Source organism: Pelophylax lessonae, assembly GCF_965119305.1.
Source record: "Pelophylax lessonae genome assembly, chromosome: 1".
Lineage (NCBI taxonomy): Eukaryota > Metazoa > Chordata > Amphibia > Anura > Ranidae > Pelophylax > Pelophylax lessonae.
This window is the reverse complement of record NC_138768.1, coordinates 231,932,207-232,004,295: the sequence shown is the minus strand read 5'-3', so window position 1 is coordinate 232,004,295 and position 72,089 is coordinate 231,932,207. Positions and strand designations below refer to the sequence as shown.

The 72,089-nt window shown below is 45.4% G+C and overlaps 1 protein-coding gene across 1 annotated transcript; it reads right to left on the bottom strand.

The window, feature by feature from the left end:
• Positions 1-29,502: 29,502 nt before the first annotated feature.
• On the bottom strand, positions 29,503-56,725 carry TMED2 (transmembrane p24 trafficking protein 2). Its single transcript, XM_082273931.1, has 4 exons — positions 56,425-56,725; positions 47,195-47,387; positions 42,337-42,444; positions 29,503-30,196 (listed from the first exon to the last, which is right to left on the bottom strand). The coding sequence occupies exons 1-4, from the start codon at positions 56,602-56,604 to the stop codon at positions 30,072-30,074; spliced, it is 606 nt and encodes a 201-aa protein (XP_082130057.1). The 5' UTR covers positions 56,605-56,725; the 3' UTR covers positions 29,503-30,071.
• Positions 56,726-72,089: the final 15,364 nt, after the last annotated feature.

Sequence of the window (72,089 nt, the reverse complement as noted above, 5' to 3'; positions counted from 1 at the left end):
CCTGCTGCTGCAGCTGCTTAATGCAAAAAATTAAAAAAGATAGAGCAAGCTCATTTATCCCAACAAAATGGGCAGCTAGTGTCAATCGTCGGTGGTGGGCAGCCCATACACTTTCAAAGCAGTACTACTGTAAGCCCAGCCACAAAGGAGACACTGGATTGTGGAGTAGTTTGCAGTGGTCATCGCCGGATAAAAAGTATTTTAGCAAAAGCTCAATAGTGTACCACACGGGGCTACGTTTTCCCCATTTAAAGCAGTTCTAAACCTACATTTGTTTATTCCTAAAATATTCCTAAAAAAAAAGTTATACTTATACCAAAGAGATTAGTATTAGTAGCGCAGATAGGTCGCAAATCATTAATTAATGACATGCAAATGAAGAGTCTTTTGAACGTTCATATATGCATATAGATAACTTCACATATAAACGTCCATCTCTAAACATAGAGGGTAAATGGTCTTGCTACTATCCTCTCCACCAAGTAGGGGTCACCAGTGTGTAACGGGGTCACCAGACAGCAAATCCTCCATCGTTGTGACATAAAGAGGGGAATGGCAACTCACCAGAAATTATGGCCCACCTATTCTCATAGGACAGGCTCACAAGCATATACACAAGTCTCCCTCTTGGATCAGCTGCAGCTGCAGATCTAGGTATACATCCCTGATGATCTTTTAGGCTGTACCATGTGTCCCTTTTCCTTGTGGTGATTCATTCCAATTTCATTCTGGATGTAGTTCTTTTTTATAACAGTTGTTACTTGTACATTGCAAAATGTCCCTGGGGGCTCCGAAAAAGATCCTGAATGAACCACTGGGAACACTCACAAATTCCAACACCACCCAAGGGTGGTGCTTGAGTTGGAGCAATACCACAGCCTGGAAAGGAAGTCAGGGAGAAACTCAGCTTCTCTATGGTTTCCAGGTTCCTTGAGACAGCATTCTGGTGTGCTGAGCTGCATCCAGGTGACGCTTGGCAGCCATCTTGGGTCAGAAGAGTCTTCTTATTCCTTGTTCCCCAGGTTTTGGCACGCATTTGCGAGTCTGTCAGGGACAGTACTAGCGGCAGGGAAAGGTTTTAGAAGAGGGGGGGAAACATTAGGGTTTGCAATTCTCTGGGCTCCTTCCCATATGGGCACTGGATGGCCAGGCTGCATTCTGACCCACTAACAGGCACTGGCATTTTGGCTGAAATCTTCATCTCTACACACTGTTGGAATTTGTGAGTGTTCCCAGTGGTTCATTCAGGATCTTTTTCGGAGCCCCCAGGGACATTTTGCAATGTACAAGTAACAACTGTTATAAAAAAGAACTACATCCAGAATGAAATTGGGATAAATCACCGTGAGGAAAAGGGACGCATGGTACTGTAAGATCCTAGCACTCTCAGTGCCTTTCTATCATCTCACTTCGGGGTTGCGTTCCACCACTCAGGTAGGTGGAACGCATATAAGGTGTGTATTCCTTTAACAGTGCTGACGTCATCATCGGGCGCCGCACTGAGCGGTTATTTCAACTGACGGTCTGCACTCACACATTGTTCGTGCAACCGCTCCTGATACCTGCCTAACCTGACGCTGCCGAATCTTCCAGCTACATACCCTATACCTGGATGGACCGGAGCCTCGCTACCTTGTCCTACACTCCCTCACTACTGGCTATTGATAAGTACCCCACAGGGGACCCCCTCTTATCAACAACGCTTGCTATCTATACCTGCATTATAAGAACTATTGCTAGCTCTAGGATACATGCTCTCCAGTATCTACCATCTGCATTTCTAAACCTAGATCGCTAGCTCTTGTGCCTATTATTTGTTACAACCTGCATTACCGAACTAAGCTTAGCAACACCTGTATATCTTGCTTGCTATTATCTATCACCTGTTGATTATACTAGATTGCTAGCTCTTGTGATTGCTATCTATCATCATCTACTATCATTCCTGTAACATCACTATCTGAGTGCTTATCATCATCTATTATCACTCCTCAGAGCCTATACCTTCAGTGTAACATCCCACTGCTACTTGCATAATTACTATCACTCCTGCAACATCATTATCTGAGTGTTTGTATATGTGCATACTGAATCAGGCTGAACCACTATGATGAGTCAAGAGAGTTGGATCAGGTGATTTAACAAGATCTCTACAAGACTACTGAGTGGAATTCTGCAGCTGCAAATCCAGTATCCTTGAGCTAAAACCCAGAGCGTTACAGGTACAGCCTTAAAGATCATCAGGGATGTATACCTAGATCTGCAGCTGCAGCTGATCCAAGAGGGAGACTTGTGTATATGCTTGTGAGCCTGTCCTATGAGAATAGGTGGGCCATAATTTCTGGTGAGTTGCCATCCCCCTCTTTATGTCACAACGGTGGAGGATTTGCTGTCTGGTGACCCCGTTACACACTGGTGACCCCTACTTGGTGGAGAGGATTATATATATGCATATATGAACGTTCAAAAGACTCTTCATTTGCATGTCATTAATTAATGATTTGCGAGCTATCTGCGCTACTAATACTAATTTCGTGATTCCATCTGGGATTTTTTGATTTGAGTATTGTTTAATAGATTTTTCCTTTAAGTAGCTGCGATAGGTCTGTAATAAGAGTCATGTGATTGTTTTACTTGTGCGCAGGGGATATATCATATTGCTGGTTGGGGATATTCATAGATACAGTGGGTACGGAAAGTATTCAGACCCCCTTAAATTTTTCACTCTTTGTTATATTGCAGCCATTTGCTAAAATCATTTAGGTTCATTCTTCTTCCTCATGAATGTACACATAGCACCCCATACTGACAGAAAAACACAGAATTGTTGACATTGTTGCAGATTTATTAAAAAAGAAAAACTGAAATATCACATGCTCCTAAGTATTCAGACCCTTTGCTGTGACACTCATATATTTAACTCAGGTGCTTTCCATTTCTTCTGATCATCCTTGAGATGGTTCTACACCTTCATTTGAGTCCAGCTGTGTTTGATTATACTGATTGGACTTGATTAGGAAAGCCACACACCTGTCTATATAAGACCTTCCAGATCACAATGCATGTCAGAGCAAATGAGAATCATGAGGTCAAAGAAACTGCCTGAAGAGCTCAGAGACAGAATTGTGGCAAGGCACAGATCTGGCCAAGGTTACAAAAAAGATTTCTGCTGCACTTAAGGTTCCTAAGAGCACAGTGGCCTCCATAATCCTCAAATGGAAGACGTTTGGAACGACCAGAACCCTTCCTAGAGCTGGCCGTCCGGCCAAACTGAGCTATCGGGGGAGAAGAGCCTTGGTGAGAGAGGTAAAGAAGAACCCAAAGATCACTGTGGCTGAGCTCCAGAGATGCAGTCAGGAGATGGGAGAAAGTTGTAGAAAGTCAACCATCACTGCAGCCCTCCACCAGTCGGGGCTTTATGGCAGAGTGGCCCGACGGAAGCCTCTCCTCAGTGTAAGACACATGAAAGCCCGCATGGAGTTTGCTAAAAAACACTTGAAGGACCCCAAGATGGTGAGAAATAAGATTCTCTGGTCTGATGAGACCAAAATAGAACTTTTTGGCCTTAATTCTAAGCGGTATGTGTGGAGAAAACCAGGCACTGCTTATCACCTGTCCAATACAGTCCCAACAGTGAAGCATGGTGGTGGCAGCATCATGCTGTGGGGGTGTTTTTCAGCTGCAGGGACAGGACGACTGGTTGCAATCGAGGGAAAGATGAATGCGGCCAAGTACAGGGATATCCTGGACAAAAACCTTCTCCAGAGTGCTCTGGTCCTCAGACTGGACCGAAGGTTTACCTTCCAACAAGACAATGACCCTAAGCACACAGCTAAAATAACGAAGGAGTGGCTTCACAACAACTCCGTGACTGTTCTTGAATGGCCCAGCCAGAGCCCTGACTTAAACCCAATTGAGCATCTCTGGAGAGACCTAAAAATGGCTGTCCACCAACGTTTACCATCCAACCTGACAGAACTGGAGAGGATCTGCAAAGAGGAATGGCAGAGGATCCCCAAATCCAGGTGTGAAAGACTTGTTGCATCTTTCCCAAAAAGACTCCTGGCTGTATTAGATCAAAAGGGGGCTTCTACTAAATACTAAGCAAAGGGTCTGAATACTTAGGACCATGTGATATTTCAGTTTTTCTTTTTTAATAAATCTGCAACAATGTCAACAATTCTGTGTTTTTCTGTCAGTATGGGGTGCTATGTGTACATTCATGAGGAAGAAGAATGAACTTAAATGATTTTAGCAAATGGCTGCAATATAACAAATAGTGAAAAATTTAAGGGGGGTCTGAATACTTTCCGTACCCACTGTATATTTTTATACCAAAGAGAGGTCCCCTTGCTTCCAGCGCCAGAGGTCCCCTGCCAGTGCTCTCCACTCTTCTTCTTAGAGTGTTCCCATAACAGGCTGCTTGCGATTGGGGGCATGCTCCCAAGCCAGACTGTGCGCATCCATAGACACACACACAGTGTAACTTGACCCCCCTCCACTCGCTCCTCACAGGATTTGATTGACAGCAAGAGCAGAGAATGTGAATTTATGAAAAAGGTAGTTTTTATTAAAAAAGAAAAAAAAAATTCTAACAATCACAGTTAGAAAATAAACAATAGAAAAAAAGAGATCCACAATACAATAAAAACAAGATAGTAAAGAAAAAAAAAAAGATACACAGCAATGATCATGCATACAATAATTCCAAATAACTTACGACCATTACCAACTGTGAATATAGAGAGGCATACCCAGAACCTACAACAGATAGCCAATGTCCTATTCAATATTCCAGTAGCAATCGAGTATATATGGCAAACCACCCCCTCCCTATTAGTTTGTCGTGGATAAAGAGGGATGTGTAGACTGGTTAGAAGGATGACCACAGGGACCAAGTTTTTTTAAATTTCTGACGATGTAACCAGTTTATACAAACAAGCTTGGATCTTTTGGTTTTATAACCCGTTTATAGGCGAGCTCTTATCTTCGTTAATTTAAATGCAGCACTTCACACCATTGAAAAAATGTTGGGGGTGTGGGTGAGATCCATTTTTGCAAAATGAGTTTGCAGGCCAGGAACAAGGACCTCGACTACATTAAATGCATTTCCACGGACGGGGCCTGACCATCATGCTGTGAGGACGCTCAAGCGGTGAGCTCTGCAATCCCCGGGCTCATTCCTCCTTCCAGCAGCCATTTCACAGCACCCACAGCAGACCAAAAGATGCCATTGCGGCACCGCACTGCCTCCCAGCCACCTGGCGGTGTCAGACAGGTACCAAGGGGCTTTCAAGCCTTCTTCACTCTGCAAGCTTCCAGCTCTTGGCACATAGCCAAGATGGCGCCCGACCACGAGGCCTCGCATCCGGCCTCCCCTGGGCACAGTGGCAGCTCTCCAGAGCCCTCTACAACCAACCTGGCTACTTAGGACAGTGCCCCAGCCTCTGCACACTCTGCTCGGCTGTTTTCTCCACATCCAATGCCAGATGCAAGTGGAGTGGACTGCGAACTCAGAGAGCACATTAAAGCCCTCTCCACTAAAACAGACATTCAGCAGCTGATAGCTGCTGTGGAACAATCTTGCAAGCAGGCTGTGGATAGACTAAGAGCAGATACTGTGGCTCTGGGGCATAGAGTGAAGTACTGGAAAATGGATCAGAGGACATTGTACAATCACCTCCATTCAGAATACCACTAAACAATGTGAAGAAATATTGAATACATTACTAGATCAGCTTGACGATTATGAAAACAGAGACCAGCGACAAAATATTCACATAAGAGGCTTACCGGAGGCCACATGTGCCCCTGATATACTACCTACAGTGCAGGGCCTTTTCCATCAGGTCATGGGCAGTGCAGCCCCTGACGTTATTGAGGTGGACAGAGTACACCATGCCCTATTGCCCGTCCCCCAAGATTCAGATAGGGTATTTCCTCCCAGCACTGGACCAGGGCATCACTGAGCTCCTGTACAGACTAAGTGGCAATGTGGCGGTGTCAGATGGACCGAAACAATGTCCCAGAGGTGTTCTATTGGATTTAGGTCAGACAAGTGTGGGGGCCATTCAATTGTATAAATCAAAATTTTAAGGAACTGGCTGCATACTCTCGCCACATGAGGCAAGACACTGTCGTGCACCAGGAGGGACCCAGGACCACTGCACCAGCATAGGGTCTGACAATGGGTCCAAGAATTCCACCTTGATACCTAATGGCAGTCAGGGTGCCATTATCTAGCCTGTAGAGGTCTGTGCATCCCCAGACCATCACTCACCAACATAACGGGTCATGTTGAACGATGTTACGGGAAGCATAACATTCTCCATGACTTCTCCAGACCCTTCCACATCTGTCACATGTGCTCAGGGTGAACCTGCTCTCATCTGTGAATAGCACTGGGCACCAGTGGCAGACCTGCTAATTCTGGTGTTCAATGGCAAATGCCTAAAAAAAAGTGTTTAGCCTGTAGAGGTCTATGCGTCCCTCTATGGATATGCCTCCCCAGACAATCACTGACCCACCACCAAAAAAGTTATGCTGAACCATGTTACAGGCAGAACATCATTCTCCACAGCTTCTCCAGGCCCTTCACGTCTGTCACATGTTCAGGGTGAACCTGCTGTCATCCGTGAAAAGCACAGGGCACCAGGGGTGGACCTACCAATTCTGGTGTTCAATGGCAAATGCCAATCAAGCTCCACAGTGCCAGGCAGTGAGCACAGGGCCCACTAGAGGACATCAGGCCCCCAGACCACCCTCAAAGTCAGTTTCCGATTGTTAGGTCAGACACCAGTGGCCTGTTGGAGGTCATGTTGTAGGGCTCTGGCAGTGCTCATCCTGCTCCCCCTTGCACAAAGGAGCAGATACTGGTCCTGCTGAAGGCTTAAGGACCTCCTACAGCCCTGTCCAGCTCTCCTAGAGTAACTGCCTGACTCCTGGAATTTCCTCCATGCTCTTGAGACTGATGTGAGACACAGCAAACCTTCTGGCAGTAGCATGTATTGATGTGCCATTCTGGAGGAGTTGGACTGCATGTGCAACCTCTAAAAGGTTCAGGTATCGCCTCATGCTACCAGGAGCGACACTGACCCTAGCCAAATGCAAAACTGGCGAAAAACAGTCAGAAAAGAGAGGTAAGGGGGGGGGGCGGGTAGGGGGTTAATGTCCTCCATCTGTAAAACCATTTCTGATTTGGAGGTAGTCTCATTGTTGCCCATCTAGTACACCTGTTAACCACTTTGACCCCCTTCAGGCCCAGGCCAATTTTCAGCTGTCACACTTTGGATGATAATTACTCAGTCATGGAACGCTGTACCCAATCAAATTATTTATCATTTTTTTCACACAAATAGAGCTTTCTTTTGGTGGTATTTAAATTGCCACTGGGTTTTTTTTAATTTTTTGCTATAGAAGTGGGAAAAAAAAAAGAGCGAACATTTTGAAATAAATATTTTGTTGTCATTTCTACTATAACATTTTGCAAATAAGTAATTTAGACATTCCAGGGTATTTAGTAAGAGTATGGTGAGTTTTTTGAGGTTGTAATTTTTTTTGGGAAAATTAAGAAAACTGCATTTTTGACTTACCATAAAATCCTTTTCTCTTAAGTTCATTGACAGATGCAGCTTCATATCTTCTTGACCACTGGGTTATACTGCCCCCTACAGAAGTAGGACACTAGGCAGGAAAAAGCTAGGAAAAACCCATACACTCTGCTATCGCCCTCAGTTTCTTTGCATGCAGTGTTTTAGAAGACCGCAACCCCATTCCACTCATAAATAAATAGAGGGGCGGGTGCTGAGTCTGTCAGTGAACTTCAGAGAAAAGGATTTTACAGTAAGTAAAAAATGCAGTTCTCTGAGGCGCATGCGCGTAGCTGAAGATGGCGGCAGCGTGATCCTTCAGCTCCGCTCCCCGCTGGTCTGCTAAAGCCCGCCCGTGCATCCAGCGATCCCGCCCGCACCTCCCGAGCACTGGATCGGACGCCTGAACCCCCCCGGACCCGACACCAGGCAGTGGGTAGGCCGGTGCAGCCCCTGGGACAGTTTGCAGAGCCTCTTAGCACCACGGCCTGCATGGCCAAGATGGCGGCGGCAGCCCCGACCTATGCCCAGAAACTACAACAGGGCTCCATGTCAGCACTCCTAGCATCGCTGCAGCAGGGACCGGCTGCGGAGGTGAACAAGGGGGGCTCTCAGGCATCCTCACTTTCCCCGGAGAGGGACATCTTTTCTTCCCAATTTGACCTGGACAGGGCCTTATGTGACATTGCGTTGAGTCAGGGGAGTTTGGGAGACAGCTTTCCCCCATTATGGGGAGCACAGCCTGCAGCACCTCATCCACAAGTGGAATATTCAGGAGATCCTATTTTACTGGCTACATTTTCTACTTTGTTGGAACAGGGCCTTGAAAAAGCTAGTCTGCGCATTACTTCTGACCTGAAACAGGAATTTCAGGCGTTGGGCTCCCGCATGGGGTCTATTGAATCTGCCTTGGAATACACTGTGGCTAGAACAAACCAGAACACAGAATGCATTGAAACTTTACACAACAGGCTAGAGGCACTGAATAAAATTGACGATCTGGAAAACCGATCCCGTCGGTACAACTTTAGGGTGTGGGGTATCCCAGAGTCCTTTAGTGACGCTGAAGCTATAGCCAAGGAGCTTATTGTTCACCTCATCCCTGATATTGCCCCCCAGAAGCTGGAATTGGATAGGGCGTATAGGGCCCTGACGGCGCCACGTGAAGATGGTCTCCCACGAGATATAATTGTGAAACCCCACTATTACAAGGTTAAAGAACAAATTATGTCCAGAGCTAGGGACATCGCTGATTTACAACTTCAAGATCACAAAATCCAGATCTTCGCCGACATATCGCCAGCTACAATCCAGAAAACGCAGGAACCTGAATCCGTTGCTACAACCACTTATTGCTAAAAATAAAGTATTATTGGGCGTTTCCTTTTCGACTGAACTTCACTTATCGTAACAAGAAACACTCTTTTGCCACGTTTCCTGAGGGGGAAGCCCTCCTGAAGCGATTAGGCCTAGTCTCCACAGGGCCGGATGGACCCCCCTCTACTCCTCAACCCAAATCTTCTGCTGCCAGATCCTCGCAGAGTCCATTGCCTCAAGTGTGGCGGTCTGCCAGAAGCCAGGCCAAGATGAAAAGCAAGCCTCCCTGATGGACTGACAGGGACCCTAGGTCCTCAGTGACCTTGTGCAAATTTTTTTCTCATTTTTCAGTCACTGTTTTTTGACTCAATTTCTCTTTTTGATACCTTTTTGGTGCTCCTTTTTGGCTTTTTTTTCCTTAGTTCTTGATCCTTGGGTGGGATCTTAAGGGGGTTTTTCGGTCGGGAAATCCTGACACACTATTGCTAGATGTGGGGGCGAGGGCCCTGGGACCGGGGACCGACCAGCCTCGGGGTGTTTTGTGTTGCTCCGTGCCGGGGTCTCTGGATCCTCGACTCCCACAGCTGTTGTTACTACTTTTCTGATGAATGTTATATCTTTTTTGGGCGGGTGAGGGCCAGTGGTGGTGGTCATGCACCTTGTTTGTCTTTGAGGGTGAGACAGAGTCAAACTAACTCCTGGGCTTGGTCCAGTGCTACGTTGGTGGCTCACCCGAGGACTTCCCTGGGAGGTACTGTTCATATCTTGTTTAACTCATACAAATTTGTATTTTCAGGTTAGTTCTATTCCTGAGGGAATCCACAGTCTTTAATCTTCCACTTCTCTCCTCTTGTGCTTTTTCTACTCTCTTTCCCTACTTGTTCTCTTTGTCTCTTCCGTCCTCACAGTGCTGGGCTCCCAGCTGCTGCATTGCGGTTGCCAATTGAGGTATCTCTTCGAATTACTTTGGGGTCGGGTGAGTAAGTTGGTATAACTCCCTGTGCGCTATGGTTGGTGCTACCATTAAGCTTCCTGTGAAATTTGTTACACATAATGTGAAGGGTCTGAGCTCTCCAATTAAGCAGCGACAGGCCTTTCAACACTACAAGTCCCTACACGCGGATGTGCTTCTCCTACAGGAGACACATTTCCCACCGAATTATAATCTAAGTTTTCTACACCATCATTACCCCACTTTCCTCTTAGCTAGTGGCCTGGGTAAAACGGGTGGGGTGGCGTTTTTTTTCTCCAGGCGGGTGTCCTTCACCTTAGACAAAACGTTCAGTGATCCTGAAGGACGATTCTTACTAGTGGTGGGGTGTTTGGAGGGTTTCCCGGTTTCTATAATCTCCTATTGTGCCCCTAATTCTGGTCAACTTCCCTTCTTTCGCTCTTTGTTACACACGCTCACCCCCCATTTGGAGGGCCTGGTACTTTATGGGGGGGACTCTAATGTTGCCCTGGACTCCACGTTTGATAAAACATCTAGACCGACATCTTCTTCTAGACATTATCCTAAGATAGGCTCTAAACTTGCCAAAATGTTGCATGACCATAATGATTGACCTCTAGCGTGAGTTGAACCCTTCGGGGAAGGAATATACGTTCTTCTCGCATGCTCATCAGACCTATTCCAGGATTGATCACCTGCTGATCAACCCTGGGTCGGTGCACCTCTTTCAACAGAGTAAAATAGTGGATGTCACCTGGTCAGACCACTCCCTGGTGTGGACTTCCTGTGACAACTTGGTTGTCAGAAAGGGACCTGCTCCTGGAGATTGAACAAATCACTTTTAAGCAATCCCACAGTATGTTTTGAGATTGAACAAAGCATTAAAGATTATTTTGCCTCTAACAACCCTGACGATACTTCTCCGGTTATCAATTGGGCGGCCCATAAGGCCACTATTAGGGGGAATTTACTCCAAATTGCTTCCCTATTAAAAAGGAACTCACCCGCTCTTATTAAGGAGAAGGAGGGGGAGTTGACTGACCTATTACGCACTCATAAACAAAACCCACATTTGGATCTTAGAGATAAGATCGATTCAGTACGGTTGGAACTGAATCTCTGTTTGACTACTAGAGCAGAAAAACATTTGAGGTGGACGCCACCTTTTACACACTGAAAGAACTGAAAGACAAACCGGGCACAATGCTGGCCCGTAAGCCGACTCCCCGTTTGCGTCGGGTGGCTCCCCCCAAGCTTCGGAGGGCGAATGGCACGCTGACCCAAAACCCTCAGACCATTATGTCACTGTTCCACACGTACTATTCTTCTTTGTATAGTGCTCAAGGGAATGCAACGACGGGAGCTGTGGACGATTTCCTTCGGGCTATTCACCTCCCCTCCCTCTCGGACTCCCACCGGAAGCTCCTGGAGGGGGACATTTCGATGGCGGAGGTGCTACAAGTGATCAAGCAAACAAAACCCTCTAAGACCCCGGGCCCGGATGGCTTCTCAGTCGCAACTCTTGATGCGGACGCTAATAGAGCAAATATATGTCTCATACCAAAACCGGGCAAGGACCATACCGATGTAACCAACTATAGGCCCATATCCCTGATCAATACTGATCTTAAAATTTTGACGAAAATTTATGCTAACAGGTTTAACACTTTCCTAGCAAAATATATACATATTGACCAGGTGGGTTTTGTCCCTGGGAGACAAGCGGCGGATCAGATCAGACGAGCGGTGGATTTGATCACTGTGCTACAATCTAATTGGGATGGGGGTTCCCCCCGCCAGGGAATTTTTTTTTTGTCATTAGACCTTCACAAGGCCTTTGATTCTTTGTCCTGATCTTTTCTTTTTCGAGTCCTCTCAAGGTGGAATTGTGGCCCGACTTTTCTTAATATTTTGGGGGCATTGTACTCAAACCCGTCGGCCAATATTGTTGGGCATGGTGGTGTCTCGGATTCGTTGAAGATTGCGAGAGGAACTAGACAGGGTTGCCTTCCATCGCCGCTTCTCTTTGTTATTGCTATAGAGACGTTGGCAATAGCCATAAGATTGATCCTAACATACATGGTGTGGAGAGCTCTGGTCGGAGTCATAAATGTGGCCTGTTTGCCGATGATTTGTTGCTCTTTGTTACGGATCCTATCGCCACCTTGCCCAACCTGTTTGCATTGTTATCAAGATTTGAAGGGGTCTCTGGTCTGAAGGTCAATCAGCTCAAATCGGAAGCATTGAATATAAACCTAAATGCAGCGACAGCGGCGGCTCTGCAGGCTTCCTTCCCTTTTAAATGGTGCTCGCAGGCACTTCACTACCTGGGGGTTAGGCTGACACCTGCTATCACCTCTTTATTTGGTGCAAATTATGCACCCCTCTTCCATTCCACGGAACAAGATTTAAAGCAGTGGCAAGCGCATGATCTCTCCTTGATGGGCAGAATAACGGCTGTCAAGATGACGGTCCTTTCACGGGTGCTCTATTTGTTTTGGACTCTCCCGATTACACTACCGATGGTTTTCTTGCGGCAGCTCCAAACTCTTATCTATAAATTTATCTGGCATAGGGGTGGAGCCCGGCTGGCCTGATCCACTATGTACAGTGGAAGGGGGGGCTGGGAGTCCCCCACTTCTTGCGATATTACAGAGCGGCCCAGTTAGCACAACTATATCATGTTTTTTCCAACTTTAATAGGCCGCACTGGGTGGATCTGGAGGCGCAGGCTTGCCAGCCCGTGCCCTTGGATCTTCTGATGTGGCTCCCCGCTAGGGAACGGAGGGCAATGTTGTGCCCTACTCTGTCCCACTCCTTGAGACTGTGGGATGTAGCATGTAAAATATACCCTCTTAGGTCCCCCCACACGCCGGTAGTCCCCCTCTTCAATAATCCCCACTTTCCACCAGGGCTTCAAGTTTCTCAATTTCGGTGGTGGAGTGACAAAGGCCTTTATAGAATAGATCATTTTCTAGATCATAAAGGGGTACGACAGCTCGCCTACTTTAGGGAAACACTGAAGATGCCCCCTGGGGAATCCTATCGCCTCCTCAAAATTATCCATTTCCTTCGGATCCTTAAGGCTGACCAAACTGACATTACGACTAGAACTCTGTACGAAAATAGATGTATGGGGAGGTCTGGGCTAAGGTGGGGAATCACGGAATTATATGGGCTATTTACTAATCCGGCTACCAAACCTTCATATCAGCTGGCATGGGAGACTGATTTGGGGGAATCTATGGACGAAGAGGAGTGGGACAGGTGGTCGACTATGGTGCACAGGGGTATACTTAACACCACTTTGGTGGAAGCGAACTATAAGGTGCTGTCCCGGTGGTACTTGGTGCCGACGAGACTAGCTAAATTGTTTCCAGGCACTTCCCCCCAGTGTTTTAGACAATGTGGGCAGAACGGGGATATGTATCACGTGTGGTGGAGCTGTCCGAAGGTCCGGCGCTACTGGATCAGGGTGATCAACCTGATACACTCGGCAACGGGTCAGAGAATCGGTAGGGATGCCAAGACAGTGCTATTTTCAGACTTGCCAGCTGAGATGCCGAAACATACACGCTCCCTTATATTTTTTATTCTCCTGGCGGCAAAAAGCAGAGCTGTGCTATATTCTATTCATCTATTTGCACATAGTATTCTCAGCTATTCTTGTGATATTTTCACTATTGTGATGCACATGATCACTGTGTAGTATGCGATTTATTGTGAATCAGAGTTTCTCTTTGTTTTAATACTCAACACCTTTATTGCTAGTAAGGTCTACTCACTGAGAAATCAGCGCTGATTTATTTTTTATTTGTTTATATGGTATTGTGGTGACATTATAAAATTGGCAGCTCTTTTCTCCCCATAGATTATTATTATTCATCTACACATACTTTCAACATCTTCACCTCATTTACTTTAGTGGTAGTGCATTGTTTTTTACATTCTGGGACACCAATGTGATCACAAATACCGGTTTTAAATATTAAGCCCTGTAACAAATGTAAATGGTGGGACAGAGAGACTCAATCAGTCTATCCAAGGGGTCAGTAAAAGCCGGGGATTCTTCCACAGGAACTAGCGTAGATTTGTTTAGTATGGAAACTAAATGGTCCACCTAGTGGAAACAGCATCCGCGAAGGGGTAACGCCATTTAAAGCGCTTTGGCACCACTAACATTTGTTTGATGCGTCCTCACTGTTCATAGACAATGTTGTCAAAAAGTTCCGGACAGGGAAACACCTTGCCGACTTCTGGGATTTGCGGGTGCCAAAAGACACCTGCATCCTTGACGCTGTAGGCTCATCTGCCATTTTTTATGTTTCCCCGCACTGATAATATAAGTGCTTCCACCAGCGCGCTTTCCCGCACGGTGGCTGACGAGGACGTGCCTTCTCGCCATCAGAATGAGATGACACAGATCCACCAAGGTGGGGTGCGTCCGCGGCGGCCATATCTGCCTCAGAATCTGAGGATACCACAGAGGGAGGTGAAGGCAAAGGGAGCTTTCAGCTAGCGGCACTTTTTAAAACTAAATCCAGGCTTTCCAAAACTGCTGTTAAAGCAGACAGGGGCTGCGACCCAGAGGGTCCCGCAGCTGCACTAAGGGGGTCCGTAGGTGACATTTTGTCCTGGGACTCCATTAGCACTGAATATTAAAAAAATGCAATGTCACTTTAAAAAAAAAAAGACGCAAAAACGCAATCCGCAACGCTGCACCCACGGTACTACAAGTCCCAGCCTAACACAACCTGCAGCAGTGTGACTGAGCAATACCTACAGGGGCCCCAAAAACATTACCACGGGTCTGGAAGCTACAGGAACAGTCCCGTGCAGAAGATAGAAACGATCTGGCACAGGAAATAAAAAAGCACCTGGGTCATGCCTAGACCCTTTAGTGCAGGGGTAGGGAACCTGTGGCTCTTTTGATGGCTGCATCTGGCTCGCAGACAAATCTTTAATAAAGGGGGGCGTGTCCGGGCATGAGCCGCGCTGGACGTGTAGTCCCAGAGCTCCGCCGCGTCTACCACTCAATCCAGTGCCATCCACATAGCTGTGCCCGATGCCAAGAAGATTTCTGCAGCCTAGTGCTGGACTATAATCTGCGCAAGCTTGCTGGCCAGGCTGGGAGACCTTAAGTATCTAGAATATCCAGTCTGAAACCCAGCTGGCTGTTGCTTGTAGTTCTCCAGAAACTTACTAAAAGAAATTAATCACAACAAAAAGGTTCCCAAAAATAGCCAAGACCGAAGTCCCGGCAGGGAACTAGGTCCTACTCCTAAACTAGGCAGAAACAAACTGAGGGCTATAGCAGAGTGTGTGGGGTTATGCCTGCCGGGACAGCCCAATTAGGCATGGTAAAGCTTCTTCCTGTCCAGTGTTCTACTCCACTTCCGTAGGTGGCAAAATAACCCAATGGTCAAGATAATATGAAGGTGCGTCTGTCAATAAACGATAGAGAAATACATTTATTTATTTTTTACACAAAAAATTGTCATAAGCTATTTCTCACACACAGCAAATGCATACTTGCAGGTACACCCCAAAATACATTCTGCTACTCCTCCTGAGTATAATACCACTTTTTTTTTTTTACACACCTTTACACAGCCTGACCACATAAAGAGGCCCAACAAGAAAAGAGCACCGTCCGGTGTTCTAAGGAGCATAAATTACACATATAAATTTCCTAGAGACCTAACACACTTTTGAAGGCCCTGGAGCACCAGGACAATAGAATTACCCACAAAATAACCCCATTTTGGAAAGCAAACGCCCCAACACAATCTATGTGGCACAGGCTGCAGATAGGTACTCGGGTACCCCGATGGGCTGGTGACAGGTCCTCTTTATTGGTGGGCACTCAGTGTTTCACTGTACACTGTAAGTGGAAACTAGCTGTTACCGCAATCTCCTACTCACACAGGATCGGTGTGTGTGGAGAGCCTGGTAACCCCTAGTTACATAGTTACATAGTAGGTGAGGTTGAATAAAGACAATAGTCCATCCAGTTCAACCTGTGTAGGTGTGTGTGGCTGTAATCATCTCACATAGCCCTTAATGTCCTGATCCTTGAGATGCAAGTCTAAGAGTCTTTTGAAAGCCACCATACTACCCGCAGAAACCACCTCTTGTGGTAGAGAATTCCACAATCTTGTAGCCCTAACAGTAAAGAACCCACCTTGTTGCCTGAGGTTAAAACGCTTCTCCTCTAATCGCATTGTATGCCCTCTTGTCCTCATGCAATCCCTTCGAATGAACAGCTTTTTTTATAAGCTGAGATCCCCATTGAGATATTTATAAATTGCTATCATGTCCCCCCTCGGGCGTCTCTTCTCCAGGGAGAATAAATCGAGCGATTGCAGCCGCTCTTCATAGTTAAGGTCCTCCAATCCCCTAATCAGTTTAGTTGCCCTTCTCTGGACTCTCTCCAGCTCCAACACATCCCTCCTGAGGACTGGCGACCAGAATTGAACAGAATACTCCAGATGCGGTCGGACCAGAGTTTTATAAAGTGGAAGGATTCTAGTCTTATCTCTGGAATACATCCCTTTCTTTATGCATGCTAATATTCTGCTGGCTTTGGCAGCTGCCGCTTGACATTGCATGCTGTTGCCTAATCTATCATCAACCAAGACTCCCAGATCCTTCTCCATTTTTGATTCCCCCAAGGGTTCCCCTCCTAACGTGTATTGTGTTTTTATGTTTTTAGTCCCCAAGTGCAAAACCTTACACTTCTCCACATTAAACCTCATTTGCCATGTCGTTGCCCACTCCGTTATTATGTCCAGGTCATTCTGTACGATATCAGCTTCATGCTGTGCAGTTATTGCCCTGCCCAATTTTGTGTCATCTGCAAAAACTGATAACGAACTACTGATCCCGTCCTCAATGCTGTTTATGAATAAATTGAACAAGGTTGGTCCCAGGACTGAGCCCTGGGGCACCCCGCTTACTACCTCAGACCAGTCTGAGTATGCGCTGTTTATTACCACCCTTTGGACACGCCCTTTTAGCCAGTTCCGCATCCAAGAGCAAACCCTGCTGTCGATACCTACAGACCTTATTTTATAAATTAAGCGCTTGTGGGGAACTGTATCAAACGCCTTAGCGAAATCCAAGTACGCCACATCTACTGGTCTGCCCCTATCTAGCTCACAGCTCACCTCCTCGTAGAATGTTAAGAGATTGGTTTGACAAGAACGCCTATTTGTAAACCCGTGCTGATTATTGCTGTTATTGTTGTCTTTAGCATACCCTACGATATAGTCCCTTATCACCCCCTCCAGAAGTTTACATACTATTGATGTCAAACTGACAGGCCTATAATTTCCCGGGATATGCCTCTGGCCCTTTTTGAATATCGGAATCACGTTAGCCTTCCTCCAATCCCCTGGTACATCTCCTGTCCTAATACTGTCATGCAAAGATCAGGAACAGTGGTCTAGATATAACCTTACTGAGTTCCTTGAGTACTCTCGGATGTACGCCATCCGGGCCTGGTGATTTGTTTGTTTTAAGTTTATCCAGCCTTTCCCTGATTTCCCCCTCTGTTAGCCATAGTGGCAAGTCCTGTGTATTACTACTAACCATACAGTCGTGGTCAGTGTACCCCTCCTTTTCCTGTGTAAAGACTGACGTGAAAAAAGCATTCAGCACGGTTGCTTTTTCAGTGTCCTCTGTAACCATCCTCCCATCATTGTTAATTATGTGTGCAATATGCTCTGCCCTAGTTTTTTTGCTGTTGATAGATTTAAAGAATTTCTTTGGGTTTTTTTTACTATCCTCAGCTATTTGTCTCTCAAAGTTTATTTTAGCCATCTTGATTTCTTGTTTACTTTTCTTATTTGCCTCCTTGTATTGCTCGAAAGCCGATACTGTGCCCTCGGATTTATATTTCTTGAAGGCCAATTTTTTTCCCCTAATAAGTTTTAACGCTACGGTTTAGCCAGCCAGGTTTGGCTTTGTCTCTTCTAAATTTATTTCCCATAGGAATGCACTGCAAGATGCATTTGCTTAATATGTTCCTAAAGCATTCCCATTTTTCCTCTGTGGTCAGTGATCCCAAGGTTTGGTCCCAGTTTACCCTTTCCATCAATGAGTACAATTTTGGAAAGTTTGCCCTTCTGAAGTTTAGGGTTCTTATGTTCCCCACTTGCCTTGTTATATTGTTATTTATACTAAATGTGATCATCCTGTGATCGCTAGAGCCCAGGTAGTCCTGGACTCCTACCTCCGAGATTATGTCTGGGTCATTAGTGATCAATAAATCCACCAACTGTGACATGTAATTATCCAGTAAGGTTTCTGTGAATAGACGGGCCTTCTGTGAGTGTGCAGTTCCCTCATCCCAGTCAATGTCGGGATAATTGAATTACCCTAATATGATGACTGATCCCAATTTTTCCACTTTACCCATTAGTGCTAAAAATTCCAGCTCTACCTCCTCCCCTTGGTTAGGTGGCCTATAGCAAACCCCCACAATTACATTTCCCTTTTCTCCTTCCCTATGGAGTTCTACCCACACAGATTCTAAATCCATGCTCATCCCATCCGTAATGTCACTCCTCTCTATCACCTTTATATTGTTCTTGACATAGAGACATACCCCTCCCCCTCTTTTTTCTACCCTGTCCTTCCAGTACACCGAATACCCTTGGATATTGTCCAGCCAGTCATGTGAGGGGTCGAACCGAGTCTCTGTTATTCCCACAAGGTCTATGTCATCCTCATGTACTAACATTTCCAATTCATCCATTTTATTAGCTAGGCTCCTCGCATTAGCATATACCCCTCTTAGTTTTACGGAAGTTAAACGTGATTGGCAGTTATGTTTATTCCCGTTTGGTCTGAGGTTTTCCCGCACAGACCTGCCAATTGACGTTGTGGACCTACTGTCGCTGCTGACCCTACAACTGCCTTCAGTCCTTTGCTCCCTCCTGACTGACTCTACTTCTGAGCCCTCCCCCCGTCTCCTAGTTTAAAAGCCCATCCAACTTGGTGGCCATCTTTCTCCCCAAAAGAGCTGTACCGTCCCCATTAAGGTGCAGCCCATCCTTACTAAAGAGCCGGTAGCCGACTGAGAAGTCAGCCCAGTTCTCCAGGAACCCAAACCCCTCTTTCCTACACCAACTCCTCAGCCACTTGGTAAGTTCCCTAATCTCCTTCTGCCTCTCTTGTGTGGCTCGAGGTACAGGCAGTATTTCAGAGAAAACCACCTTGGAGGTCCTATTCCTCAATCTATTACCCAAGTCCCTGAAATCGTTCCTTAGGATCCTCCACCTTCCTTTTACTTTGTCATTAGTGCCCACATGCACCATGACCGCTGGGTCATCCCCAGCCCCACACAATAATCTGTCTGCCAGATCTGCGATGTGCCAAACTCGGGCGCCCGGTAAACAACATACTGTTCGGCTAACGAGATCTTTTTTACAGATTGCCCTCTCTGTCCTCTTGATAATTGAGTCCCCAACTACCACAACCTGTCTAACCTTTCCTGAGTCACGGCCCCCTTTCTTCCTGGAGCCACCCCTCCCCTGGCAGCTGGGGGAGGGCGCCTGCTCCAGCACTGCCACCCCTGAGTTGATATCCCCCTCAACCTGCAACGTGGCAAATTCGTTAGGGTGTACCAACTCAAGACTGGCCTCCCTGACACTCATCCCTCTACCCTTCCAAACGGTCACCCAACTGCATACCTCTGCTACTTGCGTCTCCTCTATTCCTCCCTCCTCTATGCTGGCCTCTGCCAGCGCCTGATGGTAATGTCCAAGCTCCTTTCCAGGTTGTTGATGCTACGCAGTGTTGTCACTGTGTTCTCTAGGTCCAGGATCTGGTCTACCAGAGCAACAAGTCGCTCACATCTTGCACAGCAGTATTCGCCCTCGATTGGTTCATCAAGGAACGCATACATGGCCCAAGAAGTGAACTGAGTGGCATCCGCAATTGTCGGACATTATTACCCACTACTCTATGGGGATAATATTAACGACCTGCTATTCCTTACCTACACTACCTCTATCTCCCCTGGTACTAAACCTGGGGTACTCACCAGTCGCAAGGATACTCACCAGTCGCAAAAGATCCTCACCAGTCGCAAAAGATACTCCCAGTCGCGCAAGGATACTCACCAGTCCAAAGATCTTCACCAGTCGGTCGGTCACAGTGCACAGTCAGACAGTCGCAGAGCACAGTCAGACAGTCACAGAGCAGTCAGTCGCAGAGCAGTCAGTCAGTCGAAGCGCAGTTTTAAGCAGATAGATCAGCAGGGTGCAGATCGCACCACAGCTACCCCTCTCAGTCTATAGTAGCTCCTTAGTAACCTGTATTGCTTGTAGTTTTGTACTTTTAGTCCCCCCACCAGCCGATCAGTTGTTTCCTACTTACGTCCCCCGGTCACGGTGAGGTCCTGTCAGGTCCTTGTCCCCGCTGCTCCGTCTCCCTGTCGCGCGCTCTCGGCCACCCCCGTCGCCGCTGCTCTGTCCCCGCTCTGTCTCCCTGTCACACGCTCTCGGTCACCCTCCGAGGCTCCTTCACCCGGCCCCCTAGTGCGGCTTCCCCCGCACGTGCGGCTCGCGGTTCCTCCTCCACTCACACACACAGCTCCCTCGCTGTGCACCGATCACTGTTACCGTGGCTCGTTTACATTCTGTGACTAGCTGTGATTGGACACAGCCAGTCACGTGGTAAAGAGCCAATTTCAGACTCCTTACCCTGATGAGGGATGGACTGTGTCAGAGCGACACTCCATCCCCGATCGCTACTCTGCACGCTCCTGGGGGTGCGCACAAGGACAGTTCATGTTGCATGGCTGTGATTGGACACAGCCAGTCACATGGTAAAGCGCCATTTTTATTGGTTCCTTACAGTGATCGGGGATGGGCTGTGTCCCAAGGGACGCGCCTTATCCCCAATCACCCCTAGGGGCACGGGAGGGCAGCGAGAACTATGACGTCCACCCGGAGGGACAAAGCATTCCTGCCGGCGTCAATTTACAATGTGGCGGGAGGGAAGTGGTTAATTTTATTAACACCAAAAGCAGCTTAAACCGATTAACAACCCCCTCTGTTAACTGACCAGATCAATATCCCAGGAGTTTAACCACTTAACCCCCGGAAGATTTTACCCCCTTTCTGACCAGGGGGTATTTTGCGATTTGGCACTGCGTGACTTTAACGGACAATTGCACGGTCGTGCGACGCTGTACCTAAACTAATTTGACGTCCTTTTTTTCCCCCACAAATAGAGCTTTCTTTTAGTGGTATTTGATTGATCATGCGCTATAATCAAAAAAAGGGCGACAATTTTGCAAAAATAACAATATTTTTCAAATTTTTTTCAATGAAATACCCAAAAAAAAAATGTAAAAAAAATCACAAAATTTTTTTTAAATTTTCGGCCAATTATTTTTCTGCTACCTATGTTTGGTAAAAAAAAAAAAAAAAAAAAAAAAAAAAAATCACAATAAGCGTATTTTGATTGGTTTGCGCAAAAGTTATTGCGTTTACTAAGGGAAAGATTTGTCATTTTTGTGTTTTGTTTTATTTTAACGAGTAATGGCGGCGATCTGCGTTTTTTTTGCGGGACTGCGACATTGCGGCGGACAGATCGGACCCTTGACTGACATTTTTGACACTTTTGGGGGTACCAGTGACATTACTACAGTAATCAGTGCTATACATATGCACTGTTACTGTAAAAATTACACTGGCAGGGAAGAGGTTAACTTTATTGGAGAGGGAGGGGTTAAGTGTGTCCCTAGGGGCGTGCTTCTAACTGTGCAGGGATGTGGCTGAGTGTGTAACAGCACAGATCAACGGTCCTACATAGCAGGACCGTTAGATCAGTGCTTTTACACAGGGGAGAATGACAGGCGGCTTTGTTTACATTAGCCGCCTGCCTTTCTCCCTTCACAGCGGACGATCGCGAGTGACCGGCGGACATCGGGTCGTACGGAGGTGTCCGTGAACGAGCCAGGGCGGGAGCGCACCTCCAGCGGTGCACGCTCGCCCGCTATTGGCTCCCAGGCTAGTGACGTACCGGTACGTCACTCTGCCTGGCCGGGGCTGACCGTCGCAGTATACGTACTTGCGGCGGTCGGCAGCCGGTTAAATGGCTTGATGCTGCGCTGATTAAAAAGTGTTCCTTTAATTTTTTTTTTGAGTAGTGTAGATGTCCAATATCAATAAAGTTTGGGGCAGAGCCATAACATGTGAATAAGTCACCCTCCAAGAGTGTAGTTTCTGCAGAGTATATTGCACTCTGAACAATAAACAATTGGGTCAATTTTAGCAAGGGGGAAAGGGATACTCAGGTTCTGATTTCCAAAGCCTGAGTCCATTCATTATATCTACTTAGTCAAAGTCCTGCCACCAAAGATGGAAGCTATTTACTTGTGTTTAAACAGCTACCTGTGGTGCAACGTAAGGGTCCCCGATTAAACTTTTTGGGGTTAGAAGTTGTGACAGCCATAGTAATGAAGCCGGATTACATTTTAGCTAGAAAGCCGCAGCCCTATACTGCAAAACATAGTGCAACTGTAAATATAGCTTATTAAAAAGGAGCTGGTAACACCGTGCCAATGCATAAAAAGGGAAAAACATCCTTATACAACTGGCAAAGGAAATATTCACTTTTTAGTAGCGCTGTGATAAATAAGTGTTCAAAAAGAACATTAATTGTCCCTTGTAAATAAGTCCACCATGATATAGTGCAAAAAAAAAAATTGTGATCACAAGTGAACCCTCTACCTTACAGAAAAGGCACTCACCAGAAACCCATGCTTCCCACTCTCATGGTTGGCATGGCTCACTTTTGTAATAGAGTATGGGCTGCCGGATCTTTTGAGAATCACCATAAAGCTCATAAATGGTCACATGAGAAAAGAAGAAAAGATGCCTCCAATGGTACAGTAACCATTCAAATAGACATTTAAAAGTAGAAAGCCACTCACACATTTAAAAACTACTATCAACGAAATGGCATCAGACATCACCCAGTTTTGTGATAGACTGAAGAGTCTCTCCACCTCAGGACACCATGAACGACACTCCACATCACTTCTGGTCCTGACGTCACCTCAGGTCACCACGTACCAATGCATTTAGTAACTTTAGAATTCGTGACGAAGCAATTCCATCCAACCATACCTGTCTACAGGAAAAATCTACGCTGCTAGCTAGATACAATTCTGGGAGTATGAGATATACGTAGAATAGTATAGGGAACTAAATGGAGTACGCTTCAAAATAATACAAAGTGGTGGAATGAAGAGGAGTCTCCTACAGACAGACAGACAGATCGATCACAGAGGGAGAAAACAGCTAAAGGGTAGTGAACGCCGCTAACCTACACTGCTCAAATAAATTAAAAGGAACACTTTAGAAAGACATCAGATCTCAATGGGGAAAAATATCATGCTGGAGATCTACAGGTCCCTCTAAAAAAATTAGCATATTGTGATAAAGTTCATTATTTTCTGTAATGTACTGATAAACATTAGACTTTCATATATTTTAGATTCATTACACACAACTGAAGTAGTGCAAGCCTTTTATTGTTTTAACATTGATGATTTTGGCATACAGCTCATGAAAACCCAAAATTCCTATCAAAAAAAATTTGCATATTTCATCCGACCAATAAAAGAAAAGTTTTTAATACAAAAAAAGTCAACCTTCAAAAAATTATGTTCAGTTATGCACTTAATAATACTTGGTCGGGAATCCTTTTGCAGAAATGACTGCTTCAATGCAGCGTGGCATGGAGGCAGCCTGTGGCACTGCTGAGGTGTTATGGAGGCCCAGGATGCTTTGATAGAGGCCTTGAGCTCATCCAGAGTGTTGGGTCTTGCGTCTCTCAACTTTCTCTTCACAACATCCCACAGATTCTCTATGGGGTTCAGGTCAGGAGAGTTGGCAGGCCAATTGAGCACAGTAATACCATGGTCCGTAAACCATTTACCAGTCGTTTTGGCACTGTGAGCAGGTGCCAGGTCATGCTGAAAAATGAAATCATCTCATCTCCATAAAGCTTTTCAGCAGATGGAAGCATTAAGTGCTCCAAAATCTGATAGCTAGCTGCATTGACCCTGCCCTTGATAAAACAGTGGACCAACACCAGCAGCTGACATGGCATCCCAGACCATCACTGACTGTGGGTACTTGACACTAGACTTCAGGCATTTTGGCATTTCCTTCTCCCCAGTCTTCCTCAGGGTCCGGTCACCTCTTCTCATTGTGCAGCGTTATCTGCCACACTTTTTCCTTCCCACTGAGGTGCCTTGATACAGCACTCTGGGAACAGCCTATTCGTTCAGAAATTTCTGTGTCTTACCCTCTTGCTAGAGGGTGTCAATGACGGCCTTCTGGACAGCAGTCAGGTTGGCAGTCTTACCCATGATTGCAGTTTTGAGTAATGAACCAGGCTGGGAGTTATTAAAAGCCTCAGGAATCTTTTGCAGGTGTTTAGAGTTAACAATTAGTTGATTCAGATGATTAGGTTAATAGCTCGTTTAGAGAACCTTTTCATGATATGCTAATTTTTTGAGATAGGAATTTGGGGTTTTCATGAGCTGTATGCCAAAATCATCAATATTAAAACAATAAAAGGCTTGCACTACTTCAGTTGTGTGTAATGAATCTAAAATATATGAAAGTCTAATGTTTATCAGTACATTACAGAAAATAATGAACTTTATCACAATTTTTTGAGAGGGACCTGTATACTGATATGGACTGGGTAATGCGTTAAGGAAAGGATGCCACATCATTTGATGGAAATTAAATCAACCTACAGGGGGCTGAAATCAAAGACACAAAGAAAATCAAAGTGAAAAAATTATGCAGTAGGCTAGTCGATTTTGATGAAATTTCATTGCTGCAACTCAGCAAAATGGTACTCGGGTTTGTATGGCCCCCACGTGCTTGTATGCATGCCTGACAACGTTGGAGCATGCTCCATGAGACAACTGATAGTGTCCTGGGGTATTTCCTCCCAGAACTGGACCAGGGCATCACTGAGCTCCTGTACAGTCTGAGGTGCAACCTGCAGGGACAGATGGACAATGTCCCAGAGGTGTTTCATATGATTTAGGTCAGGCGAGCGTGGGGGCCGTTCAATGGTATCAATATCTTCATCCTCCAAAAACTGGCAGCATATGCTGGCCACGAGGCCGGGCATGGTCATGCACCAGGAAGACCCCAGGACCCACTGCACCAGCATAGGGTCTGACAATGGGTCCAAGGAATTCATCTCGATACCTAATGGCAGTCAGGGTGCCATTGTTTAGCCTGTAGAGGTCTATGTGTCCCTCTATGGATATGCCTCCCCAGACCATCACTGACCCACCACCAAAAAAAAAAAGTTATGCTGAACGATGTTACAGGCAGAACATCATTCTCCATGGCTTCTCCACACCCTTTCACATCTGTCACTTGCTCAGGGTGAACCTACTGTCATCTGTGAAAAGCACAGGGGGCCAGTGGCAGACCTGCCAATTCTGGTGTTCAATGGCAAATGCCAAATCGAGCTCCACGGTGCCAGGCAGTGAGCACAATGCCCACTAGAGATTGTTGGGCCCTCAGGACACCCTCATGAAGTCCGTTTCTGATTGGTCAGAGACATTCACACAATTGGCCTACTTTAGGTCATTTTGTAGGGCTCTGGCAGCGCTCATCCGGTTCCTCCTGGCACAAAGGAGCAGATACCGGTCTTGCTGATGGGTAATGACCTTCTACGGCCCTGTACAGCTCTCCTAGAGTAACTGCGTGTCTCCTGGAATCTCCTGTATGCTCTTGAGACTGTTGGGAGACACAGCAAACCTTCTGGCAATGGCACATATTGATGTGCCTTCCTGGAGGAGATGGACTGCCTGTGCAACCTCTATAGGGTCCAGGTATCGCCACATGCTACCAGTAGTGACACTGACCCTAGCTAAATGCAAAACGAGTGGAAAACCATCAGAAAAGAGGAGCGGGGGGGGGGAAAGAAAAAAAAGTGCCCCCCCTTCTTGTGAAACCATTCCTGTTTTGTTAGTCATCTCCCTGTTGCCCATCTAGTGCACCTGTTAATTTCATTAACACCAAAGCAGCTGAAACCGATTCACAACCCCCTCAGCTATTTAACTGACCAGATCAATGCCCCAGGAGTTATAACGACTTAATGCTATACTTTGATTAAAAAGTGTTTATTTTTTTCTGAGCAGCATATTAATTCTAGCAGTAACATGGTAGCAGGGACCAAACCCTGCTAGCATGCAGAACTGATAAAAGAAAGTATTTGCAGCAATTTACCAGATAGACCACACAGAACGTGTCCCCACATGACAACTCATATAGCCCAACCAGTTGAAGGAGCAAATGCTGAAACACAGCAACAATCTGGAATTTTCCCAGTATCGCAGAGCTTCACATAACATTATGTAACGATTATAAACTGGAACGGGCCAATAAGGATATCACAAAGATGAAAAGGTCAAGCTGGAGTAGGAGAATGGCCTGGTCGTTTGCAGATATCCAGCCATTGGGAAGCCAACGTAGGGGTTAAAAAAATGAGCAGTGCCCTGGGCAACCACACTCAATCTGGCAGGATAAAGAGTAGAGTAGGTGAGATCCAGTTGACGCGGCCTCCTCTTCACATCAGAATATTTTACACGTAAGCGCACTTCAGCCAAGAAATCTGGGAAGACAACGACCAGAGCCATCCACTGATGTCAGGACATGGTCTAAGCCTCTTGGAGAATTATATCTCGGTCTTTAGAACGACGCAGTCAAAAAAGAATAGGTCTAGGGGCCGCCCCAACGGGTGGTGGTCTAGCTGGGACCCTATGCTCCCGTTCATAAGCAAAGAGGGGAGTAAAACTCACGGCCCCAAAAAACATTGAGCCAGGCCTCGATTTCTACAGTGGATTTTTCCCCCGCACGCTCTGGCAACCCCCTAATGTGCGCAGGCTTTTGGTGTAGCCGATATTCTAAACCTTCTAAACAGGCATCGTGGGCAGTAATCTTTTGAGACAATCAGTACGCTGGAAGATTCAGTTCATCCTTTAGTGCAATCTTTTAGGACTGTGTCCTTTACAGCCATGACCCTTCCCTTAAAACTATGAAGTACCTGCCTGATAAGGAAGAGGTCTCCTCTCATGCCGTTAAAAGCCCTGATTTGGGAGTAGTCAGAGAGCTCTTACATGAATTAATCACCAGCTTTAGGTCTTACAGTGTGGGTTCAGCGCCCTGAGCAGAAGAGATTTTAGGGCAGAACTCAGCTTTTGGCACAGGCACGGTAATTACAGCACCATCAGGGAGGCTCTGTGGCAACATCTTCCACCCAGACCAGGGATCCAGCTGTAGGCATGTCCATCACAATGGCTGGAGGCCCCGGGTCTTAAGAAGTGCTGGCTTCACTTGAGTCTTGCCGGTGTTCAGGTGAAATACTACAGGCGGGCTGCTGTGCCCCAAAGCCTCTCTTTAACCAAGTACTGTGGGAGGGCGCCAGGGCTATCTTGTTGGGAGCAACTGATCACCAACCAATCCTTGTTTTTAGTCCTGTCACCATTGTAAAAACGGCAGAGAAGTAGCTAAGGCGATGAAACAGGGAAGAAGCTTGCCACTTAGTCCGTAATATCAGGATGTTGCCAGAATCAGTATAAGAAAAAAACAGGATGGGATGAGAGAGCTCCTGCCTTAGCATCCGCTCACATTGCCATCCAAACCACGCCCCATTAGTAGACTTTATAAAGTGAAGTTTCAACATTCACTAAGCTCTGTGGAAAAGGAGTTGAACTGTACTTGGAAAGTACAGGTCTAATTTGTTTTTAGTAAATCAACCCCACGGCTTCTAGAATAGATAATCCCTGTGATCAAGCAAAACATGTACACTTTGCATTTGATTTGAGATATACAAGAAAGTACACTCACTCCTTAATACAGCTTCACTTTAACATGAACACAGTAAACACTTTTTTGTTAAAGAATGTTTATTTTCACCGAACCCAGGTAATATTTAGACAAGCATCTTTTTCTTTTAAATGTACATCTTTGAATTGAATTTTAAAGTGATATTCAAACCAATCGGAAAGCAACAGCCCTAACAAAAGAACAATTAATTTATTCTCAAACCTGCTGCATGAGAGGTTTTACCCAAGATGGAAAAAAGGTTTTTTAACATGGAGATGCATAAGAAAACAGTTCAATAAAACAATTGTGTGAAGAAGAATAAGAAAATACAAGCCGATAAATTACAAAATTCACTACTTAATCCGGATCTGCGCCAACACCAGAAGCATTTCTTTTAATGCATTAAAACAAACAGGATGAAAAACAGCTTATTTAAAGAAAAAAAAAAAAAAAAAAAACACTTTTTTTTATCTAAAACTAAACAGTTGCAGACAGGCACATGTGCCAAAGCAGAAAAATGGGAAGAGTGGCTTTAAAATAAGAGTTAGGGGGTTTTATGTCAACATTTTTCAAAGCCTCAAAGAATATTGTAATTTTTCTCCCGTTTTAAAATGTTTTTCAAATATTTTAAATGACTAGAGTGATACCAAATATAATAAAGCTGGCCTTGCACAATGGAAATAGTTACTGACTGATTGGGCCTATTTTTTTTTTTTTTTTTTTGCCAACATGCAAATGCACATCCTTGCAAATAGTGAGTGTCCCCCATTGCGTGGCACCAACATCTCTCTGTTCAATTAGAATCAACAATCTAAATTGTGCCCTATATAAAAGCAACATTCTGCATGAATGTGCCACAATTTGAATCATACAGCTACTGGCCTTAATGTATGACCATCTCAAGTTAGCAGGCTCCCCAGTTTTTATTAGTATTTTTTTTTTTTATTCAATACCTAAAAAACATGCGATAACAGTTCAAGCGGTATTTTCACAGGTATAACATACCAAACAAATCAACTTTCAAATTTCAAAGAGAATATTTTTTTCTCCTTTTTGTGTGTGTGTGTGTGTGTATTATGCAAGAAAGGATCACCAACCGTTGAATTCTCCTCTGGGAAATGTCATGTGTGGCTTTAAAGGGATTCCTGATTTGTGATGCCTTAACTGATTTCCGACTTGTGCTGCATACTAGCTCTATTGCAGTTAAGGTGGAGCTATTTGGATTGTCACTACACAGGAATAGGTGTGACGTCTTTATGTCAGAGTATGGCTGTTTAAACCACAGATTTTTTTTTTTTTTTTAAAGTCCTTGTGATGGTTGGAATTTTAACTCCTTTGTAAAACTAAAAACCTGACAGTAGTCATTACAGCCAGAAGTTGCAAAGTTTTGGCTGCAGCATATCTCCCTAAACTATGGTGGCAATTTTTATTTTTAAATACAGTATACAGTTCTCACCACTCAGTGCACTATCATGGTTACTGAAGACAGCCAAGCACGATCATGATGCAGAGAAGCACCGAATGTTCAGTACTGCTTTACAATGTTATTTGCATAGCAGATGGACACAGGGCAACAAGATGACACAGCTATTACAATAATAACCCCATCCTCATCATAAAAGCGCAGACATGCCCTGACAAAAAGGATCAACAGTTAACTGGTTAAAAAACAGCAAAGTTGCGTCTTTCCTCCATTTCTAGAAACCAAGTTCTTTCAACACATTTTGAACAGGTCATTTTTCATAGAAGCACAAAGACTTTCCTGTAGGCAGAACGTATTAGGTAATGAATTAGAAAAGACAAGACAATGCAATGCACAGGAGGCGGCAAATTTATCGTAAAGATCAAAGAGGATTTCATTTGCTGGATACAACTATTGCAGGTAAAACCTGTGTGGCTTATTCACAGCCATCTTAATAATGAACCACTTTGGTTCGCAGTCTTCATAAAAACAAGACATCATCATTGCAAAAGTAAAGTGTAAAGAAACACAAATGTAACTAGATGTACTTCCAATCCGGACGGTACCACAACACAGAGTGCTCTGGGATCTTTCCAAAAATGTTATTTTGCTTTTGATTTCTTGGGGACCTTTCCTGAAGGTAACATATGCAGCATGGTGTCTTATTTGTGCTACAATGAGCATTTCCATAGCAAACATAGCAAAACTAATTTCTGAAGTTGTTCTGACCAAGATGACAGGAAGGGAAAACAAAAATAAAACAAAAGTTTGGTATTATCAGTTAGGACAAAGTTTGGGATCAAAAATAAAAATGTTTGGGATCATCAGCTAGGACAAAAAATTTCCCACAAAATAGCTGCTTAAACCACTCGCCGGACTTCAAAAAATCTCTTCAGGTAATAGATCTGTCCAAGTGTCATAGCTACCAGTACAAGGGCTTCAAAAAATGACCAGAGCACCACTCTGCTGTTCGTGTTGTCATTAACTGTTGGGGGAAAAGAAAAGAGAAAAAAAGTGAAAGGTTAAGTTAATTATGTCTGCATGAAGGACTACTGTATAAAATTAACAACTCTACATTAGGACTCTAGTAAAATGTGAATGCTGGGAATGATAAGGTCCTATCAATGTTCAGTACCATTTCTTTCACCCTAAAGTGGTTCTAAACTTAAAAAAAAAAAAAAAAAAAAAAAAAAATGTTGCTTACCTTAAAAATCCTTTTTGCTCATGTTCATTGACGGACACAACCCCTAGAATCTTCTTCACCACTGGTTATGCTGCTCCCTACAGGAGTAGGGCACTAGGCAGGAAAAAGCTTTACCATGCCTATGGGGCAGTGCCAGGGGGTATACTCCTCTACTTCCTGCTATAGGCATTTAGTTGTGTTGCATGCAGTGTCAGAAGAAAAAAAAATAACCCAACTCAATAGAGGGGTGGGTGCTGTGTCCATCAATGAACATCAGAGAAAAGGATTTTACGGTAAGACAAAAAATCCAATTTTCTCTTTTGTTCATCAACGGACCGCTCCAGAATCTTGACAATTGGGACATCCCAAAGCAGTGTCAAACATGAGGGGTGGGGAAAAAACGCAGCAGTAAAAAGCAGCATCCGTAGATGCCAACACATCTACTTTTGTAAAATTTTGTGAAAGTGTGCACAGACGACCAGGTGGCCGCCTTGCAAACAATGCATCACTGACGCCTGATGGCGTAAGGCCTAAGAGGCACCGAGCTCCCACGTAGAATGCACCTTAACAGGGAAAGGAGGAACCTGACCCTTGATTGAATATGCCTCCACTACCGTCTGTCTGATCCATCTGGAAATGGTCGCAGTAGACGCTGCCAACCCTTTGAGAGGTCCATCCGTAAGGATAAAAAGTGAGAGTCCGATTTCCCAAATGAGTCGGTTGCCGCCAGGTACACTCTAATCGCCCAAACCACATCCAGAGAATGCAAAGCAATCTCCTTAGAATGTTTAGGCTTAAGACAGGGAAGGCAACACAATGTCTTCATTCAGATGGAGACCAGAGACAACACTAGGAAGGAACGACTGACAAGGGCGAAACATCACTTTATCTCTGTGGACCACCAAATAAAGTTGGACAAGACAAAGCTGACAGCTCGGACACCTTGCGTGCAGAAGTAATCGCCACCAAGAAGGCTACCTTCCGGGACAATTTAAGCAGAGGAATCTCGTGAATATTCTCAAAAGGCGGTTTCTGAACTGACAATACCAAACTGAGGTCCCACGGAGGCAACGGAGACCGCACAGGCGGAGCCAAGTGGCCAACCACTTGAACAAAGGTGCGAACCAAGAAGTGCGTAGCCAAAGGAAGTTGAAAGAAAATTGCCAAGGCTGAAACCTGGTCCTTGATGGTACCCAAGGCCAGGCCCTGCTCCACAGCTCTTTGGAGGAAAGCAAAAACCTGAGCCAACGAAAAGGAACGGGGAGAAACCCCCAGAGACTCCACGCAATGTACGACTTCCAGACGTGATGGTAAATCTTACCAGAGGTGGATTTTTAACAGCGTGGGAATCACTGAGTCAGACAACCCCCTATCCTTCAGCACCTGGCTTTAAACAGCAAAGCCATTAGAGCCAGCGACTGTAAAAGCAGGATGGAAGATTGGCCCTTGGGCCAACAAATCTTCCCTGAGAGAGAGTCGCCAAGGGACATCGTACCAGGTCAGCGTACCAAGACCGGTGAGGCCAGTCTGGGGCCACAAGGATGACCGGAATTCCTTCTGCCTTGATCCTTCACAGAAGTCTTCGGCAGAAGTAGAGAGAGAGGGAAAGGAGTATATCAGACAGTATTGCCCCCAAGGAGCCACCAGTCCACCTTGCCACGAATCCCTGCACCTTCCCTTTGATACGAGAGGCCAACAGATCCACCTCCGTAGTTACCCACCGGAGACACAGCTGATGAACACCCCTGGATGAAGAGACTATTATCCTTAGTCCAAGGCCTGTCCACTGAGATAATCCGCTTGCCAATTTTCCACCCCTGGAATATGCGCAGCAAAGAGAGCTGGAACAATCGTTCCGCCCACCTTAGAATACCTGCTACTTCCCGAACCGCTAGGACACTTTTTGTGCCCCCCTTGATGATTGACATATGCCACAGCCTTGGCATTGTCTGATTGAATCCGGACACCCTTGAAGGCGAACCGTCCAATGGGCCAAAGTCTATTCGCCCGAAGTTCCAGTACATTGATCGGTAGCCTGAGCTCCTCCAGAGTTCAAACCCCCTGAGCACAGTTCATGCCCAAAACACCTCCCCACCCATACAGACTGGCATCCGTGGTGATCACCTTCCAGTACAGGGGAAGGAAGGACTTTCCCTGTCGAAGTTCCGGAGAGCTAAGCCACCAAATCAGGGACACTTGTACCCTGGCTCAACAGGATTAGATCGTCCAGAGACTGGATTCTTGCCCCACTTGGCAAGAATCTCTCTGCAGAGGTCTCGTGTGGAACTGTGCAAATAGAACTACCTCAAAAAGTTAGACACCATCAGGCCCAGCACCCGCATGCAAGTCCAGGGGGATGACCGACTGCTGGACAACAGAAGTCGAACATCATCCTGCAGCTTCTGGAACTTGTCCAGCGGAAGAAACACCCTGGCTGAGGCTGAGTCCAGAGTCAGACCAAGATAGTCCAACTTGGTGGATGGAACCAGAGCAGACTTCTGAAAATTCAGAATTCACCCGAACTTCAGAGTCCGCACAGTGATGTACAGGTTCTCCTATAGAGCAGTCAGAGGCTGCTTGTAGAAGATCGTCGAGGTACCTCAGCACCCCAAATCCTGGCAGTCGCAACAATGCTAACACTGGGGTCACTTTTGTGAACACCCGAGGAGACGAGGCAAGACCAAAAGGTAATACCACGAATTGATAATGCTCCTTCACCCATGGCAAAGCAAAGGAAAAAAAAAAAAAAATGGATGCCCAACATTTATTGGGATATGAAGGAAGGTAAGCGTTCTTGATATCGATAGAGGCCAGAGGATCCCCTTGACGAAGGGATGCCACTACCGTGCAAATTGATTCCATCTGGAATTTTTGTAGCCATGCAAAGCGGTTCAAGGACTTGGGGTCCAGGACTGGGCAAACTTTGCCTTCCTTCCTGGAAACAGTAAATGGGTTTGAATAAAACCCTTGAAGGCGTTCCGATTCTGGAACCGGTACAATGACTCCTTTTAAGAGCAGATTTTGCACCACCCCAATGAGACCTCACAGGCGATCTGGGGACAAACGCAGTTTGGAAGGAAAGAAACTTGATCTTGTAACCAGACTGAATTATCCCGTGGACCCATTCCTCTTGAATCAAGGAGTTCCACGGGTCCAGAAAAAAAGCAAAGACATCCCCCCAACCCAGATGCGGGTGAGGGCGACCCCTTCAGGCCGAAGAGGGCTTGTCTGTGGGTCTGGAGGGACCCCCCCCCCTCCGCTTACCAGGCCACGGCCTCTTAGAACCTTCTGAGGGGGTTCAAAATGGTTTGATGATCACATGCCCTGAGATCCGGAAAACGAAGGGGCTCCTTTGAGCCAAGAAGAAAGGGCCACGTTTGCGACGAGACTCCTTGCTCTTGGTAGTCTGTGGGAGTAGAGCACTCCTCCCCCCTGTAGGACCCTTAATGATCTCATCCATGGAAGTTCCGAACAGGCGATCTCCTAAAAGGGAGATTAGGCAGGACCTTCTTGGAAGCCTGGTCCGCAGACCAGTATTTTAGCCATATCATGCTCCATAGGATCACCGCTGTTACAAATACCCTGCAGACTAAGGGAGCCGCATCCTCACAGATGAACTGCAACCCCTGGACCAACTGGTTCACCATCTCTGCGAAATTAGGGGGAATCCGTTTCCCTTCCAAATCCTGGCGCAAAAGCTTTGCCCATTCCGTTAAGGTCTGGGAAACCAAATTTATGGTAAACACCGGTCTAAGGATAGAACAGGCCATGGTAAAAAAGGTGTTAGACCAGGGATTCAGCTTTGTCAAAAGGGTCTTTAAAAAAGACCTCCACTTGGGAATCGGTGGCTTTATTTAACCTGGAAACCTGAGAATCCACCACAGGCAGTACAGTTAGTTTTTTTTTTTTTTTTTTTTTTTAACAGGGACTCTTCAAAAGATACCTTAAGCTTAGGCACCCCGACAGAGCGTTTAGGGAAACTCCACTGACTCATGACAATTTTGTCAAAATAGGCGGGAAAGGGGAAAACCTTTGCCACCTTTGAGGATCTGTAGGTACTAAAATGTACCGGCGTCTCTGAAGCAGCAGCAGCTGCGCCCTCCAGTTTTAAAGTTTCCCGCACTGACACAATCAGTGCATCCACTAGCGCCTTTTCATGCGTGGTCGTAGTGGAAGAGGAATTATCCTCACTTTCAGAGCACTCAGGGTGTATGGACGCAGACCCAGTAGGGAGACTCGCATTGGCGGCAGCCACATAGACCTCGGAATCTGAGGAGACAGAGCAAGGCAGGGGACACTTTTTGTCCGTCCTGTTTTTTAGGACCATATCTACCTTGGACACTAATGACTCCAGGACCGGCGTCATAGCAGACAAAGTGGACAGGGACCCAGAGGGCCCCGCAGCCTCTGAGAGGGGGGGTCAGGTGGTGAAACATGCTCCAGGGACTCCATGGGTTAACCCGGGGACCAGTAACAAAAGGAAAAAATACTGCTAAAAACCCCACTGGTGCACAAACAGCATCACAAGTCCCAGCTCACCAAGTTGCTGCTATAGCAGAAAGAGGGAGGCCGTTTTGCACCCACAGGAACTCACCACCAACCGACTCAGATACAGAGCAGAACACCAAGCTGAACACACTGCAGCAATCATAGAGAAAGTTCAGGAAAGAACACTATAAATTCACAACCGAATCACTGCCCCTTAGGCTACAAAAACATGGCCGCCGCTTAGCTCAATAGGAAAGAAAATGGCTGCCGGACTACACAAACATGGCGGCCGATAGACAGCGGTGGTCCACGACAAAATGGCGGCTACACACGGCTCCTGGGACACCCAGAAATGAATGGGCAGTAAGGAGGGGCCCTGGCAGGAGCCCTCACCAGGACCATACCCCCCAAAAACCACAGCCGGCGGCACCCCCTCTGCCTGCCCTCATTGCCCGCTCAACAGCCCCACACAGACATTACATGCATTGCCACCCCTGGGGGGGGGGGGGAAGCTAGGTGTGGGGAATAGGGGAGTGTCCACAGGGGGACCCCAAAAAAGAGGGGGGATGCTATGTGGAAAGGAAGGGTACCTGTGGGTCCAACCATCCCAGGGAGGGGCCCACGTCCACCCAAAAAGGCCACCAGTGGAGGGGGGGGGGGGACACTTACCATACCATGACCACCGCACCATCGGCATGGGGGTTCTGCATGCCAGAGACACGCTGCGACTCAGGTCATGACAAGGTCTATGCGTCCTCACGAGACGTTTAACTCGCCGGCCAATCCCTGGCCAGTGGGGCTATGTCGCGACCAACTTAGCTCAGAGCGGAGGTCGGGCACGCTCGCTCGCTGGACTGGGGAGACCATAAAGATCTAGAATATCCAGTCCGTCACCCAGTCCAGCAGTCGATTGTAGTTCTCAGAGAGAAAAAAAAAAAAAACCATGCTAAAAATGCTAGGACCCGAGATCCCAGCAAGGAACTAGGTCCTTACTTCTGACTAGGCAGGAAAAAAAAAAAACTGAATGCCTATAGTACCCCCTGGGACTGCCCCATAGGTGTAGTAAAGCTTTTTCCTGCCTAGTGTCCTACTTCTGTAGGGGGCAGTATAAACAAATGGTCAATAAGATTCTGGAGCCATGTCCATCAATGAACAAAAGAGAAAAACACACATATTTTTGCATTTATTTAGTTTTAACTCTGCAACCTGTAAGGCATTGCACCAGGGATTAGCAGATTGCAATGCCTGGATCCTTTAGACCCTCAGTGCACTGTCTGCCCATACCTCGGATACAGGCAGGCAGATCAGATCAATAGACAACAAGAGCACTCACCAGTGCCTTTACAATTCATTGAGAACTACAAGCTGTTGGCCATGGAGGCAGACGATAGATGTAGTTCAATTATTCACGGAAATCTGAATGAAGTGGCAGTGTGAGCGGACAATGGTACTTTTAGTTCATTCATTCACAGAACGTACGCTTTTAAAATTCTGACAGTGGATGTGGGGCGAAGATCCCCCTCCCATTGTCACAGGGAGATGGGATCAGGGGATGACAGGACACAGGAGCTGGAACATGTTACACCCTAAATACAGGCAGAACAAAGGTGAACATATCCTTTAATAAATTCTCAGCTTTACTTGATTCAAAAGAGATCATTAACTCAGATATGGTTAAATAGAAGGCAGAAATAAGCACTTTGCAATGAAAAGGTCCTAAGAACACTATAATCTAGTAAAATCAACAGCTCTAAATATATCACTGGTGCAGTATCTTACAAAAAATGGATTTTTGTAAAATCTTACCGTAAAATCCTTTTCTCTTAGCTCATTGACAGACGTAGTCCTCGGTGATACACCACCTTCGGGTTATGTTGCCTCCACAGGAGCAGGACTAGACAGGAAATTAAAAAGCTCTGGCCACACCCTAGGGGCAGTCCCAGAGGGTATATCCTCTCTCTCTCTGCCTCAGCAAATCAGTTATGTGAAAAAGCAGTCTTTAGAGATTTTAACCCAACCCAACTCAAAAAAACAGAGGGGCGGGGACTACGTCTGTCAATGAGCTAAGAGAAAAGGATTTTATGGTAAGATTTTACAAAAATCCATTTTTCTCTAGCGCTCATTGACAGACGTAGTCCTCGGTGATACACCACCTTCGGGACGTCCCAGAGCAGTATCACAACTGAGGGGTGGGAAAATGAAATTAAATCCCAATCTAGAAGGCCCAACCGGTGCCAACTAGAAGTTTACAATGCTCATCCTTAATGATGAGACTCAACAAAAGAGAAAAAAAATTTTTCTTTTTTTTTATTTTTTTTTTTACAAACAGAAAAAAACCCTCGAGGTAGACCACCGGTCTCCTCAAATTGCGGCCTGCAAAACCTTGCGGCCAAATGAGGCATCCGCCGATGCCGTCACATCAATTTTATAGAATTTTGTAAAGGTATGTACCGACGACCAAGTGGCCGCCTTACATACCTGGACCACTGACGCCTGATGGCGAAAGGCCCAGGAAGTACTGAGCGCTCGAGTGGAGTGCGCCCTAACAGGGAACGGAGGACTGACCCTTAATAGAATAAGCCTGTACCACCGTTTGTCTAATCCATTTGGCAATGGTCGCGGCAGATGCAGGCAAACCCTTTCTGGGGCCATCCGTGATCACAAAAAGTGAATCCGTCTTACGGAATGATTCCGTAGCTTTCAGGTATACCCTGATTGCCCGAACCACATCTAAGGAATGCAACGCATGTTCCCGATGATGCTTGGGCTGAGGACACAAGGAAGGTAGTACAATATCTTCATTCAGATGAAAATCTGAAACCACCTTAGGAAGAAAAGATGGCTTAGGATGAAGTACTACCTTATCCCTATGAATCACTAGGTATGGGGACTGGCATGATAATGCAGCCAGTTCTGACACCCTGCGAGCAGAAGTAATAGCCACCAAGAAGACCACCTTCTGGGATAAAGTAAGCAAGGGAATCTCCCTGATGTTTTCAAAGGGAGGTTTCTGTAGAACCGACAAAACCAAATTAAGATCCCAGGGCGGTAAAGGCGCGCGGACTGGAGGAGCCAGGTGCCGCACCCCCTGGATGAAATTCCGCACCAAGGATTTGGTAGCTAAAGGTTTCTGAAAGAAGATTGCTAATGCTGAAACTTGACCCTTGATGGTGCTCAAGGCTAGCTTCTGCTCAACCCCTTGTTGCAAAAAGGCCAATATTCGAGACACCGAATAGGTACGTGGAGGAAATCCTAAAGATTCGCACCACGCAATATAAGTCTTCCATGTGTGATAATAGACTTTGCTGGAAGTCGCTTTCCTTGCTTTAATAAGGGTAGGAATGACTGAAGTAGACAAACCTCTGTCCTTCAGTACTTGGGTCTCAATGGCCAGGCCATTAAAACCAGCGACTGTAAAGCACGAAGGTAAATTGGTCCTTGAGACCACAGACACTCCCTGAGACGAAGTTCCCACGGAACGTCTGCGACTAACATGTCCAAGTCGGCCAGGCCGGCTTGAGGAGGCCAGCCTAGAATTTCTAGGACCACTGGCGCTGATTGGATCTGAACCAGGCGTCCCTAGAGCTATCTGGCCCCGACCATCCGAGAAAGTCTGGTCGTTTTCTGTTTCCACACATTTATCAGATACCTGATAGTTATCAGGAAAGGTGATCTTTTCTGGTTGAACCTCAGGGACCGAAGTCACCCGACTAGAGGCTACTTGGCCTATCTGGTCAATCAGATCCGATTCCTGTGAGGTATCGGGACTAATCTTAGGAAAAGGTAAAGGAAAAGATCTATTCAGGGAACGGTAACTACCGCTTCCTGTGGTACTTAAATGTTGGAAGGGAAGAATCGCACCGGTAGTAGTGGTTGATGCTCGATCTAATGTCCTGAATACCGGTGAAAACGTCCCCCCACCCTGAAACCGGGTGGGGGCGCACCTTCAGGCTGTGTACTCCTTTACTTCGGGTTTGGCTGGGTTGGTCCTCTGCTTGTCCGACCAGCCCTTCTTGAACCCTCCTGGAGGAGTCTTGCCTTTCCCGGGAGTACCAGCCGGGCGCCCTTTATGGGCGGTAAAGAAAGGTCCTCGCTTGTTGCGAGGTCCCTTAGCTTTTGCAGCCTGTGGCAAAAAAGTGCTCTTGCCCCCAGTGGCATCCTTAACGATTTCATCTAGGGTGGCCCCAAATAGACAATTCCCCTGAAAGGGGAGATTTGTCAAGGTCTTTTTGGAACCTAGGTCAGCTGACCAGCATTTTAACCACAGCACACGTCTGAGGATCACTGCTAACTTAGATGCATGCCCTAACAAGGGAGTAGTGTCCAAGGCTGCGTCACAGATAAACCGTAGCCCTTGTATGATCTGTTCCATCAAATCAGATGTCTCCTGGGGAATATCTTTTCCCCTAAGATCTTGGCGTACCATTTTCGCCCATTCCGTAAGTGTCTGGGAAACTAGACCAATAACAATTACTGGTCTAAATGCTGACCCTATCAGAGAAAAGATAGTGCGGGACTCTGCTTCTATCTTTCGATCCACCGGATCCTTAAAGGACGAAGTGTCCTCCACTGGAATAACCGTGGCTTTATTCAGCCTGGAAATAGGCGGATCCACGACTGGTGGTACCGTCCATTTCTTAATGATGGATTCCTCAAACGGATAGCGTCTAGCAATACGCTTGGAAATAGTAAAGGTACCTTTAGAATGCTCCCATTCTCCTTTAATCTGATTACCAAAACATTTAGGTACAGGAAAAGCCTTCGCCGTCTTGATGGGCTTATTAGTCCCAAAAGGCCTCTCTGTTTCAGTTGCCTCTGCCGGTAAAGCCTCAAGTTTTAAGGTTTCTTGTACTGCCACAACTAGTGCGTCCACCAATGCTTCTTCCTGAATTATAGCAAGAGAAGAAGCGTCCTCCTCACTGTCTGAGGGGGCTTTACCTGGGATAACAGCCCTTGCAGAGGAACCTGCAACTGCCGTGACCATCTCTGAATCTGAGTCAGAGGTGTCAGATAGTATAGGGGTAGGCGGGGGTCGCTTCCTTGACCCCCGTCCCTGACAGGCCGCCTCCACCTGAGCCACCATAGACTCCAAAATTGCTGTAAATGACTCTATACTCTGTGCACCGGCGGGTCCCGAGGCCCCCTCGAGGGAAACAGGTGGGGGAATATGTGTGGCAGGGTCCATAATAACTCCAGTTACTTCCTGGATAATATAATTCAAAAGTAAAGAAAAAAAAACTTTTTTTTTTTTTTTTTTTTTTTTCTGACCCCCAGCGCCACAAAAAACCCCTTAGTGTTACCTGCTAGGGATCCCTATCGATCGAGAGAGAGAGAGAGATAGACCCCCAGGCTCACCACTTGATGCTCAGAGTTAAACTGCAACAGCTTACAGCGCTGTCTTGACAAACAGGAAGTCTTTTGGCTGGCTGCCCAGGAAGAAAGGAGGCGGCTCCGCCCCTCTGCACGCCTTCCGGCGCCTCCCCCAAGCTCCACGAGGTGTAGGATCACCTCAAACATGGCCGCCCCCATGCTGGAGACACGAGGCTACGCCAAAATGGCGGCTCGTGCGATCCAGCAAAAAAAATGGCGGCGGCCTATACTGAATAGCGGTGTGCTGCAGGGCACACAACACTCTCTCTGCATGGGGATCTGGCGTGGTTGGCGGTACCGGCCCTGGCGGACCGCATGGCCGTTCGGGAGGCCTGCTAATAGCTGGAGATCTGATTTGGAAGGCAGTCTACATGTCCGTGGCTTCTGACTGGTAGGTAGCTTATACTTAACCCATAAGATTCCCAGAATGCCACAGATTACATCTTTTAAACATGTATACAATAGATTGTTAGCTCCCAAACCAAGCCTCCTGGCTTTTGCACACATAAAATCACACTCAAAGTAGGAGGATTTGTGACATGTTATAGGATAGAAAGGACTCTTTCTTACCATACAGAGAGGGGCCCGCGTTCACCACAAAACCCGTCAGGGAAAAAGGGGGAACATACTACTCACCATACCGGAACCAGGCGGGCACCAACTCCTGACAGTACCCCTCTCCACCGGGGCGGGAGGGCTGTCGACCGATACGGACGCCGTGACTCATGGTCTTTGGCGTTTCAGCGAGACGTTTAACTCGCGGGTTCAGTCCTTTTAATGGGACTTTGTCGCGGCCGACCCAGCGCGGAGCTATGGCCTGCACGCGCTCGTAGGCTGAACTGGGGTGACCACCGGATCTCAACATCCAGCCCGTCGCCCAGTTCAGCTTTCTTGCTTGAAGATCTCACAGGAACACTGGAGAAAAAAAGCTGTCTAAAAAATCCTTTAAGAAAAAAATTCTTGCCAGGACCTTAAGATCCCAGCAAGGTATCTAGGTCCTTACTCCTAACTAGACAGAAAATAACTGATTTGCTGAGGCAGAGAGAGAGAGGATATACCCTCTGGGACTGCCCCTAGGGTGTGGCCAGAGCTTTTTAATTTCCTGTCTAGTCCTGCTCCTGTGGAGGCAACATAACCCGAAGGTGGTGTATCACCGAGGACTACGTCTGTCAATGAGCGCTAGAGAAATTTAGATTAGACAGTTTTCCCAAACGCTTCAACATTTTTTATTTTAGGTCTGCAAGCAAAATCTCAGACCAACTGCCCCCTCCTCTATGAGTCTTGAGGCTGGTGTTTAAATTCCTTATAAAAATGGAAAGAAAAAAAAAACCTATACTACTAAAACCTCGACACTATTGCCTCTTGCACACAAGCGTATGGGAAAAAAAGAAAACCTTTTTGGTTGTAGGATTGGTTGATCTGAATATAGATGCATTGCCTATGGAACAATGCACACATCTGCGTAACGATCAGTAAAACCGCAAAAATACAGAGCCATAAACAAAAATTAATTTATTTTAGTCACTAATTTAGTGAAACGTACCAGAAAAACTAAGGAAGTTGTGTACTTAAAAAACGTTAAAGCTAGTTCATTCTTTGACAAAAATGTGTATACTGCGATTTAGTTCCAAATCTATTGGAAATCTAAATCTGAAATGTAGTCCCTTTTCTACAAATGGGCGTTTGGTTGTTCTGATTTCTAGTTTTAGCTAAGCAGCAACAATAAAAACAATGCATTAAAATGGTTCTGAATGAGGTAAAGACCTTGCGTAAAAGTGCATGTGTGTGTACACACGTAAAATTCTTCTTCGTTATCTGTGCGTAAACATGCATTTAAACGCGCATGCGTGTAAATTATTGCACTCCAACATAAAATATTTTATTTTTTTATTCATTTTTAAATGATTAGTAATGTTATATGTATTTTATTAGCTTAATCTACAAAGATGTTCTAACTCTAATCCTCAACATCCATGTTTGAGTCATTTCAAAAATCAGTATTCTTAATTACTTGTGTATGTATGAATTTTGTGAAATGTGTATGTATTTATTCTAAAGACCGCATAATCTTTAATATAACTCACTCGCTCTGTGTATTCTTTCCCGCACTTCCATGTACTCTTGCTCATGCTTTACAGCTGTCATGGCCACTGCAAGTTCATTGATCATCTCTTCCAGCTTGTTCTGATGGGCTGTATGAAAATGATTAAACATTGATTTCACAGTGAAAAGTCAGACAAAAAACGTATATATTTCAATCTTTCCAAACAACATCAAAATGTCCCAGTACAGTAAATAGATCCATATTTTATGCAATAATTCATAGCTGTAGTTAGAATCCACCTCACAGGAAAAAATAAATATAGAGGGAACGTAGCACATTTTTTCACAAAACCCACAAGCCAAACTTCAAAAATCTATTTTTACAAAGTGTAAAAGATGTAGGCAATACTGGTCAAGTTTACAGTACATTTAGGGGTAAATAATCTGTGCGAATGTCCCAGCATTTGCTAAATGTCGCACAAAATCCCTGTAATATTTGTGAAATTTCATTTTCTATGCATTTCCTAGTAGGACTGTCAGCTTCATTTAGCAGCCATAATGTGGTACGTGTATTTCCTGGACAGTGGTGTTTTAGGGAAATACCACATTATGGCCACTAGATGGTGCCAAAGATCAGAAGAAATACATAGAAAAAGCATTTCACACAACTTACAAACATTATGGGAATTGTTTGCAACCTCTTTGCAAATGCTGAGAAATTCACACAGCAACATATTTTGATAACTAGACCCCATGTGTACCACTAAGCAGTATAAATTGGAGGGGCATAAGCTTACAGGTTTAGTATCCTGCCAGCTCTTGGGGGTTCTAGAAAGTAGATCATCACTGTTCTACACTAGCTGTGCAGCTTTAACCTTTCACCATCCCACTTCCCCCAGTGGAATTTTCCATAACAATATGTGGAGTACAAGGTGGACTTAGCTTACAAAGCTAAAATTTCAATTTCACTTTTGTTGCTTTCAGTATGAACCCTCTACCGGAAGTAGAAATTTCTGTAGTGTGAACACTTGATGTTTTCAAGCCAGCACTCTACAGAAAGTAATACCCCCGATAGAAAATACATGCAAAGACAATCAACTCAGCTGTAAATTTTGAGTATTATTTTTCAATTAAAATCTGAGAACACACAACTTGCATGCCATCATTTTGTAACACTGCAGCACTTCACAGGCTTTAGGGTTAGTAAGTAACCAAACTGCATCATCCAATGTTGCATTAATCCATATCATTGCCATGCCAAAACAGGTAGATGTTAGAAAACCTGACAGAACGCTACGTTTTACACAATGCAGCAGAAAACCTTTACCCTGCAAAAAAAAAAAAAAACCTACCGTCCCAAGTATCTCGACCACCTAAGAGGATTGTAAAGAGAACAAATTAAAGTTACTAATAAATGCAGAATATAAGAGACAGACTAATGTGTCTGTTAAGAAATGCCTTGTGGATCACGAATAGTGTTTCACTTGCCACTAAAGTGAATAAAATTTGAATTGTGTATGTTCTAAAATCCAAGTGTAGCTAAAATTAAAAGAAAAATCAGCACAAGAGACATAACTTACAGTCAATAGGATGTGTCCCTTGTGCCAATTCCTCCTCTTTAGTAAAAATACTCCCTCTGATAATGGGCAGAGAAAAAGGATTTCAACTAAAAGGAGGAATAAGCACAAGGGACTCATTCTATTGAGTTAAGTTAAGTTCCTTGTGCCGATTTGATTTAGCAACACTTGTGCTTTAAAGCGGTGTTAAACCCAAAAATGTAATTTTGCAGCTTACCAATTTTTTTGTTCTTTTATACTTTTTTCCCCCTCGGTTTCCACCTGTCGATCTGGAAAGTAACATACCTCCTGTAGTAGGATGCCTACACTGTGGCTAAAGGTGCAGTCACCTTTGAACAGCAGGACTGATAATGTAGAGGCAGGCAGGGGGAGTGTTAGATCTGCTAGCAGATTTAGATACACTAACAAATGGAAACCAAACTCACAAGTTTTATAGGCTGTTGGAGCAAATTTTTTTTCCTCTTTTGGGATAAAAGGTCTCACAAAAAGAAATATAAGCTGATCATTGTAAGTAGTGTTGCACTGATACCGATATCGGTGCGGATACCAAGCAATTACACAAATACTTGTACTCCTGCAAAAGCTTCAATATTAAAACAGATACCTTCAAGTCTGCAGACTAACTAGGTTCACATATTAATGCAAATTGGATGCGTTTTGAACCACCGATTCATATGACATGTGACCCTGCAGCCTTTTCAATGAAGCCGGATCACATATGCACAGTGCGTTTTTTTTTCCTCTTTCCAAAGAGTCTGGTACATTTCTCAGCGCGGTTTAGGTGCGATTTTCATTTTAACACAGTTTGACAATTTGCACCTGAACAGCTGAACAAAGTCACACCGCACAATTGTTAACCCAGTCCAACTACCACCTTTATGGAGAAAGACGCAAAATAGGTATTGGTATCGGCAAGTACTTGAGAAAAGTATCGTTACTCATTCCTAAAAAGCTGGTATCGGTGCACGAATTGTAAGCACCCCTGTCAGTGTTAAATAGTTGGTCCAATCCCTTTAACTTATACAATTTGCAAGAGAGCTAGTTCTGTTGAAAAAACAGACTTACTAGCCACCAGGTAAAATAAGGCAAAGAAAGCCAAAAAAAAAAAAAAAAAAAACGAAAACTATTGCAGCCATCACATCCAAGAATTGGTAGGATGCAATATAATAAAATGTTTGCTTTTAGGTTTAGGACCGCTTTATGTTAAACTACTTCAGCTACTACGTATAAAATAAGATGTTAACCAGACTTTGCACACAGCTTCATATTTCATTCATTGGATTATATACACTCACCGGACACATTATTATTATTATTATTATTATGTACACCTTGCTAGTACCGGATTGGACCCCTTTTGTCTTCAGAACTGCCTTAATTCTTCCTAGTATAGATTCAACAAGGTGTTGGAAACATTCCTCAGAGATTTTGGTCCATATTGACATGATAGCATCACGCAGTTGAAAATTTTCTTTGGCTGCACATCCATGATGCAAATCTCCTGTTTCACCACATCCCAAGGCTGTTCTATTGGATTGAGATCTGGTGAGTGTGGAGGCCATTGGAGTACAGTGAGCTCATTGTCATGTTCAAGAAACCAGTAGTGCGATGATTCGAGCTTTGTGACATGGTGCATTATCCTGCTGGAACTAGACAACAGAAGATGGGAACACTGTAGTCCTAAAGGGATGGACATGGTCAGCAACAATACTCGGGTAGCGTGGCGTTTAAACGATGCTCAATTGGTACTAAGGGGCCCAAAGTGTGCCAAGAAAATATCCACATCATTACACCACCACTAGCTTGAACCAGTGGTACAAGGCATGTACAAGGTACAAGGATGGATCCATGCTTTCATGTTTACGCCAAATTCTGATCCTACCATCTGAATGTCGCAGCTGAAAATCGAGACTCATCCAAGCAGGCAACGTTTTTCCAATCTATTGTCCAATTTTGGTGAGCCTGTGCAAATTGTAGCCTCAGTTTCCTGTTCTTAGCTGACAGGAGTGGTACCCGGTGTGGTCTTCTGCTGCTGTAGTCCACCTGCATCAAGGTTCGATGTGTTGTGTGTTCAGATTTTATTCTGCATACCTTGGTTGTATCAAGTGGTTATTTGAGTTACTGTTTATCATCTCAAATCAGTCTGCCCATTCGTCTCTGACCTCAACAAGGAATTTTCATCCACACAACTGCAGCTCACTGGATTTTTTCTCTTTTTTTCGGACCATTTGTTTACATATGATCTACTAAGATTTTCACACACAACCAGCAGTTTTTGAAGCAAGCCGTCAGGCACCAACAACCATGCCACATTCAAAGTCACCTAAATTCCTTTCTTACTCTTTCTGGTGCTGGTCTTGAATTTCAGCCAGTCTCCTTTATTGCATCTAGATGCCAAAATGCATTAAGTTGCTGCCATGATTGGCCGATTAGCAATTTGTGTTAACAATTGAACAGGTATACCTAATAGTGACCGGTGAGTGTATACTGTGTGTAAATATTGGTTTAGGACTGTCCAAAAAAACTTTAGGGTCAAGGAGTAAATTAGTTTGAAACAAGTGTGCACATCACGTCCCCAAACCCTAATGAAGCCTGAAGGTAAAAAAGGATGGAGCTGAGACAGGTTTTTCTATGAATTATGTATTGTAGCAATGCACTGGTTGGTGAGTTGAGCTGGGAATTTTCTCTGGTTTTGTCTTTCATGCATTTGTCCTTCCATGTGCTCCTTCTGTGAAGGCCGGTTATTGATAGGAGCAGGAGCCATTTCTTGGTTACTGGTGTAAATATTTGGGGGGAGACATTAGACACCTTTGCTGCCATTGTGCTATGTGCTGGGTGTCCACAGTGCCCTTGCCCCTTTGAGGTTTGGGCTACCTCCAAGCCCACCTGCCCCTTATCTAGCCAATAGAATGCATGTGCTCCCACTGTGACTCTCAGAAATGTAGAAGGGTTAGGACTGCAAGTAATACAGGGTGCCTTGAAGGGGCCTTGTAGCTTACACACGTTTGCAAATGTTGGCTAACTAAACCCCTGTTTTTAATGCACTGTTGGACAGTTTAATTCAGTTGGTGAGTGGAGCTGGGAATTATCTCTGGTTTGGCCTTTCATGCGTTTGCCCTTCCATGTGCTCCTTGCTGTGAAGGCCAGTTATAGATGGGGGCAGGGGCCATTTCTTTGTTACTGGAGCAAATGTGACATAGCCGGTAAATTGGTAATAAATGATAATATAAATTTGCCTTCTTATATTCATCTGTATGCTTAGTCTTTACAAGCAAAATACTCTGACAAGACTTTGTGATTGGTTTAGTTAACGAACACTCACCTTCAGTTTCCATGTCCTGGCCCTTTGGAGCTTCACCTATATCTATAGTGAACATCACTATCTTCGGAGTCATTGTTGACATTCTGTTGCTGAAGCAAAATTTATATGTTCCATCCATGTGTGCGGCAAACGTGTATTTCCCGCTCGATTCCCTGTCCCCTTTATAAATACTTTTATTGTCAGGGCCAGTGATCTGTAACAAAAAGGACTTTTCTGGTTAAAAGGAATATGGCAATTAACATCACTATACAGCCCAAACAAAATCAGCCCTTTCATCCTCAAGTTAAAGCAAAGTTCCACTTGTTTGTAATAAATACTCACATTGCAATGTGCTCTCAGTGATTTAATATTTGGATATTGATATGGTGACATTTGTGAAGAAAGTACCTTTTCGTATCCATCACAATACATTCAATGTGAACAAATCCATTTGTCAAAACAACAATTTTTCTTTTTTTAGGTTTGGATAGAGTAGGGGAGGGTTAGAACATGTCAGGTATTTACTGCTACCCAGAGTTCTGCCACAGAGATTTAGTCTTGCTTCTTGTCCTGCTGCCAACGTTTTACACAACAAATTGCAATGTACACTACCACAGCAACAGAGACAGCAATATAAGGGGTTTTCTTTAGTAGAGTAGGGGGAAGGCGAAAACTCCTGTCAGACTTTTAGGTCTCTAGTGATAGCAAATTTTCCATGCTTCCTGTTCAGTGAAGTGTTGTCAGCCAGATAGGAAGCAAGGGTAAATCCCTCTAGTGCAGGAGTAGGCAACCTTTGAGAGGTGGAGAACGACCTGGACAAAATGCGCGAGATCAAAAATCACTGGGTGGGGTGCCCTTTTTTTCTTTAGCCCACAATAAAAAGTAAGGATGGCATGGAGGAAACATAGAAAAATCTAATAAAACGAATGTCAAGATAAAAATATCAAACTAAGCCTACCTTAGAAGTTAATGCCGAGTTTCTCAAAAAAAAAAAAAATCTAACTTATGTACAAATTGGTTCAAGTCTGGAGAGTAATTGGTCACCTCAAGGCTGATGCAGGAGTCCATCATGCAGGCAGAAGAACTGGTATTGCATGCTGACTTGTTTGACTAGTTTCAGACCTGGTTGGTCTCAGTTCTGGCCTGGCCATCTGCTCTGAGTTCTGGCCAGTGTAAGCAATATGTAGAGCAGTGTATAGGTGAAATTTGTATGTAGAGTAGAGTACAAGGGTCAATAGTATGTAGGGCAGAATACAGTGGTCATGAGTAAGTAGTGCAGAGGACAGGGGGGTCAGTATGGCAGTGTTCAGGGGTAAACAGGGCAGATTGTTAGGTCAGCAGTGTAGAGGCAGTAGGGCAGTGTAGAGACAGTAGATCAGAGGACAGTGTACAGGGGTCCGCAAGGCAGAGGGCAGTGTACAGGGGTCCGCAAGGCAGAGGGCAGTGTACAGGGGTCCGCAAGGCAGAGGGCAGTGTACAGGGGTCCGCAAGGCAGAGGGCAGTGTACAGGGGTCCGCAAGGCAGAGGGCAGTGTACAGGGGTCCGCAAGGCAGAGGGCAGTGTACAGGGGTCCGCAAGGCAGAGGGCAGTGTACAGGGGTCCGCAAGGCAGAGGGCAGTGTACAGGGGTCCGCAAGGCAGAGGGCAGTGTACAGGGGTCCGCAAGGCAGAGGGCAGTGTACAGGGGTCCGCAAGGCAGAGGGCAGTGTACAGGGGTCCGCAAGGCAGAGGGCAGTGTACAGGGGTCCGCAAGGCAGAGGGCAGTGTACAGGGGTCCGCAAGGCAGAGGGCAGTGTACAGGGGTCCGCAAGGCAGAGGGCAGTGTACAGGGGTCCGCAAGGCAGAGGGCAGTGTACAGGGGTCCACAAGGCAGAGGGCAGTGTACAGGGGTCCGCAAGGCAGAGGGCAGTACACGCTGATCTCTGCTGGGCCTCCTCTCCTGTCCATCCCATATGATCTCACATACATGTGCCTGCGAGGGGGGGCCAGCACAGTTCAGCATGATACATTTAGAGTGGACATGTGGCTTCCTTGCACCTCTATGCAAGAGAGGGAGGAACACTGATGTCCCCACCTTGCCGAAGGAGGATTGAAGCGGAGTTCCACCCAAAAGTGGAACTTCCGCTTTAGGTATTCTAACCCCCTGACATGCCACATTTGGCATGTCATTTTTGGGGGGGGGGGGGGGAGCGGGTACCTAGTTTTGACAGGTACCCGCTCCCACGTCCACTCCCTGCAATCTTCTGGGACATGTCAGAGGTCCCAGAAGATTGCTGGCCAATCAAGACGTTGTCACAGCCGGGTGCCCACAGCAGTGATGCCGGCGACGAGGGAGAGGATCGAGGCTTCGGGCGGCCGCATCGCTGGACCGTTGGACAGGTGAGTGAAATGGCTGGAACTCCGCTTTAAAGAGGGGAATGAGCTTAGGCAGCTTTGGTCAAAGCCCACAACTTCCTAGCAAGACAGATCAGGTGCCTTTTGACTAATGTCTAGTTGAAACTCCAGATAATACTTTATAAAGCAGTTACAGCAAACAGCTTTTTTTTTCCCCATTTTGGGATAAAGATTTAACAAAAATAAAAGCGGATCATTGCAAACACCCCTAACCGTGTTAAATAGTTAGTTTCCTCTCTTTAACTCAGGGGTGGGGAACCTATGGATCGGGGGCCGTATGCGGCCCCCGAAGTCATCTGGTCCGGCCCCCCATGCAGCTGAGTCTGTGTCTCTCAGCTGATCTGTCAGAATGGAGCCGATGCTTCCTGTATAGTTCCTGCTCCGTTATGTCAGTCTGAGTGAGTCACAGGCAGAGTGATATCAAATCCATTCCGCCTGTGACCAATACAGAAAACATCACCTCTTCCTCCAGCATGGCTCTGCTACACATTTCCCGCCAGCAGCACACACAGCAGTGCCAGCCAGAGCCAGCAGTACCCGCCAGAGCCAGCAGTACACACAGCAGTACCAGCCAGAACCAGCAGTACCCACAGCAGAACCAGCAGTACTAGCCAGAGCCAGCAGTACCAGCCAGAGTCAGCAGTACATACAACAGTACCAGCCAGCAGTACCTACAGCACAGTACCAGCCAGCAGTAGCCACAGCAATACCAGCCAGCAGTACATGCCAGCAGTACCAGCCTGAGCCAGCAGTACCCACAGCAGTACCCACAGCACAGTACCAGCCTGAGCCAGCAGTACCTACAGCACAGTACCAGCCTGAGTCAGCAGTACCCACAGCAGTATCAGCCTGAGCCAGCAGTACCATCCAGCAGTACTCACAGCACAAGCCAGCAGTACCAGCCTGAGCCAGCAGAACCCACAGCAGTACCAGCCAGCTGTACCCACCAGCAGTACCAGCCAGCTATACCCACCAGCAGTACCAGCCAGCTATACCCACCAGCAGTACCTGCCAGCAGTTCTTTTCAAAACTTACCACCACAAAAAAGTCGTCTGCGCTCCAGACTGACCGATGCAAACCTGGAAAACCTGTTGCGAGTAGCAACATCATCAATACCAGCTAACATCACACACTTCACCAAAGAGAAGAAGTTGCAGCCATCACATTAGGGGTGAGATAATTAAATGTTTGACCAAATATAACAGGCTAATTTTTAAGGTGATCATTTTGTACGGCCCCCGAATGGTTTTATAAATACCCAAATGGCCCTTGGCAGAAAAAAGGTTCCCCACCCCTGCTTTAACTGATCAAGCTGCCCAGCAGAATGTTTCTGCTGAAAAATAATAGACTTACTGGCTGGACCACCAAGTGAAAATAGAAGAAAAGACTAAAAAAAAAAAATATATGAATGCAGCCACCACATCAAAGAAAGGGTAAACTGCAATATAATAAATGTTTGCTTTTGGGATTAATAGTGCTTTTAGTTCATTGTGTAATGATGCTATGCTTTCAGATTTCTAAGGTTAACAGTTCAGACTGATTACAGTGGCAACAGGTGATCTGTTCTCGCAGTAGTGCACAGTTGGCTTTCCTCTGTATTTACTCAGATTAGAATAGTGTGATCAAAGACACCCAAGTACACATACCCTAAACTGCATACTCACACAGCACCTCTGCAATGCTAGATAGAGTAAACAATTTCAGAATATTGATAGCACATTTTATTTAACCATGCTACCCAGTACACACACTAAGGGCTGGTCCACACCACAAAAATCCAATCCAGATCCGCTCCCAATGCATTTTTGACGCATTCCGGTGCGTTTGCAATAAGTTTCCGGATGCATTCCAGGTGCTTTTTTTTACCACTATATTTGGGACTGGTGCATTTTTGATGCATTCAGGTACGTTTAACCACGTTCCAGTATAGTCCAATGCAGGAAAAATTCAGCATGTTCTAGGTTTTTCTGGAACATCCTCCAACTGACTGCACTGGTGTGAACTATGCCGTTGGAAACCATATAACCCACTTTCCATGCAGAAAGAAAAAATGCACTGGACTGCATGTGGTGTGAACTGGTCCGAAGAGGAAAGGTTACTAAGACAGGAACAGCTGTGCATGGTAACCAAAAGCTGACTGAACAAGCTAAAGCGAACATACATTTCATGCTCTCAGCTTTCATGTTCATCTAGGACTTGTACCATAATCTATCAGACCAATGGCCCGTACACACGATCAGAAAATCGTATGAAAAATACTGCTTTCAAAAGGATCGTACGATAATCTGATTAGTACACCGCTTTCGAGACCAGATCATGACAATTCATGCAAATCTATCCGATAGGACAAGCATGAACATTATTCTCGAATGCTAACAGATCGTACAATTTTCGTTTAATCAGCACAGTGGTCGTTCAAATCTACAATACAAATATATAGCATCACTTCTGAATTTTTATTCTGTTGTATGAGAATTTACATAACTTTCGTAAACTTTTCATTTTTGATATGAGATTAGCATGCATAAAAAACTAAAACGGACGATCATTTGTCTGATAATCTCATTGTGTGTACCAGGCATTAATGCCCAACTATGGTCCAAAACCGATCAGATTCTGAGCACTACTAAGTGCTTGTTGTTTCTGTATTGGAGATGATTTGTTTTAGATATTCCAACTTCTGTAGAAAGTTAAAAGCAAGAATTGTTAGAATAACAGAATCATTTTAAACCTGTTCACACCAGAACATGATGCGGGAAACCTGCATGCAATTTGCGCTTTCTGCATCCCATTCAGAATGCACTGCAGTTGCGATCTGCAGTGGGTGTCGATAACGACACCCCAAATGCATGTTGCAAATGCAGTACGTTTACCTGCAGCAGATGGCATTCAGGTGCACTGCGTTTTTTTTTTTCAAGTAATGCATACAGAAGTTTTGTTGTGGTCCACTGCGATTCAGCCCATTAGAAAGGAAAAGGCTGCACATTTCTGTGCCATTTCTGGTGTGAACCGGCCCTTGGATAATGTATATGTGCTAGAGACATAAGATTATACCCACCAAAAAGAACTGACCTCTTTAATTGGTCTTGTAAGGAGAAGCATGGAATGGAGTGAACAGTGGCAGGCATAGCAAGCCACCCCATTAAACTACTGCCCAAGTACAGACTCCTATTCACTATATAGAGATAGACACACAGGTGGGTAGATGCAGATGAAAAGTAGTCATGGGGATATTGTGAACTTGCTCATGTTTGATAATATGCAACTGGGATCTGAAAGCAAACACCCCCTTAAAGCGGAGTTCTGGCCTCAGGGGTCAATTTGAGCTAAAAATATCCCCGGGACAGTAAGGGCTAGTACATTCCATAATGGATAGCCTCTGAACTGTCCCAGGTCGCACTTACCTGTAAGAAGAAATACCTACCTTGAAAATTTCTTCTCCAGCGCTGCCATCTCCGGTGTTGGCAGCTGAAGCCGTAGCATCCCTCTTCCGTGACGTCGGAGACTGACAATGCACTGCACCGGCCCAGCTCGTCACTTCCGATGCAGGCGCGGCATCCCTGCACAGCTTCTGGGCATGCCCGGAAGCTGTTTAGCAGTGAATACTGCGCCGACACCGGAAGGGACGAGCGGGGCCGGTGCAGGCACATTGATTCCTGGGAGCGATGACGTTCAGCTCCCAGGAATCATCGCACACTGGAAGTGACAGTGCGGGCCGCGGCCGCAGAGGGAGGAAGTGGAAGGAAGGTGAGTATATTTTCTTCTATAATAAGGTAAGTGACCAAAAAAAAAAAATCAGCACTATCCATTTCTCTTTCAGGTTGCCCTCAGCAAGCAGATAGCCCAAAATAGATTTTTTCGATTTTGAGGTCGGAACTCTGCTTTAACTTTCTAAAACAGGTTTCCTTCTGGAGACTTAAAACTCGATCCAAATACCATCAAAGAGAAAAGAGTACAGTGTACAAGTCTCAGATCTAATAAGTACAGTGGCTTAGTGGTTAGCATTTATACCTTGCAGCATAGGGGTCCCTGGTTTTAACCTCAGCCAGGAAACCATCTATATGCAGTTTGCATGTTCTCCCTGTGCTAGCAGGGGTTTCTTCCAGGTAATCCAAGGACATGCTGGTAGCTTAATTGGCCCTGGTATGCATGTGAGATTGCAAGCTCCTTAAGGGCAGGAACATGGTATGCAATGCACTGTGTAATTAGTCAGCGCTATATAAATGCCTGTAAATCAGGCAGGGAATGTAAGAAACACTTACACCTAAAAATAATTTGCCTATTGCAAATAAGGCTCATACTTAGGCAACCTCATAGTGTGCTACCTGCTTCTATAGTGAGCAGTGTCAAGGGCTATGTACCAGCTGCAGGAGTCTCAGCACCAACCCCTAGGGCCCCCTTCACACTAGTAGGTTTCCTTATTTACCTGCCATTGTGCTGTTAAGAGGTACAAGTGCTTCCTTTGGTGCAGCATAGCGCATTTTTGGCCCAAAGGATATGATGGGAACGTACAAAAATAGCATGTACATGCATTATCAGTACATTTGTGACAGGGTTGTGTGTTTAAAGTGATACATTCAGCCTAAAACCAGAAATGTACTATATTGCAGCTTACAGATCCTTAAATGTGGCAGCTGGATTAGTTTTCTTTTAGGCTTTTTCCCCGTTTTCACCTGGTGATCTGGTCAGTAACCCATACAGTACCAGAGTAACCCCACTCTGGATAAAAACAAAGACATTTCCAAGTGCAACTTACTGACCAGCCTGCAACAAACCCTAGGTTGGTCACAGGCTGGTCGGTAAGTTGAACTTGGAAATTTCTTTGTTTTTTTCATATGCATTGCCTTTCCAATGCTCATTGCTGCAGTGACCAATTACAGGTGAGGGTAGTACCCACTTGTTTGTACCACTCTGGATAAAGGAGCAGAGGGGGATATCTTTGGACAGGCCGGTATGGGACGTCCTTAGGTTTGAGTGGAGTATCTGCAGCTAAAGGCATCATTCAGATTATTTTTTTCCAGCCGGCGATTCCCTGCACAGTAAAAACAATCATAACAGCCCCTTCCTGCCACCCTCCAGTGCTTCTACCAGCTCGCCCATGCAATTGGCGAGCCAGAGAAGGCATCCACTGGTGGTGGAAGTTTACTATAGAGCGGACCTTGGAGGCCGGGTGCGATGTTATGATGTTGTAAGCACTGCCGTGTGTTCGGCTGAAAACCCTGATATCGATTTATTTTATTTTTTGGAGTTTTTTCAGCCTAGAGAAGAGATGTGGGGTCTTATAGACCCCACATCTCTCCATAAAGAGGACATGTCATTAAACATTTTAAGTACTGAGGTGTGGTGCCATTCCACAAGTGTGCACAATTTTAAAGCATGACATGTTAGATATCTATATACTTGGCGTAACATCATACAAAAAAATTGGGCTAACTTTAGTGTTTTGTTTTGTTTTTAATTCATAAGTGTTTTTTTTTCCAAAAATAACTAGTTTGAAAAATTTCTGCACAAACTCCATGTGACAAAAAAATTGCATTGACCGCCAATTTATTCCCTAGGGCAGTGATGGCAAACCTTGGCACCCCAGATGTTTTGGAACTATATTTCCCATGATGCTCTACTGCACTGCAGTATATTTCCCATGATGCTCTACTGCACTGCAGAGTGCATGAGCATCAAGGGAAATGTAGTTCCAAAACATCTGGGGTGCCAAGGTTCGCCATCATTGCCCTAGGCCTAGGGTCTCTACTAAAACAAAAAAAAAATAAAAAAAATAAATATATAAAAGAGAAAAGAGCGAGAGTGGCACTCGCGGGTCTTGAAAGGTAAACGCACAATGACAGTTTTAATCAAGGTATTGATGAGGCACAAGCTCGTCTTCCTCTTGGAAACATTGATTAAAACCATCATTGTGCATTTACCTTTCAAGACCCGTGGGTGCCGCTCTCTTTTTTGGTTTATATGTGCTGCAGTCTCTGCTGTGCGCCCGGGCCCATTTTTGATCACCGATTTATATTTGGGGGTTCTGAGTAATTTTCTAGCAAAAAAAAAAAAAATTATATTTATATGTAGGAGAGGAATGCCAGAATTCGACTGGTATGGAAGCAGTTAAAGCTTAACTTCTCTAATACTTTATAATCAGTTAGAACAACTTTTTTTTTCCCCCTTTTAACATTGGGAAGGGGGGGGATCAGTTTTGATGGACCCTTCGCTGTTCCCCACTGAGCAGGGAGATGACAGCTCCGTCTCCAGTCACTGTGCAGAGACGGATCTGTCAGAGCGCTGCTCTCCTTTATGGGGAGATCGGACAAAAACTGACAGCCTATTCTCATCCGATCCAACCTGCTGGACGGATGGCAAACAGATCACCATCCGTCTGTTTTCAGTGATCTTGTTGGATCAGATGGCAGGCGGGTGTCAGTGGACACATGTCCGATCACATCTGCCTCCCTATAGAGGAGAATGGGTGACCCAATCAGTTCAATCATGTGAAAGGGGCCTTAGAAATATGTTTTTTTCTTAAGGGGGGGGGGGGGTCATTGTAAGGGACCCCTAAATGCACTATACAAGAATGAAATCAGGCAGAGCCTTGTACTACATCGTTGATTGTAGATGTAAAGGAGAATGTATAGATTATATAGTGTATGGTTTTGTTATTGTACACATAGATGGCTTACACTGGGTGACAGGTGCCCCCCAATCTCATACAATACTCAGTCATGTCACTTGGATGTGCAGTACACCTATACAACACCTAGAGAGGAAGGACCAGAGATGACAGGTGAATGAACACTGGGTGCAGGTTACCCCCCTCCCCAAATGTTCATACAGACATACGTATACCAGCCACAGCCTCACCTCCACATCGATGTCCAGGAAGCCCCCCTCAGCCACCTCGAAGATCAGGCCCATCTTGGTGCCGGACGTCACATGCTCGTAGTAGCACTCTTCTGCGTGAGCGTCGATGCTGACGAAGTAACCTGAGGCGGTGGCGGAGAAGAAGGCGACCAGGGCGACGAGCTCTGAAATGGTGAACATGGCGAGGCAGGGGGGCAGCGAGCACAGGCCGGGAGTGTTGTTTCCAAGTCTGGGCCTCAGTCTGAAAGAGGCGTCACCTCTCCAGGCAGCCGGGGAACGAGCTGCTAATGCCACGTAATGAGTCTACGGCGGCCCGCATAGGACACGCTCACATCCGGGGACTCCGAGAACAGAGACCTGGCAGCGCCGAATACGTACACCTTACAGAGACGCTGGAGAGGCCATATTAAGTGTGGGCAGAGCTGGTTTCTAATATGTGCATCAGGAATGTATTACATTCTCGATAGGATGATGAAGAGTTAAGCATAGCCCCCAACTGTCCCTGATTTTCGAACACTGTCTCTCTTTCCTGCTCAATTTGGTCTGATCTATATAGTTGTATATAAAATTCACTTTTTATCTTTGAAAAAGTGTTTCTCAGTGCAGAATCTTTCATCCAATATCTACATTGCTGTATTTGTAAATGTCAAAAGTCAGTATAAAGGAATAGTAGTGGTATAAGAAAAAAAAAAAGCACTTGTGGGTTTAACTAATCATTTTTCGTCTCCTATAAGGGGGCGTGGCAGGGGGAGTGACCTATGCTTACATACTTTTTCTAATAGGTGTCCATCATTCCCATTTCAAAAAGTTGGGAGATATGGAGATTGGTCCTTTATCGTGTATTTATTGCTCTCTGTAACCCTAGAGCGGAGATGTTCTCTTACTTATGGCGCTTTTCCACTGCATGGAACCGAACGGTTCGGCACGCTTTTGTGCTTTTCCACTGCTGGTACCGCATGGTACGGTGTAGGAACGGTTCGCTACGGTACGGCGGCGCTTTTCCACTGCATGGAACCGAACGGTTCAGCTCGCTTTTGTGCTTTTCCACTGCTGGTACCGCATGGTACGGTGTAGGAACGGTTCGCTACGGTACGGCGGCGCTTTTCCACTGCATGGAACCGAACGGTTCAGCTCGCTTTTGTGCTTTTCCACTGCTGGTACCGCATGGTACGGTGTAGGAACGGTTCGCTACGGTACGGCTGCGCTTTTCCACTGCATGGAACCGAACGGTTCGGCTCGCTTTTGTGCTTTTCCACTGCTGGTACCGCATGGTATGGTGTATGAACGGTTCGCTACGGTACGGCTGCGCTTTTCCACTGCATGGAACCAAGCGGTACGGCTCTCAAAAACAGTACCACCTCGATTGTGGTTCCAAGAGGTACCATACCCGGTATCATATCCCACAATCCTTTGCATGCAGTCACTACTAGCCACTGATTGGTCAGAGAATCATTGTTATCCCACCAACATCCCACCCACTTAACTTTAGTACTACTTTAGTGGAAAAGCAAACCATACCGTACCGAACCGTTCCAACACGGTACCATGCGGTACCAGCAGTGGAAAAGCAAACTGGGCCAAGCAGGGCCGAGTAGAGCCGAGCCGGCACTTGCAGTGGAAAAGTGCCATTACAGTGCCTTGAAAAAGTATTCACACCCCTTGAAATTTCCTACTTCTTCTTTTTGTCATGTTACAACCAAAAACATATTTTATTGGGATTTTATGTGATAGACCAACACAAAGTGGCACACAATTGTGAAGTGGAAGAAAAAACGGTAATTGGTTTTCAACATTTTTCACAAATAAATATGTTAAAAGTGTGGCGTGCATTTGTATTCAGCTCCCCTGAGTCAATACTTTGTAGAACCACCTTTCTCTGCAATTACAGCTGCAAGTCTTTTGTCTCTACCAACGTAGCACATCTAGAGATCAAAATATTTGCCCATTCTTCTTTGTAAGATAGCTCAGATTGGATGGAGAACAGCAATTTTCAAGTCTTGCCACAGATTCTCAATTAGATTTAGGTCTGGACTTTGACTGGGTTATTCTAACACATAAATACGCTTTGATCTAAACCATTCCATTGTAGCTCTGGATGTATGTTTATGGTCATTGTCCTGCTGGAAGGTGAACCTTCTCCCCAGTCTCAAGTCTTTTGCAGACTCTCATAGGTTTTCTTCTAAGATTGCCCTGTATTTGGCTCCATCCACCTTCCCATAAACCCTGACCAGCTTCCCTGTCCCTGCCTGTAGAAAAGCATCCCCACAACATGATGCTGCCACCACCATGTTTCGTGGTGGGGATACTGTGTTCAGGGCGATGTGCAGTGTTAGTTTTCCGCCACACATAGGGTTGCTTTTAGTCCTAAAAGTTCAATTTTGGTCTCATCTTACCAGAGCGCCTTCTTCCACGTGTTTGCGGTGTCCCCCACATGGCTTCTCGCAAGCTGCAAACAGGACTTCTTATGGATTTTCTTTCAACCATGGCTTTCTTGTTGCCATTCTTCGATAATGGCCAGATTTGTGGAGTGCACGACTAATAGTTGTCCTGTGGACAGATTTTCTCACCTAAACTGTGGATCTCTGCAGCTCCTCCAGAGTAACCATAGGCCTTTTGGCTGCTTCTTTGATTAATGCTCTCCTTGCCCAGCCTGTCAGGTTAGGTGGACGGCCATGTCTTGGTAAGTATGCAGTTGTGCCATACTCTTTCCATTTTCAGATGATGGATTGAACAGTGCTCTGTGAGATGTTAAAAGCTTGGGATAACTTTTTATAACCTAACCCTGCTTTAAACTTCTCCACAACTTTCTCCCTGACCTGTCTGGTGTGTTCCTTGGGCTTCATGATGCTGTTTGTTCACTCAGTGCTTCAGTGAAAATGTGCAAAGTAAAATTACAGTGCCTCAGAAACATATAAAAAAAATAAAATGTATATATATACATTAAAGTCCAAAATAGCAAAAATGGAATGGAATTACAGTAAAAAGTCCAAAGTGGGGGTAGGTGTAAAATTATAACACCAGTGTTGATAACACAATTCATCTCAGAAGTGCTTCAGTGATCTCCCACCACCAATATAAAATGCAAACTCTCCAAAGCGACCGGCTGCCACTACAACAGCATAAACGCCTAAATTAGAATGTTACTCAAACACGGACCATTGAAGCATAAGGACTCCAAGGACTTTACCTTTAAAGCCTCCAGCTCTGAATGAATAAAGCTCGCCAGGAGTCAAAAAAGATTCCAATAGTGTAGTACTTTAATGTTTAAAATCATATATACAGCACATATAGAACAGTGAATAGAAACACTCACACCTGAAAGCCGCTGTCGACCTGGAATCGAACAGCGGCATGACGTCAGCACCAGATTCTCCTCCTGATGCGTTTCATCAAACGGGGCATTATTAAAGGGTCATGTGATACTTCCGTACATGCATATAAATAGTCTCCCTACAGCTGTGTGTATTCAGCCACTGACTTATGTCGCCGGATGTATTGTGGCGGCCATCTTTAAGGAGTCCCAGAAGTTACTATAGACAGCTCTGCCGGAAATACCAGAGCCGCCATATTTCGTTGTAGTCCCGGAAATGGCCCAGTGGCCATGATTTAGTTTTACAGAAGATCTCATTCAAATGGGGACACAACAGTGCTTCCCGCAGACAAATTGGCAAACCAAGGAAATCACACCCCACGGCCATATACACCCAATCCAAAACAAAAAAACAAAAAACAAATTGGGCTAGCTCCACACAACTGCAAAGATATCAATATATAAATACCAAAAATCATCTGAGCATATGTATAATATATAAAGCGTAAAGAGACCAGCTCCCCACTGCATAAGTATATCATTCTCTTAAACATAAACATTTCCTAAAAAATAATATATATTATTAATATATTATTATAATTTTTTTAAATAAAATGTCTAAAAAACATATTGAATAAAATAGACAATCTTATAATGTTATTTTATAATCTTATAAATGATCACATAAGTTAATAAAACGAGGTTTTATAAGGAACACTTTCTGAATCACAACTAATAAAGTCATATTCAAGAGGAGAAATACCAGAAAAGGGAACTAAGAACGAGTATAGTCAAAATATCTGGGAAAATTAAATGATTATTTAGTATCTATAAAACAATTTATGTCCCAGTCTATGTTTAATCCATGAGGTGCGTAGGATTTGAGCTATATGTTTTTCTGTCCTTTTCTGGAATTTATATTTAATTATGCTTTTCAGGAATATATGCAGATTCCCTGAGGAAGATTTCTGTACTAGACAACGTTTTGAAACGCGTTGGACTCTGCTTTTTACCTGTGACTGTATTGTATCATTTATGATATTTCCTAGTTCATGATTATATGTTAATATGGATATGATTTTTTGCCAACACCCACATTCTTTCTAAATAAATTTCACTTTTTACTATATACAACTTTTCTCTTGAGAGATTTCTACTGTTACCTCTAAAGTCCCACCAAACCAAGGGGGATCCTTTTTTCAATTTATGACGGGATTATGGTAACTTATTACCTTGAAGTTTTCTACATTATTTCACAAAATCCATCGCAACTCTAATTTGGATACTTCTTTTGTTTTATTACTATTTACCCATGTGAATTCAGTTTGTCTATACCTATAAAAGTGAGATCCTTTGGATTCCTGTTGTGGAATTCTCACAGAGAGAGACTCTGGTTCTTAAACCCACGTTTAGTGTTGTAGACGTGCTCCCTCAGGTGATCTCTAAGACATCTGGTGATCCGCCCAACATATTGCTCACCACTTGTGCATTGGAACAAATAAACATGTGTAGAGTTACATGATATAAAAGTCTCCAGATTTTAATTCTTTTCTGTACTCGCAGACGCAAACTCTCTGTTCGTTTTATTTCTATTGCCCTTCACTTCACAAATTACACATCTGTTACAAGGGTAAAAGCCAATAGGATTAGAAAAAAACGTTGGTCGTGTAAACGTGGAACGTTTATGAAGACCACTTAGGGAATCTCAGGTAGAACAGTATTTAAAATCGTATCTTGTTTCAAAATACCCCAGTGTCGTTTAATTATGTCAGGGGTCCTCAAACTTTTTAAACAGGGGGCCAGTTCACTGTCCCACAGACGCTGTTGGGGGCCGGACTATAGTTTGAAAAAAATATGAACAAATTCCTATGCACATATTTTATTTGTAGTGCACAAAAAACAGTACAATTATTTAAAACCATAGCCTCAGGAACTAAAGTGCAAGCAGTGCAGACAAGTCTCTGTATTAACCCTTCAGAGCTGAAGACCTGACACCCTCCCAACTAGTGAATGACTACAAGTTCCAGCATGAACCCACAAGCTCTAAGGGGTCACATTCTTAAATCTCTGGGGCTCAAGCTGGGACTTATAGCCCTTCACTAGTTGGGGGGCTGTCATGTCCTCAGCTCTGAGGGGCTCATACTGGGACTAGTAGTCCTTCACTTTTGGGTGGGGGTCACATTCTTAGATTTCAGGGGGTCATGTTGGGACTTGTAGTCCTTCACTAGTTAGGAGGGATTGTCACGTCCTCCGCTCAGAGGGGTTCATGCTGGAACTTGCAGTCCTTCACTTTTAGGAAGTTCATACCTCCCAAAAGTAATGGACTTCAAGTCCCAGCATGAACCCAGGATCAATGCAGCGTCACCAGTGCCCATCAGAGCAGCCTCATTAGTGCTCATCAATGCAGCCTCAGCAGTGTCCATCAATGCAGCTTGATCAGTGTCCATCAATGGAGCCTCACCAGTGCCCATCAGTGCAGCTTGACAAGTGCCAATTAGCTCAGCCTCATCAGTGCCCATCAATGCAGCCTCACCAGTGCCCATCGCTGTTGCTCCTGCAGGCCACTGGCCTGTAAGTTTTGCTGGGAGCTAGCCATGGCCTGTGGGTCTTGCTGGCCGTTGGCCTGTAGGTCCTGCTGGAAATTGGCCATGGCCAGCTCCCAGCAGGACCTGCAGGCCAGCAGGACTCAGTGGCCAGTAGGACCCATAGGCCATGGCCACCTCCCAGCAGGACCTGCAGGCCAGCAGGACTCAGTGGCCAGCAGGACCCATAGGCCATGGCCAGCTCCCAGCAGAACCTGCAGGCCAGCAGGACTCAGTGGCCAGAAGGACTCATAGGCCATGGCCAGCTCCCAGCAGGACCAGCATCCAGCAGGACCAACAGGCCATGGCCAGCACCAGCAGGACCCACAGGCCATGGCCAGCACCAGCAGGACCAACAGGCCATGGCCAGCACCAGCAGGACCCACAGGCCATGGCCAGCACCAGCAGGACCCACAGGCCATGGCCAGCACCAGCAGGACCAACAGGCCATGGCCAGCACCAGCAGGACCCACAGGCCATGGCCAGCACCAGCAGGACCCACAGGCCATGGCCAGCACCAGCAGGACCCACAGGCCATGGCCAGCACCAGTAGGACCCACAGGCCATGGCCAGCACCAGTAGGACCCACAGGCCATGGCCAGAACCAGCAGGACCCACAGGCCATGGCCAGCACCAGTAGGACCCACAAGCCATGGCCAGCACCAGCAGGACCCACAGGCCATGGCCAGCACCAGCAGGACCCACAGGCCATGGCCAGCACCAGCAGGACCCACAGGCCATGGCCAGGACCAGCAGGACAACCAGGCCATGGCCAGCACCAGCAGGACCAACAGGCCATGGCCAGCACCAGCAGGACCAACAGGCCATGGTCAGCAGGACCCACAGGCCATGGTCAACAGGACCCACAGGCCATGGTCAACAAGACCCACAGGCCATGGTCAGCAGGACCCACAGGCCATGGTCAGCAGGACCCACAGGCCATGGTCAGCTCCCAGCAGGACCCACAGGCCATAGCCAGCACAGGACCTGACAGCCAGACAGTGTTGTTGGCTATTTCCTGTTTTGAGGTTACTGGGTGGGCAGGGCACTGGGGCAGGGTAAATGGGGTGTATGTGAGGGAGTGATATGGGATGTGGGGGTCAGCTGGGGGTGTCAGGGTGTCTCACCTCAGCGATGCCGATGACAGCTCAGCAGGTCCTTGCTCGGCCTCCTGGGGATGATGACCACTTCAAGCTGCAGCAAGTGCCCAGCCCGAGCAAGTCACATGTGTCCCCTGGCAGGCTGGCGCTCCCTGCCTCCAGTCCAAAGTAAGCTGCTTGCACCCTTTCTAAAAACTTCAGGCTGCACTGTTGCAATCATCCAGCGGCGAGCTCCGTTGTATGCCACGCCGTGTGCCCCGCCTCTGCCTGCCTCACGGAACACCGGGAGTTATAGTTTCCTGTTGTACACACCCCTGCTCAGTTCTCCGCAGCCACCGCCACAAGGAACTTGAGCGTGGTCGGGACTACAACTCCCAGAATGCAGCGCGGCAGTAAAACAGCCAATTGGCGGCCGCTGCAGCCGATTTCCTGCACACAGGAAAAAATAAAATAAAATGTCAGCAGACAGCGGCCGTGGAAATCTCCACCCTGCCCCGCGGCCCAACTCCTGGTTCTGCAATTGCCGGGGGGGGCGGGTTCAGGACCCTGGCGGGCCGGATGCGGCCCGCGGGCCGTAATTTGAGAACCCCTGAATTATGTGCTTGATTTGCCAGTGTTGGGTCAAGAAACTGGTAATAAAAGGACAGGCCACAGTGGTCTCACTTTCTGTGACTTTGTTAGTCAACAAAGATGACCTGTCTCTTTCGCCATTTTTCCAAATAATCATACCGGGCCGAATTACGAGCATCATGGGCCTGGTGCTGAGGATTTTGTTGGGCCTTTTTTTGGAAATAAATAAAATGAAAACGCAAACAATTTTCGTTAAAACAAATTGAATATATAAACAAAAATTAAATAGGGGGGGGGTTAGGAGAGAGAAGGGGGATGAAGGGGAGGGTGTGAGAGAGAGAGGGGGAGAGAGAAAGGAGTGAATGGGAGAGAGTGAGAAAGAGGGAGGGCTTGAGAGAGAGAGGGGGGGGGGTAACAGCGAAAGAGGGTGCCTTTGGGTAGTTTTAGTAGGGTAGTAATGTGGCAAGCATTGCATGGCACAGCAAACTGTGGGTGGAGCCACATTGCGGTAAGTGTGGGAGGGGCTGCCCTCCACGTGATGCATGGGAATGTCCAAGCTCTGTCACATCTGCATGATATGAATGGAGCCTTACACTTACCAACCATGTAAAAGGGGAATTTACTATGACCCTTCCCTGCCTCCCTGATAATCTCTGCATCCTTATCTACCTCCTCTCTGTACACCTGTGCATTCTAAATCCCTCTGCTAACCTCTGCATCCCAAACTGTCCACTGCACCCCAAACCCCTCACCTCTACTTAACTCCATTGTTCATCTTTGCACTCCAGCCCCCCTGCACACCCCCTCTTTGGTCATGTTTGCCCTCCAAACTGTAATCCTTTCTCTGTTTACCTCTGGAAATCTCCCCACCACCACCACCGCCCCCCGGCTCCCCCTTTGCGGTACAGGCTAATGGCAGGCTCAGTGACTGTGGCAGGCAGGGCTTGTTGTACATTCCCAATGCAAGCAGCATTCAGCAAAGGTGATGGTGGACCAGGGCTCAAAGGGTTAGACATACCTATGAATAGACAATGTGGGCTATGTGGGACTTTAAATGAGACACCGGCAGGTATGCCCAGCGTCTCCATCCCTGTATCGGAAAAAACGAATTGAAAAGGATTAAAAGAGGTGCATGGAAGCCAGTCAGCCCCCAGCCTGATGTACTCACCCTCCAGTCTGCCACCAACCAAGTAGACCTGTCTCAATATACATAAAGAACAGGGGTTTAGTTGACATGCATTTGCAAACGCATATGTAAGCTGCAGAGCCACGACACGGCACCCTGTTATATCTGCAGTCCCTAACACTTTTAAATGTAAGTGTCTCCACTCTGGGAGCACATGGTTGCCAATGGGTGGATAGGAAGCAGGTGGTTTCAATTCGTTTTTTCAGACAGACCTATGAAAGCTTTAACAATGTACATATCAATGCAGCAGCAATTTACATATCAATGCTGCCGAGGCTGGGCAGCATTAGTGACTCACTCAGACCATTGGGCTGGGCCTATCTTAAGTAAGAGGCCTGGAGCTGCAGCTCCAATAGCCCCTATGTTAATCCGGCCCTGTAATCATATCTAGATCTCTTTCTGCAAATCCCTCTTAAATAAATCTGGCCTTCAAGATCTGACACTGAGAAAGAAAATCGGAAAGAGAACTGCAATTTCTATTCATGCGGACAAATTGTCCTTTAGGGATGTTATGTAGCCAAACAGGGTTTTGACAGCTATTGAGAGGAATTTAGCTGTTCCTGTCTGTACTCTTAAAATATGACTCAGTAACTATTCTGTTTTCACCAACTATCAGTGTCAGGTCCAGAATGTTGATTTCCTTCTGACTGAAATTGTGAGTTAATTCTATATTGTGATCATTTTTATTCAGAAAGGTAATAAACGCTTGCAAGGAAGGGATATTACTACTCCAAACAAAAATATCATCATCAATATACCTTTTATAAAAAGGAAGGGCTGGCCATATTTTATCATGAATTACGTCTTGTTCCCATTTGGCCATAAATACATTTGCAAATTTCGAGCCCATTAATACGCCCCTAATTTGTAAATACAATTGTTGGTTAAACCAAAAATAACTGTGGGACATAGCAAAATCAATGAGATCTAAAATAAATTGTTTCTGTAGTTGTCGAATATAATCCGTTTTTTGCAGGAAAAAGTCCACAGCTTGAAGGCCATCGGAATGGGAAATGTTAGTATATAATAACGTGACGTCTGCAGTCACTAAATAAGCCCCATGTTGTATTTCTAGATGTTGGAGATCAGTGATGACTTGGGTATCTTTAATATAGTAATTCGTTTTAACCACTAGGGGCTGCAAAAAGCATATATACAGCATATATAGGACAGTGAATACAATATATTGTTAAAAGTATTGGGATGCCTGCCTTTACACACACAAGAACTTTAATGGCATCCCAATCCCAATCTTAGTCCAATATTGAGTTGGCCCACCTTTTGCAGCTATAACAGCTTCAACTCTTCTGTCAAGGTTGTCCACAAGGTTTAGGAGTGTGTCTATGGAATGTTTGACCACTCTTCCAGAAGCTCATTTGTGAGGTCAAGCGCTAATGTGGACGAGAAGGCCGGGCTCGCAGACTCCGCTCTAAATAATTCTAAAGGTGTTTTATTGTGTTGAGGTTAGGACTCTGTGCAGACCCAAACTCGCTCATCCATGTCTTTATGGACCTTGCTTTGTGCAATGGTCCAAATCATTTGGTGGAGGGGGTGTTATGGTGTGGGGTTATTTTTTTAGGGGTTGGGCTTGGCCCCTTAGTTCCAGTAAAGGGAACTCTTAAGGCGTCAGCATACCAAGACATTTTAGAAAATTTCATGCTCCCAACTTTGTGGGAACAGTTTGGGGATGGCCCCTTCCTGTTCCAACATGACTGCGCACCAGTGCACAAAGCAAGGTCCATAAAGACATGGATGAGCGAGTTTGGAGTGGAGGAAATTGACTGGCCTGCACAGAGTCCTGACCTCAACCGGATAGAACACCTTTGTTATGAATTAGAGCCAGGCCTTCTTGTTCAACATCAGTGCCTGACCTTACAAATGCTCTTCTGAAGAATGGTCAAACACTCCCATAGACACATGCCTAAACTATGTGGACAGACTTGCCAGAAGAGTTGAAGCTGTTATAGCTGCAAAGGTTGGGCCAACTCAATATTGAACCCTACGGACTAAGACTGGGATGCCATTAAAGTTAATGTGGGTGTAAAGCCAGGTGTCCCAATACTTTTAGTAATATAAAATATATTATGCAATGTATAGTAGTACCATATGACATTATTTTGCAGGGAGAAGATTTTTTTTTTTTTTTTTTCGGTTTACTACTGCTTTAAAGTACTGGATTTATAAGCTTGTCTGAGAGTTCAGAAAAAAGGTGGCGGAGAGCTAAAGATACACTGAGCAGATTTCAGTGAGAAGAGATCTGAGAGCTGATTGGAGGAAAGAGACACCCCTACTTTACACAGCCCACAAAAAACAGAGCTGAGGCTGTCAATCAGCTGGAGGTCCCTCCCTGTCACTATTTTTGCTCTTGGTGTCAGGTAAACTTGTCAGAAATGATTAATGCTGATAACTGAGGAACAAAGCAGCAGACAGAGATTACATTTTGTGCTTTTAGTTGAGACAAGTGCACACTATATCAGGATATGCTTTTTTCATATTTCATGTCCGAGGTTTACAACCACTTTAAGTCTGTGTAATTACATGTTGCTGATTTACCCTCTGTTTGTTTGTATTGCCTTAATACATTCAATTAGTTATCTCCAAGCTGTTTGTGCATTCTTCTGAGTGGTAGACTGCTAACCCTTAAAGTGATTATTGTATTGCATTTTCTGTACTGTACTGAATTAACAAAAATCATACGATCTGGTAACGTACGAGAAAAATGTTTGTGCCTTTCCTATCGGATAATTTCGCGTGATTTGTCGTGATCTCGAAAGCTGTGTACTACAATCAGATTATCGTACGAACACTTTGAAATCTGTATTTTTCTTACAATTTTCTGATCATGTGTACGGGCCATAGGGCTCCTTTCATACAGAGCACAGTCTGCTCTGATCAGCAAGAGCTCCATGAGCAGATCCCTTACTGAATCGGAGTCAAAGAGGACAGGTGCCAGCTTTTTGACATCCATGCCCGTTCAGTTTGTGCCTGACGGACATGGGCGGATCTGTGACAGCTCTATGGACTTTGCTGTCCATTTGCATCAGGATCTGTCATGTTTAGGTCCGTAAAAATGGAAAAGGGCACAGTGCGTTTCATTTTTCTTTCTCCAGACCTAAATGGATTCAGAAGTTGTCGGATGTAAACAGACACAAGTTCATTTACATTTGACAGTTAGAGTTGAGTGACCAGTTTGAGCAGAACAAAAGTTTGTCCGTAACATTGCGTGTTCGACTGTTTGGCGAACGCCCGAATTTGCAGGGAGCTTGGCGGGATATTTGCCCACCGAGTGCCCTACAATGCACAGTGCATTCTAAGCCCTGATTGGGCAAAGCTTTGCCTAATAAAGGCATAGTGGATAGCTGGTTGTTAAGGAATGGGCCGGGAGGCCAGCCGCTGCGTCCTTAACAACGGATGGGTCATCAGCTGTCAGTGTGATTCCCCGCTAAGAGCTGAAAGAAAAAAAAAAAACATTGCCGACAATAGAAGAATATGAAAAAAAAAAAAAAAAAACAGCATGCACCCCCCCCTATCCTTTGGATATTGCATGGATTTTAAGGGGAACCTCAAGCCACAATCTACCAGACCCTTATTCGAGGAGGCAGGCCAGGAAAGGGGGGGGGAAGCAAACGCGCAGCCCCGAACCATATGAGGCCACATCAACATGGGGGGATGCTTTGGGGAAGAGGGGGCATTAGGAAAAGGGCCTCTTCCCCATAACCCTTGGCTCTGGTTGTGGGGTTATGTGGGCAGGGATCTGGAACCCCAAGTTAACAAGGATGTCCGCAGACCCTGCCCCCCCCCCCCTCCATGTGAGTATGGGCCATTTACCAAAAGGTGTCAAAGAGAAATAAAAACACAGTTTTTGACAATTCCTTTAGTAACCATAAAAATATCCCTCAATGTAGATACATTCAGGAATCAGTCAATCAGGAGAACGCCGCTGCCACCACCGGACCCGGAAAAAAAAAAAAACGATCTGCTCGCGACGAAGGCTAACTGCCATCTGCCTGCTCCACATCTGACAGTTCTTAAAACGGTAAGGGGCGGGGCCATCTGGCAATGTCATTAAATGGGGACAGAGCATCTACATCAGGGGACATTGTTTTTTTTTTTAACCAAATGCAGATCGCCCACCCTACATATACTGCGGCTGATCGCATACAGCAGGAGCCCAGCGGCAGGTACTGTAGACTCGATGTCAGCCAGCACCCACCAATTAGACAGTACACAGGCAGAAGGGCAATCTGCTTATGTAAACAACTGTCAAAAGGGAAGGTATTGATCCTGGGTTCCTGTAAAGTAGGAACATGGGTCAATGCCTTACAAAGTTCCTCCCCCACAGTGAGAAAGCACAGGCTAGGCATACATTTAACCCTTTGATCGCCCCTGATTTTAACCCCTTCGCAACCAGTGTCATTAGTACAGTGAAAGTGCATATTTTTCAGCACTGATCACTGTATTAGTGTCACTGGTCCCCAAGAAGTGTCAAAAGTGTAATCGATATGTCTGTTGCAATATCTAAGCCCCGTTATAAGTCATTGATCGCCACCGTTACTAGTAAAAAAATGTAATTAAAAAAATGAGCTTATAATAAAAAGATTTTCAAAAAAAAAAAAATGAACTTATAACTTTTGCACAACCTAATAAATATATGCTTATTGGGAATTTTGGTTTACCAGAAATATGTAGCAGAATACATATTGGCCTAAAGCAATTTGATTTTTTACATTTTTATTGGGTATGTTTCATAGCATCACAATTGTCGATCTTTTTTTTTTGTTTATAGCGTTCAAACACCACCAAAAGAAAGCTCTATTTGTGGGAAAAAAAAGGACAACAATTGTATTTGGGTACAGTGTCGCATGACTGCGCAATTGTCAGTTAACATAACGCAGTGCCGTATCACAAAAAATGGCCTAGTCATAAAGGGGGTAAATCTTCCAATTAAAAAATTTTTTTTTAAAAAATATCATTTTTAAAAGGACCAGTAATTTTATGATGCTTAAAGTGAAACAATAAAAATGAAAAATTCCTTTAAATATAGTACCTGGGGGGATCCCCTTAGTCTGCCTGTAAAGTGGCCCATCTGTACAGTGTATAGAGCCTGCTGCAGTAAAACTGACATTTCTAAAGAAAAAAATTACATTTAAATTGCTGGCAATACAATACATTGCCCGCAATACAAAAATGTATAAAAAAAAGAGTTGGGTGCCCCCCCCCCCCCCCAATCCATATCAAGCCCTTTTGGGTCTGTTATGGATTTTTACTGGAACTCCATGCCAAAATAAAAAAAAAAATCCATACTAGACCCTTATCTGAGCATGCAGGCCAGGAAAGGGGGGGGGGAGGGAAAGAAAAGCCCACCGCTCCTGAATCATACCAGGCCACATGCCTCCTCACCCCAAAGCCCCATGTCCCTATGTTGATGGGGACAAGGGCCTCATCCCAACATCCCTGATCTGTGGTTGTGGGGTCTGCAGGCAGGGGGCTTATTGGGATCTGAAAGCCCCCTTTAAAAAGAGGCCCCCAGATCCTGCCCCTCCCCTCCATGTGAATGAGTATGGGTTACATAGTACTCCTACCTATTCACCAAAAAAAAAAAGATTGAAAATTTTGATGCTATGAAACATACCCAATAAAAATGTAAAAAATTAAAATTGCAACAGACATATCAGTGACACTTTTGACACTTCTTGGGGACCAGTGACACTAATACAGTGATCAGTGCTGAAAAATATGCACTTTCACTGTACTAATGACACTGGTTGCAAAGGGGTTAAAACCAGGGGCGATCAAAGGGTTAAATGTATGCCTAGCCTGTGCTTTCTCACTGTGGGGGAGGAACTTTGTAAGGCATTGACCCATGTTCCTACTTTACAGGAACCCAGGATCAATACCTTCCCTTCTTGACAGAACGGCAATCTGCCTTGTTTACATAGGCAGATTGCCCTTCTGCCTGTGTACTGTCTAATCGGCGGATACCGGCTGACATTGAGTCTACAGTACCTGCCGCTGGGCTCCCGCTGTATGCGATCAGCTGCAGTATATGTAGGGTGGGCGGTCTGCATTTGGTTGAATAAAAAAAAAAAAAAACAATGTCCCCTGATATAGATGCTCTGTCCCCATTTAATGACGTTCCCAGGTGGCCCCACCCCTTACCTATTTAAGAACTGTCAGATGGCGGAGCAGGCAGATGGCAGTTAGCCTTTGTTGCGAGCGGATCGTTTTTTTTTTTTTTGGGTCCGGTGGTGCGGGTGGCATCCTCCTGATTGACTGATTCCTGAATGTATTTACATTGAGGGATATTTTTATTTTTAATAAAGGAATTGTCAAAAACTGTGTGTGTTTTTATTTCTCTTTGACACCTTTTGGTGAATGGTCCCATACTCACATGGGGGGGGGGGGGCGCAGGGTCTGGGGACACCCTTGTTAACTTGGGGTTCCAGATCCCTGCCCACAGAACCCCACTACCAGAGAGCCAAGGGTTATGGGGAAGAGGCCCTTTACCTCATGCCCCCTCTTCCCCAAAGCATCCCCCCATGTTGATGTGGCCTGATATGGTTCAGGGCAGGGTGTTTGCTTCCCCCCCCTTTCCTGGCCTGCCTCCTCGAATAAGGGTCTGGTAAATTGTGGCTTGAGGTTCCCCTTTAAATCCATGCCAGACCCAAAGGATGGGGGGCCGCATGCTGTTTTTTTTTTTCATATTCTTCTATTGCTGGCAATGTTTTTTTTTTTTTTCTTTCAGCTCTCAGCGGAGAATCACATTTACAGCTGATGACTCACCCGTTGTTAAGGACGCAGCAGCTGGCCTCCCGGCCCATTTTTTAACAACCAGTTATTCACTATGCCTTTATTGGGCAAAGCTTTGCCCAATCAGGGCTTAGAATGCACTGTGCATTGTGGGGCGCTCAGTGGGG

What these genes read in the sequence shown, in the direction of transcription:
- TMED2 (XM_082273931.1), bottom strand. Translation starts at nt 56,604, where the DNA reads ATGTTCACCATTTCAGAGCTCGTCGCCCTGGTCGCCTTCTTCTCCGCC. An exon ending in TCCTGGACATCGATGTGGAG is followed by an intron (nt 47,388 to 56,424) that starts GTGAGGCTGTGG and finishes TTTTTGTTACAG; the next exon opens with ATCACTGGCCCTGACAATAA. An exon ending in GGAAAGAATACACAGAGCGA is followed by an intron (nt 30,197 to 42,336) that starts GTGAGTTATATT and finishes TTCCCCCAACAG; the next exon opens with TTAATGACAACACGAACAGC.